This window comes from Pinus tabuliformis, chromosome 6 (genome assembly GCF_031772625.1).
Source record: "Pinus tabuliformis cultivar Carrire ecotype Pingquan chromosome 6, CPIR1, whole genome shotgun sequence".
Taxonomy (NCBI): domain Eukaryota; kingdom Viridiplantae; phylum Streptophyta; class Pinopsida; order Pinales; family Pinaceae; genus Pinus; species Pinus tabuliformis.
The window spans coordinates 1,920,860,770-1,920,932,858 of record NC_142292.1 but is presented as its reverse complement, the minus strand read 5'-3'; the positions used below and the strand labels follow the sequence as shown (position 1 = coordinate 1,920,932,858).

Here is a 72,089-nt window from a genome sequence, read left to right as displayed (position 1 = left end):
TGTTTGCTTTCACTTGAAATTGAATTCGAAATTATACAACAGCTTTCTTTTTGTAATACATCAACATTAAGAAAGAGGAAAAGAAATACCTGCATTGTGCATGTGCATTTTGACAGCTTGCATGTTGATTTAGGAAAAAGTGCATTAGTGTGTGCTCTATGATCTGTGTGAAAAGATGATGTCTTTCTTTTCCCTCAGTAGTTAAGATTTTCATAAGTTGAAAAGATTGAAAAAAGCTTGCTTCTCATTCTTGGACTGCATTTAGGAGTTGTACCATACATCACGTGGTGATCCATAAAGGCAAAATGCTAAGCAAGATCAACCTAAAATGAATTGAATTTACATAACAACGCTTTGAAACATAACGAAAACACATAGAGGTCTAAGCTAGAGACGTGTTCCGGCGTCGTTAAACGTGATATCTTAGCGTCGAGTGGTTGGGTGATTCCTCCAAGGTGAAGCGATAAGTATCAATACGGACTTGTGCTCCCACATACCGTCGCGTATATATTGGGAGACCCCTATAGGAATAAAGCCTTTATCCATAGGAAGCCGTGTTGGCCGCCCTACTGATCGCAATGCAGTGAACACAACATTCACGAAGATCGACCACCCGTACCGTAAAACGTATTCTGTGGTTTTGCGAAAGGTTTGGCACACCCTCTGCCTAGAACTCCAGAGCAGTTTCTTTTGGCCTTTTTCAAACTCTATAACTGAAAAAGTCCATCCGAGCATTTGTCACTTCGGGCTCGTTAAAACATCGAAGGAGACTAGAGTCATCTTTAGCTTTTTCTCGACTCTTAAAAAGTGAAAAAGCAAGTTGTGTCTAAAGCGTCGTTATAAAAATTTATTTTAAACGGAACATAATCACCTCTTATTCCTGTGTTGATCTTTAGGTTGAGAACATGGAACACACCAACCAAGGAATTCCCCATGATGGAAATCCTAGCCCTTTCTCCTCTTGGGGAGAAGTTGGTGCGCCCCACATGACCACATTGTCGCTTCCAGGACTGACAATTGGCCTGCCAATTTGGCTATTCTCAACCAGTGTAGTTCAGAACACCGCGGTTCCTGAACAGTCGAGTCAACAGTCAGATCAGTCTAGAGCTGCCCTCTAGCCTTCTACTTCTTATAAATCTTCTTCCAATCCTTCCTCTTCGCAAGGTAGAGCCGGCAAAAACCATCTCTAGAAAGAAGGAGAAGAAGAAGAAAGAAAAGAAGAAGAAGGAGCCTAAGGCGACTGGGGGAAAGCAAAAGACATCTGGCAAAAATCCACACACAGCACAGACCGGCCTAAATCGCCATGTGTCAATATGTAGAGGAGACCACTTCCATCGAGATTTTCCCTGTATTCCCTGGATACTAAGGGACTGGTCCCCTCGTTTGCATAGTTCGGAAGCATCAACCTCTGATAGCCATGTTGAATGCTTACCGTCAACCAGCGAAAGTGAAGGTTCTAGACAAAGAGGGGGAGCAAGATCCCCCTGCAGACTGTGTGAAGGCGATCACGCCATCCACCGTTGTCCCTTCTTAGACGAAGCAAAGAGAGTTTTGGAAGATCGTCTGGTTTCACCGTTACGACTTCCTCCTGGATACAAAAAACTCGTGCCAAGTCCTTCGTTGGTTGAAAATACAGCTGGCCCGCTCAAGTGGTCAGCTGAAGCGTCAGTCATTGAAAATAAACCTACTGAATCCGGACCGGACGAAAGTCCAAAGGTCAAAACGGTAGTTGACCCGGTTCTCCCTTCAGAAGTTTCATCTTCCAATGACACCGTCACTGAAGATTCATCTTCAGATGACACCCTCACTGAAGAGAATAAGGATGACACCATCCAGATTCTTTTCATCAACACAGACTCTGATGAGCACCAGGGAAATGCACCCATTCCTTTATCGCAGGAAGGAACATCATCAGGGTCATATCCGGCCGTGTATTCGGTCCCACCACCAAGCAACCTGGTTGTGTCCTTTGATTGGAACCAGCTAGGCAGACCCCGGTTACCAGCCAGTATACCATTCAGAATTATAGTCCAAATATACAGAATGGTAATGGCTGGAACTATCATTGATGAAGGGGCATCTGTGAGTATCCTTTCCTCTATTGCTTGGAAAGCACTGGGTTCCCCGGCGCTTTTGCCTGAGATAAGAAATCTCTCAGGTTTCGATAAAGGAACCAGTCGACCATTAGGGATCCTAGCCAATGTGCCCATTACATTGAAAGGGAAGGCCGTTCAAATGAACGTGATGGTCGTCCAAGGACCCTTGGATTATAACCTACTCCTCGGACGAGACTATATATATTGCATGGGAGCAGTAGTCTCCTCACTCTTTAGAGTAATGTGTTTTCCACACGAAGGAAGAATGGTCAAGCTCGTAGACCAACTTTCATTTCCGGGATCACGCATCGCAAATAGTCACATACCAACCCTGAATGTTCTATTCAATCAAGAAAGGTCTCCACCCCCGGTTCTTCTTCCTGATGAGTGCGAGTGATTCGGGAAAATAGGGCTGGAACCCAGGGGGCATGCATCCTGGTCTGCCTTGGGCAAAAAAAACCCTGGGTATAAGGTAGAATTTCCGAGGGAGAATATGACTAGTCCGTACCCCGTCCGTCTAGGAAGAGGGGTTGTTCTGGAATAAGATTCTTCTGTCAAGGTTATGTGTTTGATGGAACAGGGTCATTCACCGTTGTCTATTTCGGTAGACATCGCCGAAGAAATGTTTTGTTTGCTCCGTGAACGAGACAATCTTTGGGTAACCAGAAAGAGGTATGCTTTTGGTAAAACAAATGTTTTGTCTTTGAGGAGTGTTCTTCTCTTGTCGCAAGTAGCTGTTCTCTTGTCGCAAGTAGCTGCTCTCTTGCGATCTTGCAAAGATTCATCAAAGTTAGACTAACGAGAAAAAGCAAGTAGCTGCTCTCTTGTGATCTCGTATAGTCCCAGTAAAACTAGACTAGCAAGGAGACAAGTAGATGTGAACACCCAAAGAAAAGCGGATGTGGAAACTGGAGGAGTAACCTTGAAATTGTACTTTATACCTGGGGGCATGCAAACCTTTTGGAATGCAAGCAAGGGCGGCTATTGATTTTTTTAAATTTTTAGGTCCTCCCTTTAAACCTGTAGGTCTAACCCTTTAAACTCGTAGGATTAGTCGTTACCAAACTTGCATAAAGAAAGGATGCGGAGCAAAGCGTGGTGAGATGAAGCTCCATAAAAAATAGCGATCTCCAGGAGACATTTCTTATCTTATGACTGGTAAAAACGAGCAGTTTTGGCAAATTTCATGCTCGTTAAAAAATAAACGCTAAACCGAGCAGTTTTAACGCGGAATTCATGCTCTTAAAAAATAAACATAAGCATGTGAGAAAGCTTCCCCCCAGAGTTCAAGCTCATCCAGAAAAAATGAACCGAAATAACCATTGAGACCGTAAATTCATCAGCCATAAAAGCCTTGGTCGTGTTGCACCGTCACCTCCACTTTTCATTTGGCCGATCATTCACCTCCACTTGATTGTTTACCTATTTGAGGAACAGCTGCGAAGAGTGATTTCACCTAGCCATCCTTGTGACATTGCTGTGATTGGAAAATTCCAACCTGTACCTGGAATCTGCTGCTATCCCTATTTATCACTCGTTCCTCAAAATACGAGTCTTCTTTGAGCTCTTTTCATCTGACTCGTAAAATACGAAAAGTTTGCCGAGTTTTGGCCTTCCAGCTCGTTAAAAGGACCGGAAGAGCTATCCCTCCTCTAGATTTTAATCTTTTTGGACCCGAGGGATTATTGCACAAAAAGATCGAGCGCTTGTCTAGTTCGGCTCGATAAAACTATCGAACATTCATCCCTTCTGTATTGTTTTATACTTTTTCGGACTTAAGGGATTAGATGACGAAAAAGGACCTTTGGAGTTAACTTTACGTATCTTTTCAGACTCTCTAAAAATGAAAAGGACCGAGTTGTCTTTGTCGCTAGACTCGTTAAACACATTAAATAGCGACAAACTTGTCTTTAGACGAGAACGAGTTTCCCTATCGCTAGGCTCGTTAAAACATAGCGATGGGCTTGCCCAAAGGGCAGGTTATAGAACAAGCATATGTTATCGTCCTCAAGCTTGACAAAAATAAAGAGGTACTGGTCAGAAATGACTGGGGAAAAATTGGGAGAATCTCAAAGCTGTAATGGTAGCAAGTCGCTCTTGAACATGACACTTTTGCCTCCGCACCACATCGGGCTGGGTTGTTTCATTCACCGGTCTCATCACCATGGTCTCGCCAAACCATCCACATTTTGGGTAATGCTACCAATCCATCACATCAGTGTCGTTATATGTTCAAGAGATGTCGTTCAGAAAGAGTCAACCATGTCCCATCCACTGCCATACATCATCTTTCATCCTTTCATGACCGCCACCCTGAATCATATTTCACAGATCGTTTTCACCTTCATCACAATCATTAGCTCTGTTCCATGTCACTCATGTGGGATTCATTAAGGACCTCCTTTGATGGATCGCTTCTTGTCGACATCAGCTCATTATCCAAGAAGTTGATCTAGGAACACACCCCCTCAGTACTTTGAAGCTTGCATGCCTCAATGGCAATTTCTCACTTCCGGCGACAGGTATACCTCAATGACCTTCGACCAGAAGATTTTGCGTGGTGTTCGACGCAAGTCCTCTATTCACACCACGTGAATTGTACTGCAGTACCTTGAGGGTCATCATCATTATCGGTGATTCCTCTCGCGCTTGTTAACAGTTTACATTACTGACTGGTAATCAAGCGATGTCTTTCCATGTTCGACTCCAAGAAATTCTCACATGGATCGACTTGTACTTAGAGTGAAGATCGGATGAGTTTGAAGACCCTGAATCTAGTTTCATCCATCCGGGCTGCGATATATATATTCAGGAAATAAAGACATTGACATGTGCAGCAGATGATCATCCTACTCAAAGGATGATAATTTCAGCAGAGAATTATCAGTCTACCTTCAGACGATTGTCTGTTCTATGTACAGGAAAATGTATTTATAAAGCTGAGCATGGGAATGCCCGCTTCAGCTAGATCATGAAAGCAGTATGAAAAATAATGTATTGTATTGTATCTTATTACAGGTCACCTCCCAGCGATTGAATGAACTTCGGATCCTCCTGATAAAGCATTTCACCCGATAAACGACCTCATACTTTAGGGGGCAACTGTTATAGACATTTTTGTGCCTTACAGCATGAAGCATGAAATGTCAATAATCTAAGGGATCCAAAGTCCCTAAACATGTTGTTCCTACCCCTAGAGGAACAAGGTCAGCAAACCACAGCAATTCAAATCAGTTCTCCACTGAAAAACACTCAAAAACAAGTCAATTCTGGATCATGTCAACTGCTCCACTGAGCATCTGCGCTGAATGTCAACTGCTCCATGGTCTACCTGCGCTGAATGTCAACTCCAGCAAAGGCTACCTGCGCTGAGTGAGATTTGACAAGTGGAAGTCTCATTCCTCAATGTGTCAGTGCCCAGGAAGCTTCCAAAGTGACACTTGGATCAAGGAATTCGCCTAGTGATGAGTAAGAGGTTTTAAAACTCCAAGTGGAAGCATAGATTTCCAAGTGGACTTAAGAACTGAAGAAGAACTGAAGTGGGAGAGGACACAAGTCAGCTTCACACCAGTCTCAGGCTGACTCATCTTCTCTCCAAAACTCTATATAAGGATCTCTACCCTATGAGATCTAGAGGCTGGAATTTTGTGCAAAGAATTGTTGTTGGTTTACAGTTAGAACTATTGGGTGATTGCTTGAAGGAGGTGAAGAGGAGATTTCTTTCCGTCGGGAAGGTGATGCTGGATTGGGCCTCTTATGGTTGTATCACCACCTGAACCTTACTTTCTTCCATTAATAAAGCATTTGAGGTTCTTCTATTCGCATGTGTTTCAATGATGTATTGTTGTACTTGCGTATTTGATTTATTCTAATCCTTGAATCAATTATGAATGTATGCTTCTTGTAGTTTCCCTCTCTTGTCTTTTTGCAGGATCTTGGTGTAGCTGGGCCCGTGAGAGAACAAGGAGCTGGGAGCAAGCAGCAAGGAGAGAAGATTGGATCAACCATTAGCGAAAGACATCGGTTAGTGGATCTCTTTCTCCCCCCTTTTACATCTCATAAAGAAGTAATCTTAGATAGCTTTGCTTTGATTGTTGCTAAGGATCTATCACCCTTAGAGTGGGATAGGGTCATTCCGTATTGGATACTTTTTCCAACAACACTTGTCAACTGCAATAAACCTCGTATCCTCTTCAGCTTGCCACATCTATACACGTAAAACCTCTCCATGGATGCCATCGTTTCCATATTTGGAAGTTCTTCTAACTCGTAGCATTGACCAACATGGAGCACCCTAAGCTTTGTGCACTGTCCCAACCCTGTTATCCTCTTCAGCTTCACACATCCAGATGCGCTGAACTCCTCTAAAGATGTTAATGCTCCCACACTCGGTAGTTCTTCTAACTCAAAGGAATCACCAAGAATGAGCCGCCTAAGCTTTGTGCACTGTCCCAACCCCGGTATCCTCTTCAGCTTCACACATTGTAATGCGTAAAAATCCTCCAAAGATGTTAATGCTCCCATACTTGGCAGTTCTTCTAAATCGGAGCATTGACCAACATGGAGCACCCTAAGCTTTGTGCACTGTCCCAACCCTCTTATCCTCTTCATCTTCACACATCCAAATGCGCTGAACTGCTCTAAATATGTTAATGCTCCCATACTCGGTAGTTCTTCTAACTCGGAGCATTGATCAACATTGAGCTCCCTAAGCTTTGTGCATTGTCCCAACCCTGTTATCCTCTTCAGCTTCACACATTCTAATGTGTTGAACTTCTCTAAAGATGTTAATGCTCCCATACTCGGTAGTTCTTCTAACTCAGAGCACTCAAGAAGATTGAGTATCTGAAGCTTTGTGCACTGTCCCAACCCTGGTATCCTCTTCAGCTTCACACATCCAAATGCTCTAAACTCCTCCAAAGATGTCAATGCTCCCATACTCTGCAGTTCTTCTAACTCGGAGCATTTACCAACATTGAGCGCCCTAAGCTTTGTGCACTGTCCCAACCCTGTTATCCTCTTCAGCTTCACACATTCAAATGCGCTGAACTTCTCTAAAGATGTTAATGCTCCCATACTCGGTAGTTCTTTTAACTCAGAGCACTCACAAAGAACGAGCAACCTAAGCTTTGTGCACTGTCCCAACCCTGTTATCCCCTTCAGCTTCACACATCCAAATGCGCTGAACTCCTCCAAAGATGTCAATGCTCCCATACTCAGCAGTTCTTCTAACTCTGAGCATTTACCAACATCGAGCGACCTAAGCTTTGTGCACTGTCCCAACCCCCTTATGCTCTTCAGCTTCACACATCCAAATGCGGTGAAGTCCTCTAAAGATGTTAATGCTCCCATACTCGGTAGTTCTTCTAAATCAGAGCACTCAAGAAGATTGAGTATCTGAAGCTTTGTGCACTGTCCCAACCCCGGTATCCTCTTCAGCTTCACACATTGTAATGCGTAAAACTCCTCCAAAGATGTCAATGCTCCCATACTCGGCAGTTCTTCTAACTCGGAGCATTGACAAACATTGAGCGTCCTAAGCTTTGTGCACTGTCCCAACCCTCTTATCCTCTTCAGCTTCACACATCCAAATGCGTTGAACTCCTCTAAAGATGTTAATGCTCGCATACTCTGTAGTTCTTCTAACTCAGTGCACCAAATAATATGTAGCCACCGAAGCTTTGTATAATACCCCAACCCGGGTATGCTCTTGAGTTTCTCACACTCTAGTACACGCAGCACCTCCAAAAATACTGCTAGCTGCAAAATGTTCGAGGTTCAATCGTTTAAACACAAGAAAGATATTAAAACATAGGTTGTAGATAAATCTTAAAAAAACCATTTGAAATTGATTTAGACATTCTGGTGCCCTATTAATATGGAAAAAACACGGAAACTAACATTTCTGATCACCTGTGATTTGCTTTCACTTTTCCACAATGTGTTTAATTCGCTCCCTGACACTTCAAGATGCCTTAAGTTCTTCACTGAAATCCAGGAAGGCAGGGAAGAATATGGATACTTTTTCCACCGGAGCCATAAAATCCCAGGTAACTCCGCTCTTCCCAAAATGCGCTCCAAGACTGTACCTTCAGTATCAAGAATTCTCAACATCTCGGGAGCAATACGGCGCAATATACAACCGTAATCATTATTTTCAGTAAGATTTAGTCCCCGCACAGTTATTACCTGACCATTCTTCAAAAACGATCGTTAATACAAACGATGAATTAAAATTATTGATATTTTTAAAAAGAATCGGTCCCAAACTTCTGTTGAATAATCTAAAATTGAATGAATGAACACTTACAGATGATTGCTATGACAAGTAATCCATAACGTTTTGTGTCCAACGACAAAGACGAAATGGGTACAACTTCTCAGCTACATCTCTTCCGAGATCTTTTAGGTGCTCATGCATATGTATGCAATTCCTACTATCAATTGCCACAAGACATCTATCCTATAGATTTTGTAACCCCCTTCTCCCTTTCCAGCCCGATCCGTTCCATATGCTTATGGCCGTATCCCTGTGCTGTCCTCGGAGAAAACATGCAATGTCTAAAAATATATGTTTTTCTTCTTCATTGAGGTCATCATAACTAATTTTAAGGCTTCCCTTTACCTCCCTTGGAAGACTCCCCAATTCGTCTTCCCACTCTGATTTGTCTTTTCCATAAAGATGTGCCCCATATACTTTTAACGATAAAGGCAATCCATCACAGGATTCTAAGAACTTATTTATCAGATGTTCATATTCCGGGGGGGAATAGGCTTGGCTGAAGGCATGGGAGCAAAAGAGCTCTCTGGAGTGTTGGGTGTTAAGACCAGTAAGCGTATAAATTGATGACATTTCCACTCTTGCGCTTCTGAGAACACCTGTATCTCTAGATGTAATCAATATTAAGCTCCCCGAACAGAAATCATGAGTTTCAACCGGCAGAAGTTCTTTCACCTGATCGACATCGCCGACGTCGTCTAAGATTATTAAAGCATTAGAGGATTTGAGAGCCTGTATGAGCATATTTTTACCTTCGTGAACATTATCAACACTGTCTGTTGGCTTATTAGTCAGTTCTTTCAAAAGTTTTGTTTGCAGCAAATTTAAAGACGCTGCATGATCTTTGACTTCAGATAAAAAGCAGGATCTAAGATAATATGATTTCTTCTTATTGAAGAATTGTTTTGCCAAAGTTATTTTTCCCACGCCACCTAACCCCACGATCCCCACGACCTAAGGTTTCCCGCTTTGCAATTGTTGCAACAAGACTGTATCCTCAAATTCTTTCAACTTGCAATTCAAACCTGCTGGATAGTCGGCCATGTGCAAGTCTCGCTTTTCCAACATTTTCGACAGACGTTCAACAATCTTATCTAGCAGCTCCATCTCCAACTCCTCGCTAGTTATTGAAAAATAAATAAAAAAAAAAACTTGGGAGAACGTCTACATCTATTAATTAAATATAAAATATTACCATATCTAGAGAGCGAAGGTTGAGTTCTCACCCATTGCGGACCTCTAGCTCGTAACCGCTTTTGTCTGCAACAGTAGAAAGTGCGGTTCTCCACTTTTCAATGATGTTGGAGTCATATCGCAACTTCCCTTCATGAGTTCTCTTCTCTGCCAGTTCTTTTAGGGCCTTTGCATACTTTCCATCTTTGCCCTGCGTCCACCGAACCTCAGTAGGCGCGACATGGTAATGTTGAAATTATAATTTCAACTGCAGTGAACAGAACAACAGCAGCTACTTTATTCATTTGTCGTGATCCGGCGCCCCACATTTTTTCCCGATCTTTTAAAGTCACCGCCATTACCATCTTTTCACTCTTTAATTATTTTTGTGTTTCCAGAAGGAAGAAGATCAGATCCAGCGCTACACCATTACTTTTCAACAACCGTATTAATGAGCAGAACGGCTGAAAGAGAAAAGAACCAGCCTCGAGCCGACGTAGCATTTATCAGTGATAGATTTCATCACCACCGACTCAAGAAATACAGCAAAAGATAAAATCTGTTAATCATGAGCAGCAGAGACTTCATCAGCAAGTTAAAGCGGTGAAGACCCTTTCCCGCACTATAAAATGCAGACACAGCAGTGTAGAAAAATATAGATTGAGAGATTGAGAGTCCTTTTGTAACACACAGCAGTGTAGAACAAGAAAGTTTTTTTTGTATTGCACAGCAGTGCTGAAATTTTCTGTGATAGTTGTTTTGTGGAACTGAAGCATTCCTGTTGTAATCCCTCTGTCAAGAGGAAGATGCTCTTTAGCATAATATTTTGTGAAGATCCCTCTACGTGAGGAAGACTTATTTTATCAGTTAGTTTGTCGTTCATAAATAGAAGTTTCTTTTTTACCTGTTGCTGTTACACCGTAACTCAAAAAATACTTGACGTAAAAAATTTACGTTGCTGCAACACCACGAACAGTGTTGCTGCAACACCAGTTACAGCAACTGAAAAAAAAACTGTGTTGCTGCAACACCATTTCCAGAGAACGAATTTTTCTGTTTTTCTGAGTTAAAAACAGAGTATTTTTCTGTGGTATTATTTTGATCAGTTTTTGATCCTGAGGCAAAGTAGAGTATTATTTTATGCTCTGTTCTTGTGTTTTTGAATTATCAGAAAACAGAGTATTACTCTCTGTTCATATTTTTGTTGTTTCGGAATTTATCAGAAAATTCTCAACAGTGGAAACAGAGGATTTTTCCACTGTATTTTGTTTGGAATAACCAGAAATTCCCGACATGGTATCAGAGCTTGTCCAGGCTCTTTGAAGACATCAAAGAAGCTGAAAGAAGATTTGTTGCTGCAGCAAATTATCCAGCAGAGCGAAAACGCTGTCAAGGTATTTTTCAGATTAGTTTTTTGTGTAGCTGTTGAAGACAATTAAGTGATTTTTTTTTCAGTCAAGTATTGTAAGAATGGCCAGCACCAGCGTGGGTATGTTTAATACCCAGCTCCCACAGTTTAATGGGAAAAATTATGACTACTGGGCGATAACCATGAGAGCCGTGTTTGCCTCACAAGATTTATGGGAACTTGTTGAATATGGATTTGAAGAACCAGCAAATGAAGAAGAGTTTATTGGATTAACTCAGGCAGAGAAAGAGCTGTTGAAGAGCAATAAGAAGAAGGACTCAAAAGCCCTTGTATTCTTATATCAAGAAGTGCATGAGAGTGTGTTTCCGAGGATAGCAGCAGCCAAGACATCCAGAGAAGCATGGCAAACTCTCAAGACAGCCTATCAAGGCATGGAGAAAGTGAAGACAACAAAACTACAGTTGCTGAGGAAAGATTTTGAGAACCTGCGTATGAAGGAGTCAGACAATATTGACTCATTCTTCACACAAGCAATTGGTTTGGTCACACAGATAAGGTCTCATGGAGAAACTCTTGAAGAAAGGAGGATTGTGGAGAAACTATTGAGGTGCCTACCCTCAAAGTTTGATGTGATTGTCACCACCATAGAAGAGACAAAGGATCTCTCAAATTTTTCAGTTGATGAACTTCATGCATCACTGAAAACACATGAGCAGAGGTTGAGTAGAAATCAAAACTCATCTCTAGAGCAAGCCTTCAAGACCCAGATGTCATTTGGAAGAGGAAGAGGTCAAGGCAGAGGAAGCAAGAGAGGAAGAGGCAGAACCCAATACAGAGGCGGAAGAAACAATCCAGCAAACGTTCAAGGAAGAGGCAGCAATCCAAATCAGAACCAAGGCCATGGCAGCAGTCAACAAAGTGGACAACATCATGCTCAAGGACAAAGGTATGAAAAATCCAATGTCCAATGTTATTATTGTAAAAAATATGGGCACTATGCAAATGAATGTAGGAAGAAGCAGCATGATATGAGTAATAGATCTAGTGCAAATATCACTAGAGAAAATATCAGTCAAGATAATGTGTTGTTAGTTTGTAATATGGCTGAAACAAACAGTGAGGATATATGGTTTCTAGATTCTGGTTGCAGCAACCATATGACAGGAAACATAGCCCTGTTTTCTGCTTTAGATCAAAGTGTGCAGTCACAAGTCACACTTGGGACTGATAGTAAAATCTCTGTTATGGGAAAAGGAGAAGTTAAAATATTTACAAAGAAAGGTGAAAAGAAAACCATAGCAGATGTCTATTATGTTCCTGGAATGAAGTGTAATCTCTTGAGTATTGGACAGCTTGTTCAGAAGGGTTACAATGTTTTCTTTGAGAATGATGTATGCACCATCATGGACAGATTACCTAGCAAACGTTGTATTGCTGAAGTGAAGATGACAAGGAACAGGATGTTCCCTCTCAGAATAAGAGCAGATTTGAAAAATAAAGAAGTAGTTGCAGCAGTGACACAAGAGGCTCTCCAAAGCGTACCAAAGGATGAAAATTGGTTGTGGCATTTGAGATTTGGACATCTCAACTTTGTAGGTCTTAGTTTGTTGAGTAGAAAAGGAATGGTAAGAGGATTACCACTGATAGAAAAGCCAGACAGCCTTTGTGAAGGTTGCATATTGGGGAAACAACACAGAGAAAGTTTTCCAACCAGAAAAAGCATAAGGGCAAAAGCACCCTTAGAAATTATCCACTCAGATTTATGTGGACCGATGCAAGCTCCATCACTTGCAGGTAGCCAATATTTTCTAACATTTATTGATGACTTTACCAGAAAGACTTGGGTTTATTTTCTGAAGAATTTTTACATTTTTGCAGAGAAAATGGAATTCATAAGCAATTTACAGCAAGGTACACCCCGCAGCAAAATGGAGTTGCTGAAAGGAAAAACAGAACAATCATGGATATGGCGAGGAGCATGTTGAAGGCAAAGCATTTGCCAAATGATTATTGGGCTGAAGCTATACACTGTGCAGTATATATTTTGAATAGATGTCCTACAAAAGCAGTGATGAACAAAGTGCCAGAAGAAGCATGGAGTAGGAGAAAGCAAGGAGTCTCCCACATGAAAGTTTTTGGTTGTGTGGCTTATGCACACATTCCAGATCAGCTAAGGAAGAAATTGGACAGCAAAGGGGAGAAATGTATTTTCATTGGATACAGTGAGGAATCCAAAGCTTACAGGTTGTATATCCCATCCACCAAGAAGTTTTTTGTGAGCAGAGATGTTCAATTTATTGAAGAGGAAGCTTTGGATGGAAGCATAGAGAAAACAATTAATGTTAAAAACTGTTTGTCTCATGATGATGATGATGAGGAGTTGGCAGAAACACATCCCCAAACAGCAACGCCAACAACAGAACAGCAAGAGACACCCTTGAGGAGAAATGAGAGTGCTTCTCCAAGCACACCACAAGGAGGAAATTCAAGTGCATCTACAAGCACTTGAACACCGAATGAAAGAGGTAAGAAATTCAGAAATTTAAGTGATATTTATGATGAAGGAATGAATTCCCTGTTTGCTTTGTATTGTTATGTTGATGACCCTGTTCATTTCGAAGATGCAATTAAAGATAAGAAATGGATAGAAGCTATGGATGAGGAGATGAATGCCATAGAAAGAAATAAGACATCGGATTTAGTTGAGCTACCAAAAGGTAAAGAAGTCATTGGAGTTAAATGGGTCTACAAGACCAAGAGTAATGTTGAAGGAAAGATAGAAAGGCATAAGGCAAGACTTGTTGTCAAGGGATACAAGCAGCAGTATGGAAGAGATTATGAGGAGACTTTCGTACCGGTTGCAAGAATGGAAACAATAAGAGCAGTGCTATCCATAGCAGCACAAAACAAATGGAAAGTTTACAAAATGGACGTGAAGTCAGCATTCTTGAATGGAGTATTAATGGAAGAGGTTTACATCGAGCAACCTCTAGGCTATGAGAAGAAAGGCCAAGAGCACAAAGTCTGCAGATTGAAGAAAGCTCTTTATGGGCTGAAGCAAGCGCCAAGAGCATGGTACAGTAGAATAGATTCCTATCTACTGGAAAATGGATTTGAGAAGTGTGAGGGAGAACCCACTATTTACATCAAAGAAAAAGACTGTAAAATTTTAATTGTTGTGTTATATGTTGATGATGTGATTTTTACAGGTAATGATGACTACCTCATTGAAAATTTCAAATCAGTCATGAAAGAAGAATTTGAGATGACTGACATGGGTTTGCTGAGATACTTCTTAGGAATAGAAGTAGATCAAAATGAAAATGGAATTTTTATTTCACAGGCAAAATATGTAAATGAAGTGTTGAGCAAATTTAACATGCAGGACAGCAAGGCAACAATCACTCCCACAGTGATGGGATTAAAACTCAGCAAAGAAGACAGCAGCAAAGATTTTGACCCTAGTCTGTACAAGAGCATAGTTGGCAGCCTCATGTATTTGACTGCAACTAGGCCAGACATAATGTATGTTGTTAGTTTAATTTCCAGATTCATGGAGAAGCCAAAAGAAACACATTGGCAGGCACCAAAGAGAATTCTGAGGTATGTTAAAGGTACAAAAAGGTATGGCATATTTTATACTATTTCAGAATGTTCAGATTTAGTTGGATACACAGATAGTGATTGGGCTGGAAGTGTAGATGACCGGAAAAGCACATCTGGTTACATTTTTCACGTAGGTTCAGGAGCCATTTCATGGGCTTCCAAGAAACAGCCAATTGTGGCATTGTCTACAGCAGAAGCAGAGTATGTGGCAGCTACAGCAGCAGCATGTCAAGCGGTTTGGATGAGGAGAATGTTGAGAAGTCTATGCCAGGAGCAGGCAATAGCAACAATTATTTTTTGTGACAATAGCTCAGCTATTGAATTATCCAAGAACTCTGTATTCCACAAGAGAACAAAACACATAGACACAAAGTTTCACTACATTAGAGAATTGGTGAACAATGGAGAAATCATTTTACAACATTGCAGGACTCAGGAACAGGTTGCGGATATTCTGACAAAGCCATTGGATCAGAAAAGTTTTGAGTTTTTAAGGAAACTTCTGGGTATGACTGATAACCCAGCAGTTGAAATTAAAGGGGAGTGTTGAAATTATAATTTCAACTGCAGTGAACAGAACAGCAGCAGCTACTTTATTCATTTGTCGTGATCCGGCACCCCACATTTTTTCCCGATCTTTTAAAGTCACCACCATTACCATCTTTTCACTCTTTAATTATTTTTGTGTTTCCAGAAGGAAGAAGATCAGATCCAGCGCTACACCATTACTTTTCAACAACCGTATTAATGAGAAGAACGGCTGAAAGAGAAAAGAACCAACCTCGAGCCGACGTAGCATTTATCAGTCATAGATTTCATCACCACAGACTCAAGAAATACAGCAAAAGATCAAATCTGTTAATCATGAGCAGCAGAGACTTCATCAGCAAGTTAAAGCGGTGAAGACCCTTTCCCGCACTATAAAATGCAAACACAGCAATGTAGAAAAATATAGATAGAGAGATTGAAAGTCCTTTTGTAACACATAGCAGTGTAGAACAAGAAAGTTTTTTTTGTATTGCACAGCAGTGCTGAAATTTTCTGTGATAGTTGTTTTGTGGAACTGAAGCATTCCTGTTGTAATCCCTCTGTCAAGAGGAAGATGCTCTTTAGCATAATATTTTGTGAAGATCCCTCTACGTGAGGAAGACTTATTTTATCAGTTAGTTTATCATTCATAAATAGAAGTTTCTTTTTTACCTGTTGCTGTTACACCGTAACTCAAAAAATACTTGACGTAAAAAATTTACGTTGCTGCAACACCACGAACAGCGTTGCTGCAACACCAGTTACAGCAACTGAAAAAAAAACTGTGTTGCTGCAACACCATTTCCAAAGAACGAATTTTTCTGTTTTCCTGAGTTAAAAACAGAGTATTTTTCTGTAGTATTATTTGATCAGTTTTTGATCCTGAGGCAAAGTAGAGTATTATTTTATGCTCTGTTCTTGTGTTTTTGAATTATCAAAAAACAGAGTATTACTCTCTGTTCATATTTTTGTTGTTTCAGAATTTATCAGAAAATTCTCAACAGTGGAAACAGAGGATTTTTCCACTGTATTTTGTTTGGAATAACCAGAAATTCCCGACAGGTAAAAGACAGGAATAACAGGAGCCTCTGACTCCAACATGAGTAGAAGTTCATGTAGGCACCAATATGATTCGGCGTATCTGGGAGAGAAGATGGCTACATGGACTCTGGCGTTTCTGATAACATCTTTTATTTGCAAAGGAAAGTTGTATCCCGCTTGCATTTCATCTTCATCCAGAAAGGGCCTCAATCCTTTTTCTAGAAGGCGAAGGTATAGAGACCTGGCGAAGGTTTTCTTCACATCAATGCCGCGATGGTTTATGAAAACTCTGTACCACTGAGCAGCGCCGGAGGTGAAGTCGGCAGTGGAGGAGGATGCAACGGTGGAAGCGAGGGCAGCGGTGGACGCGGAGGTAGCAATGGAGGACGATGCAGCGCTGGAGGCCGAGGCAGATGTGCAGCAAGATGCATCCATTGCGAATTATTAAATAGAATTGTCGACACAAATTGCAGATGAGGAGGATGAATTGGAGTTTCAGAAGCCTGACAAAATTATGTTTGAAATGAAAACGTTAGAGAGGATCAACATATATAGATCATTAAAAGAAACCGTTCAACCCTGGTTAGTGTGCGGTTATACAGACAATGAAGCCCTGTCGCTTTGCCCTGGTCTTCTGGCTTCGCTGTGCCTCTGACAAGTTCTCCACTTCAATATTGGCGATGACGTTCCCCGGTATTATACTATCCCCGAATTTGGATCTTTGCAACGTTCGTGATATACATTACTCACTATTATAATAATTCGTTAGCCGCTTTGTGATTTTTATACAATTGTTGACTTAATAATTCGTCACGCTTTGTGATTTTTTATGATTATTGATGGATTTTCAAGAGAGCCGTGTACGTTTGTGCATCGTGAGGACGTTCTCTAATTTTATGATACAGTGGAAGTTGGGCGTCTCATGTGCCCCTCCACCTTATAATATGTGCAAATTTGGGATTCCACTTGCCCATCGACCTCAATCTTCGTCCTTCACTCGTGCAGTCTCTGTTACCATACGTAGACAAATTCGTTTCAAGAAGATTTTGCATCATTAAAATACTTAAAAAAAAAAACCATAAAACTCTTTATCAATCCGAGAAAGACTTCCCATTGTTAAAACACTAGAAATCCATATGAAGTGGCCCGTTCATACCACTCAGCAGCGGTGGAGGAGGAGGCAGCAATGGAGGAGGATACAGTGTCGGAGGCAGAGGCAACAATGGAGGAGGATGCATCCATTTTGCGAATTACTAAATAGAAATCTCGACACAAATTGCAGAGGAGGAGGATGAATTGGAGTTTTAGAAGCATGCAAAAATTATGTTTGAAATGAAAACCTTAGAGATCATTGTACATATACATATATTATTAAAGCAAACCCTTCACCCCTGGTTAGTGAATAGTTATACAGCTAGTGGAGTCCAGTGAATAGTTATACAGCTAGTGGAGTCCTCTGGCTTCCCTGTGTTGTTTTGGCAAGTTCTGCACTTTAATATTGTCAATGAGGTTCCCCATTATTATTTTTTTCCAGTTAAGACTAACCTAAGTACCCACAGGGGATTTGAACCGGTGACCTATCGCAAGGGATGCCTTAACAGCGCACCCATTCACCATCAATCCAAAGCCCCGTGGGCCAATGAGGTTCCCCAATATTACAATATGTTCGAATTTGAATTTTTTTCAATATTCTTGATATGCGTACCCACTCTTATAATAATTTGTGAGGACATTTTGTGATTTTATAGGATGGTTGACGTAGTCTACACAACCGTCCACGTTTATCGATGTTGAGCACGTTCTCTACTATTATAATATAGTGGAAATTGGGTTTCCCATACGCTCTTTCACGCTCTATCTTTCATAGTAGGTGCAAATTTGGGATTCCACCTGCCCATCCATCTCAATCTTCGTGCTTCACTTGTCCATAACGTGTTCTCCATTATCCATACTAAAATTTGCTAAGAAGACTTTCCATTGACAAAACCCTTAAAAAAAACTCTAAATCTCTTTCCCATCCGCCCTTTCACGCTCTATTTTTCATAGTAGGTACAAATTTGGGATTCCACCTGCCCATCCATCTCAATATTCGTGCTTCACCTGTCCATAATGTGTTCTCAATTATCCATACTAAACAAATTTGTTAAGAAGACTTTGCATTACCAAAACCCTTAAAAAACTCTAAATCTCTTTATCATTCCGAGAAAGGTATCCCATCCTTAAAACCCTAAAAAGCTATTGGAGGCATGATCATACATGGTTCAGTAATTTTAGAATATAAAATCCGTGAGTCCGTGCCCTCCGGGTACTTGAATATCGATTTAAGGTTGATTACTTAATCAACATTGTTGGAACTACTACACACCTACATGCAGACTCTTAGTTAGAGCATGGGACTACATGCAAGATTCTTTCTGCATGATTTACGCCTTGATTTGCTCCTTCTTAACTCCGCAACTGGTTAGTTCTTCTGTATGATTTACTCCTTGATTTGCTCCTTCTTTAACTCCGCATCTGGTTAGTTCTTCTGCATGATTTACCCCCTGATTTGCTCCTTCTTTCACTCGACAACTGGCTAGTTCTCTCCGGAACTTGTTGTAGGTGTTGAGTCTTCTCATTGATTACCATTTGTTCAACCTTTACTAGCTAGATTCATTTGTGCAGGTTTTCTAACACATTTACATGGTATCAGAGCTTGGACCCAGGTTCAATTCCCTCGAGTTGCGTTTGAGGGGGGGTGTTGGAAGAATCACCGCACCTCTATAGAATCCATAATTTCCACCCTGGGTGTAAGGTCCTCGGAGCTGCGGTGTGGTTGGGCGCCGGGTGACCGTGCACGGGCGCGCGACGGGCGTGCAATAGTGCGACGGGCGGGTGCGACGAACCGGGTGTGCGGAAAGAATGCGATGAAACCTTGCGACAATGATAAAAGTGCGATGCACTTGTATGGCGATTTGGAGCGTGGAGCGCTTGGCTTAAAGCCAAATTGCGATGGTGGGCACGCTGACTTAGCAAGTGGGCATTGAGCGTTACGAAGGGGTGTGTATGTGCGATGGTGGGCGGTCGGCTGGGCAGCCCACCCACATGCGATGGAGTGTATATACATGAGTGCGATGGAGTTCATTTCATCAATCCAACTTCGCACTTCATCTTCGCTCTTGGAGGAGAGCTTCTAGTGCGTAGTTTTAGAGGAGGCAAGCGCATAGCTCATGCGCTCCTCTTTGGTGAGTCGTACTTGGTGAGAGCACTCTTGGTGAGAGGTTGATGCGTTGGGCAAGATGTGTAAGGTCCTCGGAGCTGCGGTGCGGTTGGGTGCCGAGTGACCGTGCACGGGCGCGCGACGAGCGTGCGATGGTGCGACAGGCGGTTGCCACGAACCGTGCGTGCGGAAGAAATGCGACGAAACTTTGCGACGAAACCTTGCGAGAATGATAAAAGTGTGATGCACTTATATGGCGATTTGGAGGGTGGAGTGCTTGGCTTAAAGCCGACTTGCGATGGCGGGCAGGCTGACTTAGAAAGTGGGCGTTGAGCGTTGCGAAGGGGTGTGTATGTGCGATGGTGGGCGGTCGGCTGGGTAGCCCACCCACATGCGATGGAGTGTATATACATGAGTGCGATGGAGTTCATTTCATCAATCCAACTTCGCACTTCATCTTCGCTCTTGGAGGAGAGCTTCTAGTGTGCAGTTTTAGAGGAGGCAAGCGCATAGCTCATGCGCTCCTCTTTGGTGAGTCGCACTTGGTGAGAGCGCTCTTGGTGAGAGGTCGATGCGTTGGGCAAGACGTGCCCGGGTGTATTGTGCGGAGGTATTTGTGCGGCGACTTGGCGTGGGTGTCTTGGCGACTCGGGTGAGCGCCCGCCCACCGTGCAAGTGTGCACGAAGGTGAAACGGAGGTTGGAACCGGAGGTCTTTGAGTTGGGCAGGCGGTACTACGTGTTGTACTAAGAGTTGGCGAACGAGACTGCGTGTGGGCAAGGATACACGGTTTGGGCGTTTGCGACCAAACGAAGAGCGAATCGGTGAAGGCGTGCGACGAGGTGAACAACGGGTTTGAGAGTCGTGCGGCGACCATACGGAGGTGCCGACGAGCTGGGAAACCAAGTTTGCCGAAGTTGTGAAAATTTGGCTAAGTGTAAATTTGGGGTTTCCCAAGGACTTAGTCTGTACATTGTAAAATGATGATTATATAATATATTGATTCGGGTAGACTCACATTACGGGGAGTTTCCCCTCCCCTTTATACTGTTGCAATTGTTGTGTTCTTGTTATAATTGCTATGGATAATGAATGAGTATGGGCTTCATTGGTATAAAGGATAAATGTTTGTTTACTTGGTTGCGAAACACAAGCTAAGTAAGGTTAAAGTGAAAGTAGGCGTAGCCCACGAACATAAGTATTGGTGAAAAGACAGTGTTCGGTGGTGCCGCACCTCGCTATAAGCAGTTGGAAGACTACCGCAGGTGTAGGGGCGTGACAAGACGTGCCCGAGTGTATTGTGGGGAGGTATTTGTGCGGCGACTTGGCATGGGTGTCTTGGCGACTCGGGTGAGCGCCACCCACTGTGCAAGTGTGCACGAAGGTGGAATGGAGGTTGGAACCAGAGGTTGTTGAGTTGGGTAGGCGTACTACGTGTTGTGCACACGATTTGGGCGTTTGTCAAGAGTTGGCAAGCGGGACTGCGTGTGGGCAGGGATACACGGTTTGGGCGTTTGCGACCAAACGGAGGGCGAACTGGCGAAGACGTGCGACGAGGTGAACGACGGTTGGAGAGTCATGCGGCGACCGTGCAGAGATGCCGACGAGCTGGGCAACCGAGTTTGCCGAAGTTGTGAAAATTTGGTTAAGTGTAAATTTGGGTTTCCCAAGGAGTTAGCCTGTACATTGTAAAAATAATGATTATATAATATATTGATTTGGGCAAACTCACATTACGGGGAGTTGCCCCTCCCCTTTATACTTGTTGCAACTGTTGATGTTCTTGTTATAATTGCTATGGATAATGAATGAGTATGGGCTTCATTAAGTATAAAGGATAATTGCATGTTTACTTGGTTGCGAAACACAAGCTAAGTAATGTTAATGTGAAAGAAGGCGTAGTCCACGAATGTTAGTATTGGTGAAAAGAAAGAGTTCGGTGGTGTTGCACCTTGCTACAAGCGGTTGGAAGACTACCGCAAGTGTAGGGGCGTGACACTGGGGATCCTAGTTACTGTAACGTTCACCAAAATCTGCGGGTTTTGGTGTAACAGCAAACCTCCACAAACATTTGAATTTTAATATTTTATTTCCAACTAATGTTTCATTTACAAAATTATTTTATTTACTTTATATGTAGTCTAAAAAATGCACAAATTAGTTGGGAAAATAATGGAAACTCTATATTATAATAGTGTAGTCTAAAAAAAACAAATTAGTTAGGAAAATAATGGAAATTCTGGCAAGATTATGACAAAATCCGCTAGAAATTTCTTAACTTCAAAATTTTGAGTACTCCACGGATTCTTGATGGTGCTAAATCCATTTCCACCCTAAAAACAATTCAAACACTCCAACATTCTAATTAAAAAAAAATCGATATTCCAACTAGAAATCTATCATCCAAATAAGATAGACAACACCTATTATAACATTCAACCTAATCAACATTTTATAGTTTTAACATTTTATTTCCATAGTAACTAAATGGCATAGTAAGTGACATGGTAGGGATAAGGGCCTCCAAGCCCATATATGTCATAGATGAAGGAATTACTAAAGACATGAAATTTATGGTAGAGCTAAGCACTCTTTTGTAGAGTCCAACGTGTTGGTTAAGATCCCACGGTGGATATGTGGCTTTCAATAACTAAATTGTCGAATATTAAGAGATTTCCCCCACCCAGCAGGAGATCCTTGTAGGCTTGGAGAAGCTATGGAGGATGGATTTAGTTAAATTGTTATTTCTAAAAAGTTACCCGACGGCTTTGGCATGACGAGTGTGTTTCCATGCATAGGAGGTTTCTGGCTAGAGGAAATTTTTTTAACTTATCCATAGTCAAATATGTGTAACTTATATATATAAATAAAAAGTGTAACTTACTTACATTCACATGACGTTGAGCTGTGAGCGTAGCCTAAATTGCATTGGATTGGATTTGGGAAAAAAAAACTTATACTTAAAAAATATTAAATTTTAAAATATTACGATGGTGTATTGGAGTGGACAAAAAAATATTAAATTTTAAAATATTACGATGGAGTGGACAAAAAAATATATACATAAAAAAGATTAAATTGTAAAATATTAAGACTGTTTTAAAGGTTTTGACTCTTGGTTGTCCCATGTTAGCTTTCATTTTAAAGAGAATGAGTGTTTGATAAGAGGAGTGGAGAAGAGAAGAGAGAAGAAGAAGAGAAGCTCCTGAGAGAGGAGAAGAGAGAGGGATAGAAGAGAAGAACTTGCTCCTCTATGCAACTGTAGTCCTGGGATTGCAAATCGTTGTACTTTCCATATATGTGAATAGGAAAGTGTTTTTTCTGTGTGAATGGTGAAATTGGATGGAAAAGGGGACAACGAGTTGTTGTTATTTGAATGAATCAAGTCGTTGTCTTCTTATGAACTGCGTTTAACTGTAATTTGATTCCTCTCTGTCATTTATCTTTGGAAGTTTGTACTCATTCCAACGAAATATATTAATAATATGAGCGATGAAGCCATAAATCGTTATGGTTTGTTCATACATTGTGTGTATTCTTGTTGAAATGGTTCTAATACCCTATGAAGGAGTGTCTATTGTGTTTTGGTAGGCGTGTGTGTGGTGATTTGAATATTGTTAGAGTAAAACAATGTACCCTGCGTTGGAATGTTGTGAAAACCCTCTTAGACTGGTTTTCAATTGCCAAATGTGTAATAATTTGAAAATATAGACAAAGAAAGGTGTATGAAATCATTCCTTGTGCTAAATACCCATTCAAGTCCGTGTAGAATTGATTGGGAAGGGAGCCAAGTTGTTTCAACTTCCAGAAATTCGAAAAACATATTTTTAAGGAGCGCTACGAAATTATCACGTAGCAACTACAGGTTATTTTTTAGTGCTGCGAAATTATTTCAGGAAAGAGTTTTCAAGACTGCAGTATTGGTTCTTAAATGCGCATTTGGCCTTCTCATTGCATCACTTGTTAAAAGGACTATTATGTCATTGGATGAGGTAAGGGAAAAGATTGGAAGATGAGAGAAAGATCTCTCATGGAACTTATTAAGACAAATCCATATTCTCTTTTTGACTGCATATTTTAAAATGGTTCCTAAAATGTTATTGAATTAGATAGGAAAACATAGTTGTGTTTGGAGTAGCATGGGTTTATTGGAAGTCAAGGTAACCCGGTCTGTCATCAAGTGGTATCAGAGAAGCTACGTTCTTTGGAGAATACCAAAGCATGAATGCTCTTTGGTGATGAGCTTGAACGTTCTTTGGTGATGTAGTAAGAATAACAAAGATTTGATTTTAGAGTTACAATACAACTAAAAGTGAAATGAAGTGATCATGGAGATGCTTGCATGTTAAGAAGAGTTAATCCATGAAATTTCCAAGTTTGAGGACAGTTTAACAATGAAAAGAGGATGAAGAGAAGAACAACCTTACAACAAGAGGGGACAAGTTGAATTCTTAGGAAGTAAGTGAGATGATTTCAAGGAAGTGAAGAGTTGATATGATCTTGAGGAAAAACAAGTGTATTGGTTGGAAAGGAATTGGCTCAGCAAGTAGATCCAAGAAATATTGTAGAAGATGAGATCTTGTTATAGATCTTATAAACTTGAATATGATTTTTATGCTAACTTGGTCATTAAAAGAATCGTGTTTACATGACTGAATTGGTAGCAGCTACCTTAGCAAGTAAGCTATGTAAAAGGAGAGGGAGTAGGAAAAGCTCTTAGATGAAGAAATGGTGACAAAACCCAACAACAAAATAAATTTGTTGAAAACTAAGAAGAGTGAGCAATTGAATATGTAACAACCAACAACTTTCAAATTTGAGGAGCAATAGTGCTCAAGAAGAGGTTCTACTGTAGAGAATCTAGAGAAGGGAAGAGACCAGGAGGATGAATTGGTATGGGTGACAAGTAGCAGGCTTGTTATAGAGAAAAGAAGGGTTTGTTGCAACTCATTAGTGGACAAGGATAGTTCAAAAGAGGAAGAGATGAACATGGTTGTTATTAGTCATAGCAGGGGTTCATAGGAAAGTCACAATCAGAAGAAGAAAAGTGCCAAAGAAGTTGGACCCAAAGGAATGAGTGATGAATAATTTGAGAAAGATATGGTTGAGTTAAGATCATAACTCAATCATGTGAAAGAGTTGCCACAAAAAATTCAATATGACTAGATTTATGATTGGATAATGAGCAGGAGGTAGGTGAGATGGCATTCCTTGGAAAGGAAGTTGAGACAGAAGATGCGTGTCAAATTGAAAGAAGTAATCAGAGTAGCTGAGTGTGAAACGGATGTTTTTATATTTGAACAAGGATTGTTCTTCAATTAAGAGGTATAGTTTTTGAAGGAATGGTTGGAAGAAGATCCATGTGATGGATATTTCATAGAGGTTATAAATACAATTCAAGAAGATTTTTCTAAATTATAAGAGGAGCTAGAATTCTTGGAAGAGAAGCTAATGAACCAAGGATTACATATTCAAAATGCAAAATTAGAATTGGAAAAGGGTAATATTATCTTAGATGACAATGAAGATGAAATTGTAAGCTACAACTAGCAGGTTGTAAAGGAAAGAAACAAACCAGAATTAAATGAGGATTATTTAAATTTTGCAACAAAAGAAGGTATGCAACAATGTGAAGACAAGAAGTTTCAACCAAGGACTAAATTAGAAGATGAAATTGGAAAAAGGAAAGTAGGAGGGTATAGTTGGTTGTATGAAGAGACAATCTATGTTTTTGAGAAAATGTTTGAGCAATGTATTGGCTTATTTGAATAGCTCGGTAGCAAATAAAGGTCAAAGTTAATAGCAGAAGCAAAAAAAGAAGGTACAAGTTGATTAAAGATATGGTAATATTTTTAAGTTTCATATTGCAAGTGACAGTAGAGGAAGATGAGGAGAATTGTAGAAGCCTTGAGCAAGAGTGCTCGAAGGGTTCCATAGAAGAGAACTAGGAAGATGCCAAAATCCCAAACTCAGGAGAAAGTTTGGTGAGGTATCATGTAGCAAGGTGGAGACTTGTTACTGCAGAGACGTGTTGCATCTCATGAGTTGAAGTTGTTATGTGAAGACTAGATGCATATGAACAAGGGGCCATAAATTTTCGCACCTTGGGAGTCTGATGCAGGTGCATAGATGGAGCACAAATTCGATGAATATTGGAGCAAAATATTGTTACTATGATGGGATGGTCACATGGTGATGTTGGGAGAAATTTTAAATGTTTTGTAAATATTTACATTAGGAAGTGAGTTTTGTTTTTATATTAAGTTGGGGGAATTATTTCCAAATGTAAATATAGTTTCAGTTTCCCTTATTTTATGGAGAAGAGGAAACAATTCATATCTTGTGACTCTTGGTTGTCCCATGTTAGCTTTATTTTTAAAAAGAACAAGTGTTTGAGAAGAGGAGTGGAGAAGAGAAGAGAGAAGAGGAAGAGAAACTCCCAGGAGAGTAGAAGAGAGAGGGAGATAAGAGAGGAACTCGTTCCTCTGTGAAACTACAGTCCTGTGATCGCAAATCATTTTAATTTCCATCTATGTGAACAGGAAAATGTTTTTTGTGTGAATGGAAAAATTGGATGGCAAAGGGGACTATAAGTTGTTGTTCTTTGAATGAATCGAAATCCAATGTTTGAAGCAATTAGTTGTCTACTTATGAAATTTGCTTAGTTGTAATTTGATTCCTATGCATTATTTATCTTTGGAAGTTTATACTTATTCCATTGAATTATAGTAATAATCTGAGTAGTGAAGTCATAAATTCATGTGGTTTGTTCATACATTTTATGCATTCTTTTTGAAATGGTTCCAATACCTCGTGAAGGAGTGTCTGTTATGTTATGGTAGGAGAATGTGTGGTGATTTGAATTTTTTTAAAATAAAATAGAGTACCCTACATTGGAATGTTGCAAAAAGCCTCTTGGATTCGTTTTCAATTGCCAAATTTGTAACGATTTGCAAATCTAGACAAAGAGAGGTGTATGAAATAATTCCTTATGTCAAAGACCCATTCAATGCCATGTAGAATTGACTGGGAAGGGAACCAAGCCATTTTATCTTCTAGAAATTTGAAAAACAAAGTTTTAAGGACTGCTACGAAATTATGTCGTAGCACCTACAAAAAATTTGTTAGTGCTATGAAATTATTTCGTAGCACCTACAGGCGACATTTTTCAAGACTATATGTTTGGTTCTTAAATTCCTGTTTGGCCTTCCCATTGCATCACTTGTTAAAAGGAAACATATGTAATTGGACAAGGTAAGGAAAAATATTGGAAGGTGAGAGAAATCTCTCTCATTGAACTTATCAAGGCAAATCCATATTCTCTTTTTGGCTGCATATTTTAAAATGTTTCCTAAAATATTATTGAATTGGATAGGAAAACAAAGTTGTGTGTGGAGTAGCCTGCGTTTATTAGAAGTCAGGGTAACCAGGTCTGTCATCAACCTATGTAGTAGTCTCTGCTTAGAGTTAAAGTTGAATTGAATAACCATAGTGAGCAGACAAACATGTGGCATAAATAAAGGCAGTTCAAGCTGACACCTGTTTCAACATCATCTCACTTGATTCCAAATCCATAAGAGGCTTCATCCCTAGCATATCGAGATCGAGTAACTATAGCAGATCCATTTAAAGATCAAGACCCCGTAGTGAGTGGGGCAGAGGAAGTTTGAGATTATTTAGTTCTATATTTAAAATGAGAAGTTTCTCCAACAAAAGAAACAAGTTCTGGCGTTGGATTTTGCACATTTATATTATTCAATGTTTTGAAAAAACCTCAAGGATTTTTTTTTTAGATTCTCTTGACACCACTCATTTTTTTATCATGATTTTCACCACCAATGTTGCAGATGGGAGCAAGGGATACCAAATGGAATGGAAAGAAACAACAGGGGGCCATGGGGAGTAGGCATAGCAGTAATAGAAGGAATTCGAGGGGTCACCTCATCCATTGCTAGTGTTTCACTTGTGTAAATTGCAATGGCAGCCATAAGTAATGCACTTGAGTGCCTCTAGAGTACCTTTGTCACTGCTAGGTAAGATGGGAAGAATTTGAAAAATTACTCTCAAATAGTAAAATAAATAGAAGTGATTGTGTGCAGAGGAGCCTATGTGTAGAGTGTGGAGGTAAAAATGAGAGGTTGCACCCCCGCACTCCACACATGGGCTGCTGCTAACTGCCCTCCATAGGCCAAAAAATGGGCTGGGTATGGTTCAATTTGGGTAATGGTATTATATTGGAATTTCATCTCTAATATTGAAGCATATAATGTGATACAAGTAATGTTATATATCCAACAAAAAATCGACATAACTCTTAGAGGAAACCATCCTTCTGTGCACTAATTTCAAATTCCTAGGTAGTCATCCAACCATTGTTCAAATCATGAATTCATACTTTCATATGGATGCCATCATGCCACGCAATGAATGCCACAATTTTGTAGGTATTTCCCTTCCCTCCTATTATTCGTATGCTATCCTGGTGTTGGCTTGATGGGCCCTGACCCGGGTTCAGCGTTAATTAGCCAAGAAAATCCCTACATTACTGGCCCTTTCGACTTCAATTCGCGAAGCATGAACTAAAGTCTCACCCAAAGCAGTATGGAGGGATGTAGGAACCAAGTTTCTGCACCCAGAGATGGTAGTGATGTCGTTTTATACCCTAAACCTTCCTTCGCGCAGGTTGATAAGCCTCTTAGGGCTTATCGATATACTCTTCTCAGTTGTCTTCTAGACCTCTGCGAAGGTCTACAACTATCCTTCGCGTACCCTAGATAGGCGGATCAGACACTTACGCACCTCTGTAACTATCCTTACTTCTGTTTTTACCCAGATTAGCTTAAGTATTGAATAAATTCAACATGCATTAAGATGATCTTCACGTAAACATATATTCTTACTTACATTCATATAACAAGCAAAAAATATGGATTTGCACATCAATATAGCATTAAAACATAAACCCAGTATTCATCATAACATAATCATATGCATTTATAACAAAAGTTAAATAGATAATACACAGATAGTTCCAGAATAATTCTCTTTATTGATGCTTCAGATATTATTTATAGACTCTAACCGCCTTGCGCACATAGCTACAAGGGTCCGTGCACTCAGCTGTAGACTTCTACCTTAGGCCTCTGCGCACACAGCTGCAGAGCCTCTTTCCTGTGCTAAGACTCTTCACTCTTAGCTCTCACATACCCATTACATTTATTAAAGACTCAAAACTTCCTTAGAACTGAACTGCCTTAGACTCCTCTAAGACTCTCCTTTTATACAATCCGAAATGACTTAAATAAACTAAGGGCGAAAACCCTTGATGAACCTTTACATCTTCTCACTCCACGGCCACAAAATGCGAAGACTTTACATTCTTTATACAAAATCTTAGGCTTTTTGTAGAAATTCCCACTGAAGATCACCTAGTAATGCAATGTACTAAAGCAAACCACTTGATCTACTTCTACAAACAATTGAGCGGAAGCTTAATCGAACATGAGCAACATCAAGCATGAATAGATATAACTGAGAATGAGAAGTAATCAACCATAACACAGAAGATATATCACTGGGGAAAGTAGCAGCCTAAAACCCTAACTCTGTATTATCATACAAGTGGAAATCTTGTTCAAGTTACAAAAAGAATTAGCTCTCAAGCTATCTTGATCTCTCTGCACTCAAACAATATAGCTCACAGACTCAATAGACATAGAATATATCTTCCTAAAGCCCTCCAAGCCTCCTATTTCCTTGCGTAGTTTTGATTGGGGTCCAACAATATCACATGTGTGAATTGGCCTCTTCACACTCACTGTAACCTCAGGTCCAACTGTGCAATCCATAAGGAATAATATCCCTTTTGCATGCAAGGAATATTCACCAAGGAATATCCTAGCAACTAATAGTACACTGTCCCTCCATTTGATCTCAACTGGGTCTCTGACTGAACTGACATGCACGAGTTATCCATGAGTGAATCTTCAGTTATCTGAATTACAGTAGTTACATGCATGCAAACATTAACTAACTGAACTCTCATTAATTTAACAAACTGTTAAATTAATCCAACTGGACTTGACTAAGTTAAACTAAGTCAACTCATTACAACTCATCCTTATCTCTTTAACTGAAGTTTAAATTCCTCAATTAATGGAGAAACTGTTTCATGTGCTCGCATAGACTTCAAGTTTGATTTTCCTTAACTAATTAACTCAAGATGAATTAATTAATTAATTTCCAAACGGTTGTTGATATCAAATTCGAATTTTACTTCCTATGTTTAGTCCAAGGACTGACTAAAATAATAAGGGATCCCGAAATGCTATTTTTAGAAAAACTATTTTTAGCACTTTCACTTTTCACCAATTGTAGCTAAGACCTCCAATGGCTGAACTGCTATTTATATCAGTGCTATTTTTAGCAATTTCTATTTTTAGCATTTCTTGTTCCACACTTTTCAATAGTCCCTCTCAACAAGAAAGGGATTATCAGCAACCCCTATCCTGTCTCTGTGGAACTCAAACTTGCATTTTGACAATGCCTTTTCCAAAATATCTACATCCCGGTCCTCGGTCGAAACATATTGCAACATCATGATCCTCTTGACCACACAGTGTCGTAGATGATGGTAACGAGTATCTATATGCTTGGACCTGTCATGAAACACTGGATTCTCAGAGAGTTTTATGCAACTCTGATTATCACAGTATATCGCTGTAGGATCCATCATTTAACCAAACAATCCCACTAGAATATTTTGCATCCAAATGGCCTCACATGTTGCTTGACTCACAGCCATGTATTCAGCCTCTGCTAAGCTAAGTGAAACTCATCTCTGTTTCCTGCTATACCAAGAAACTACAGTTGAACCAAGGTTGAAGATTCCTCCAGAAGTGCTCTTCCGGTCTAATGGACTACCAGCCCAATCCGCATCCGTGAAGCCTTGCAGTTTCACTCCCTCTGTCTGCCTATACCATAATTCGTACTGTGTAGTGCCTCTGAGATATCTCAGCACATGCTTCGCTACCTTCCAAAACAGCTTGGTAGGATGAACCATAGCTTGACTCAACTGGTTCACTGCAAAGCATAAGTCAGGTCGTGTTTTCACCAGATACATGAGTGAATCCACCAGCTGCCGATAAATAGTAGCAGCCACTACCTCACTAGAAGTAGAATCCTCCTTCCTCCAGTTCCCAACTAGAGGAGTCTGCATGGGCTTGCACTTCTCCATGTGAAAGCACCTAAGTATCTCATTGGCATACTTGCCTTGAGACACAAATACTTCCCCATCTTTCTGCCACACTTCCATGCCTAGAAAGTAGTGCATGAGGCCCATGTCCTTCATCTCGAACTCTCTTGCAAGGTCCTCCTTGCAAGACTGTATCAGTTGCTCATCACCTGTCAAAATCAGATCATCGACATAAAGTACAATAATCAAGGGCTTACCATCTACCATGATGTGGTATAGGTTCGCATCTACTTCACTCTTGGTGAAGCCCAACCCAGTGAAATAGCTGTCGATCCTGGTATACCAAGCACGGGGTGCTTGCTTCAGCCCATACAGTGCTCGCTTGAGTCGGCAGACATGCGACTCGCAATCGAAGGTCTCAAATCCTTTGGGATACTCAATGTATACCTCTTCCTCGATCTTCCCATTGAGGAACGTCGTCTTCACATCCATCTGATGGATCTTCCAACCCATCTGAGCTGATATAGCTAGCATCGATTTGATAGATGAGTACCTTGCTACGAGAGCAAAGGTCTCATCGTAGTCAATCCCCTCAACATGTGAGAAACCTTAGGAAACAAACCTTGCCTTGTGTTTCTCAACACTGCCATAAGCTTCCTGCTTTACCTTGTAAAGCCATCGGGAACTAATCACTGACTTGTCCCCAGGTCTAGGGACAATATCCCACACACTGTTTCATATGATAGAATCATACTCTTCTACCATTGCATCATCCCAGACTGGTTGCTACACTTCCTCCTGAAAAGAAGTAGGTTTGGTCACTACACACTCCTCAACCAGGGCCATGTAGCTAGTGTATCTCTCAGGAGATCTCCTATATCTATGATGAGCGGATGGCTGCCCCACATTCTCTCTCACATCCTGCATCAATCTGTCAGCTTCTGACGAGCATTTCCACCCATCTCTGGAAGAATCTCTAGCAGTGGTGGTCTCCACTACTGGATCCTCTACAAGTGGCTGATCCACATCATCAGGAGGCTCCTCCTCCTTTGGAACCAAAATTTCCTCATCACCATGCAACTTGAGCTCCCTCTCAAGCGACACTCACATACCTAATCAATGCCTACGAGCACAGGGTAGGGGTTGCTGTCATCCATAATTTCTATTACTTCAAAATCAGCCAATGCACTTGTGCCTTCAATATCTACAGTTACTCCTTGCAGTCGTCCCATGGGGATGATCTTCTGTTGATTTTCCATCCTTAACTGAATCGAAGACCACTGCAGCACGGGTCTCCCCATCCGTTCCCAAGTCTTCTTCGGCAAAACGTTCGCGTCTGACCCCAGATCCAGAATAACCTAATCCATTTCGTATTCTCCTATCTGTGTGGTGAGTCTCATTTCTTGTCCTGTCCTTGCCTTATGCTTACCGATCTTCCGTACCACGTGCGATTCACCCGAAGTGGTTTCGGTGCACCTATTTATAAGTTCCTGTAACCCCTTCACAGCCTTGCTATTGTGCAGAAACTTCATGCAGGTCTCTAGGAAGGTTGTAAGCATAGAAGGGTCCATTTCCTAAATAGGTTTATCCTGGCTCCATTTACCATGCAAAATGAAAGCTCAAACATTGACAAGAAAAAATGCAATAAAGGAGGGAAAATTTCCAGGTATAATCCCACTAAAGTCCAGGAAATCATAGCCTCACCATTCATCAAGGAATCTTTCCAAAATGTGGGCTGCCTAGGTTTTTGTGAGAAGATCCAAGAAATAGGTTCTCATGCCAAGTTGACAAGCCTCTTTGCCACCAACTTCAGGAGGGATAAGGCCAACATAACAGGGGTTGACTTCACCATTTCATAAGATTCCATTGCCATAGCCGCTAGAATCCCTAACAATGGAGAAATTTGGTTTAAATGGGTGGATTTAGACATTGAGAATTACAAAGTTTTCCTAAATGCATATTACAAAAGTGCTCCTACACATATCTTTCCCTTCAGACAGTTGCTTGATAGGTATGCTCCATTGATGAAGATGATCATGAAGTACTTTACCTATGAGGGTAGGCTTTCAAGGCTATACCAATATCACATAAGACTACTCATGCATTTCACAACCATCAAACCTCTTAACCTATCTCTTTACCTATACAAAAGCCTAGTCAAGATGACAGAGAAGGTACAGAGCAAAGGGAAATATCACCAAGAAAACCTATTTCATCAAGGCTTGGTCAAAATCATTGTTTTGCATTAGTTGTCATAGGTCAGCTTATCTTGGGAGGAATTCATGCAATCAGCTTCTCTTTTGCCTGCTACTAGTAGTCAAATTAACAATCAAAGTTCACCATTGGAAAAATCACCAAGACCTCAAGAAGTTGGCTCTACAAGAAAACTACTGACAAGGACACCTAGGGAAGAGGTAACAAAAACATAGAGCAGAGGTAAGAGGCTTTTTTTTTCTCCTGACAGCATAAAAAGAGTTCAGCCTCTTACTGTTGGACAAGAAGCATTAGGACATCATCATAATGCACTTTTGCATGAAGAAGAACAGTACATTTTGATACTCACGTGGCAGACCTAGAAAGGAATGAGAAAGACAAGTCACCTGAACAAATCATCCAAGATAAGGAGGCAGAAATCAGAGATCTTAAGGATTTCTTGGCAAAAGCAAACTTCATGATTGCATTCTTACAGCAGGAGAACATGCAACTTAAGGTAAATCAAGTTTTACTTTCTAAACCTAGGGTGGATTTGGTGGCAGATGATGATAAAGGTAAGAGAGTGATATGTGTTGAGAAAATTGAAGATAAGAAGCCTCAGATCAAGCCAAGGAGGCCAAAGACCAGAGGACTAAAAATAAAGGAAGCACTAGGGAGTGAGCCATCTCCTCCACTAGGTCAGCAAGACTTTGAAGACAGCAATGCACCCGAGATTAAGAAAGACAAGGAGTTGTGTCTTAGTAGGGTTAATGAGCACCTGGAGAAGCTCTTGAAGAAGGCCAACAGGGACACCAAGCTTCATAGAAACATGGCAAGGCATTACTTCACTTGAAATCACATTTGCAAAATTAGGGGTAGGAGCATGAAGAGGAAGCTAAAGAAAACCCTGAAGAAGATTAAAAGAAGAGATAACTTTGACCTACTTGACGATGAATAATTGATTGTTTAACTCATCATTCATGGAGAAAAAGGAGAAATTTTGAAGAAATTTTGGCAAATTTTGGTGATTTTGGGTATTTATTGCATTTTTGACAATCATGGTGCACAAAAGCACAACGAGCTCACGATGTGCTTCTTCTAGGGACCTCCAAAGGATGGATTTTTTGCATGGTTGGATATACATTTGTAAGAAAATTGTATATTTGGAAATGGTTTGCCATGTTAGCCTCTGAAACTAAAGGAAAAGTCAAAAAATGGGTCAAAAAACATGTTGATGCCTCCTATTTCAACTCCTCACTGCGCTTCTAGACAAGTCTTGGGAAATAAATTTTTGGAATCCTTGGAGAAGTGTTTTTGCATGCTTTAAGGTTCAGGCACCTAGTATACATCCTAATATTTCTCCATCATCTTTCAGATCAGAATTTGGATCCGGGAAAGTCCCTTAAAACGCCTCCACAAGTCACACGCTGTGCTTGTGAGAAATTTCATTGTACTTTTGCCAGAAGGTCATTTTCTTGGGTTGCTTCAGTAAAACTCGAATTTCCATGATGTAATTTTTCTTCTAGGGTTTTGACATGATGTAATTAAATTTAATTATGCTTGTTAAGGTGAAAATAGTGTAGATTCATAGTTATTAATGCTTGTAAAGTCAAAGTGAATAAGTTTTGGGCCAAATTGGGAGTTGGTTTCAAACCTCCATAGTCTTAGGTATGGTTGGATATATTCTTGTAAATAGTTAGTATGATGGTGTATTCGACCTCTGAGAGGGGGAAACTGGTATTTGGTCTATATGTAGCCTAATCTAAGTGTTATAGAGGGTTGGCTGCTTGTGAGTCAAAGGCTTTGAAGCTAGTGTACACCATCACTTTTGTAGGAGTAATACAGGGAGTTTGTAGCTATTATCTTGGGATTCCTGTGGTATGATTTTGTGACAATGTTTCTTCTTTGTTTTATCATTAGTATGAATATTATGTATCCTTACTTCCATCTTAATTCTTTCATGTGATCATCTCAGTAGTTTTCAAACATAATTCATATGTTTATGCTCTGTTTTGATGAGATTTTCATGTTTATGATTAATTTCCTCTGTTAAATGAATTCATAACTCATATGCTCATTGTGATACTTCACTTTTTCAACCATACACCACCATGACAAATCAAAAATGTCACTGAACATACCTACCTTGCCCCATTATATCTCTGCAACTGATATTTTGAAACCCTGACCTAGTTTCCTAGTCCTATTGACCCTGAACCAGCAAACCCTAATATCAAACCCTACTGAGCTTTGAATTTCAAGCCTAAGATATATCTTCCTCTCTAGTCACTAATTGGTTGTGAGATCATAGAGAGATCCCTCTCTGATTTGGTGGGGTTAGCTACCAGATCCAAACTTAGCTTGAGGTTACCTCCGTCGGTCTCCTTTCTCAGCCTTGGGATACTGAGGAGTGCTAATAGCTCTTGAGAGCCTTCACCTTCTTATTAGTCAATTTCTCAACTAGTGCATTGAATTCTACAAACTTTGATAATTTCTCATCCTTCTTCCACATGAAGAAGATGCAACACTTCCTTGAGAAATCATCAATAAAAATAACAAATTACTTATGTATAGTAGTGGAGGTTGTCAAGAATGGTGCACAAACATCAGAGTGGACTCTTTCCAAGACTACATGTGCTCTGTTGTCTCAATCATGGAATGTGGATTTTACATACTTCCCCAAGGTAAAACCCTTGCAGACATCATGTTTCTAAAGTGATCATTTAGGGAGGCCAATGGTTATTTGTTGCATAATATTTAAGGCAACATGATGCAAATGGCCCAATATCATGTGCCAATGTTCACCAACATAGTGGCTCTACACTTTCTTTGCCTTACTGCTTAATCCAACATAATATTCCACATTAATTTTATACGCGTGATTCAAATGAACCTCGATCCACTTCACCTTTCCAATGGCTATGTGTCTCAAGAATGCTTTCCTTTCACCGAAGATCACATCATGACCACGGTCTTCCAAAACTGCTACAGAGATGAGATTCTTCTTTAGGACTGGAACAAACATGACATCTTTGAGGTGAAGAGGGGATCTTGACTCCCTCTTAAAGGTTACTATACCAATCCCGATAGCATTATCCCTTCCCTCATCCCCAAGCTCAATATGCATCTAGAGATATTTCTCCTTCAGGTCACTGAAAAACTCTCGAGACCCTGTCATGTGGAATGGGGCATCTGAGTTCAAGTAGCACACACTCCCCATCACAGTGTTTTCCATGCATGTGAGAAGGGTGAAGTCTAGCTCAAACTTTGAAGTCAATGCTTCACCTGCTGCCCCTCTTGAGTTCTTCTTGCCAGACTTTTTGTGTGGACATTTTGTAGCATAGTGCCCGAATTCATGACAATTGAAGCATTTTATTTTGGGCAAGTATTTCTTCTTGCCCCCTTCACTGGATTTTGATTTGGTTTGAGATTTCTTCCCTTTTCCCTTCTTTCCCTTTCCAACCACTAAAAATTTTTCTTCATCCTCTCCCTTGGATGAAGTTCCATCCCTAATATTATGACTGATCTCTTCGTGTACCAAATCAGACCACAAGCATTCCTAATTCGATAATTTCTCCTTCCCGCTCATTGAGTCCTGATATCTATGCCAACTTTTGGGAAGGCTTGGAAGAGATAGGCTCACCAGGTTATCTTCTAAAACATTCACACTAACCCCTCCAAGCTCATCTTGAACTTGTGTAAATCTAGTGAGATACTACGAATAGTCTCATTCTTTTGTGTCATGATATTTCAAAGTTTGTCTTTGAGGGCCAATTTTATATGGTCACTTCTATGCTCGAATAACTCTGTTAGTACCTTCCACATTGCGAAAGGAGTTTCTTTCTGATGGATATTTGAGACAATGTGGTACCACACTCCCTCCAAGATTATTCTCCTCCCCTTGGCTACATATTTCTTCCATCGAGCTAAGTTCTGGGCATCAGCTGATCCTGCTTTTGGAATGCTTATCTTGACATATTTCAGAAATCCGTTATCATCAAGAACCACCTCCATTTTATCCTTTCAGGAAATTAATTTTGAGTTTCCTTCCAATGCATACTCTAATCTCAGTCCATTGAAGGTCATTCTTCCAACTCTGAAGAGATCCTGCTACACTGAAGCTGCAAATTCGAAACTCCTGAGCAAGAAATTCGAAATTCATGTCCTAATGTGAATCTTGCTCTGATACCATTTATAAATCTGGTGATATAATTGCGACTTCTCAAGAAGTTTAATCTAAAATCAAGAGACACAATTCTACTCTACTGATCTACCAAAATTAATTCACAAGTTAGAAAAACATTCACAAACTTGCAATAAGAAAAACCACACATGCACAATATTTTTCTAGGGGAACCCAACTGGGAAAAACCCCTCAAGCCTCTTTGCATTAATTATATTAATAGAGAATGTATTGCAATTGCTTGCCCGCTCTAAGAACAACCTCCAAGTGAATAACCTATCTCTCTGCTCAATGAGAAGCTCTGGCCCATACTTAGTCATTTCTTCCTATGTTTGAGCCCCTATTTCCTTATACAAATCCTAAGGAATTAGGCCCCTATTTTTTAGGAATTTTCCTCCACTTGATTGTGCAATTCCCAAGGTTTATTCGTTGATTACATGTAACACTTATATACTCAAGACTAGTCTACAACTGATGTTACACTCAAGTACTGGAAGTGGGAGCGGCCATAGGCTGAAGTCACCCTATCACTAAATGGGAGTAACCAAGCTATGAGATCGATTTTTAAGATGAATGAGAATCAAATCTAAGTCCTATGCTATGTGTTTGGGTTGAAATAGTCCCAAAGGAGCTTGTAATTGGCAAAACACCACTCAAAAAGAAACAAAATAAGAGACATAGAAAATAAAAGGAGAATTCAAGGACTAAGTATTTATCCCCAATGGAGTTACTAGTTCTATTTGTCTAATTTATGCTTTGAACAAAGGGACTATTTTCCCACAGATCCCACCAAAGGATTTTCCAAATAGTGGACAATATGAATATAAATGGTTCTTAGATCTTATACAAATCTATCCTTTTACTTACATAGCTAATTTTTAAGATTTAATAGGATTGTCTAAGTAAAAGGCAAATGTAAGCTTATGGAAACGAAATTATACATGGATATTTTCATTGGCATCTCTATATGCAATCCTAGAATTTATTATAATAATTTCATGTGAAGGGTTGTAAGAGCACAATTGTAGTGACACATTTTACATGTTATTAATTATTGCGATATTGATTCTTGGAAAGCTAGAAGCCTAGTTGGAAAGAGGAAAAAAAGTTAGCAATATGTTGTCATATTAATGGTTACATATGTGTACTATAACTCAAAACCCATAGAAATTCTATCTTGGATGTACTATTGTGTATGTCTCTAAGTTAATTTCATAAGAGGATATGATTCTTGAATTTGATTACCCTGTTCTAAATCTAATTGTGACATTATGAGAATTAAAGACAAGTTTTCTTTAGTCCTATTGAGTTTGTTAAGATTGATATTTGTTTTATTTGATGAACATATTTAAATGATATTTTTCTACTTGACCATCATGTTTTTCTATATAAATTGTTGCTACAAAAAATGTAAGGTGGTTGCAGCGAAAATTGTCAAGTTGTTGCAACAGAAAACACTTGTAGCTATAAAATTTCCTAGAAGTCCAAACATGTAATAAGAGTCAAGTTGATTTTGGGTGTATAGGTACCCTATATTAAAAGAGACACGTCCGCTTAAAATTGTAAATACTTAGGTTATACTTTGAAAGATATAGCGAATCTATATGTAAGTTTTGTTGTAGAAAAAATCTACGGTTGTTTGTTGTTGCAGAAAATGTATGTAGCTATTTGATGCAGGAGCATCCAGCACCCTTAGTCAAAGGGAGGAATCCAAAGAAGAAAAAGAGGAAGACGTGGACCAGGGGAGCAAAACAAAGAAAAATCTGTTTTAAAACAGATTTAAAGATGGAATGGATAAGTCTTGAAGACTTTATAAAATGTAATCTACCATGTGTTATATGCATGCATGCGTATGAGAGCTTTCGGGCTTTTGGCTCGAGGATTGATAGGATCCTTCCATGATCCGATCCAACAATGTTCCCTATATATATGAACTTGTGTGTTCAAGTGTGAGGTAGATAGAGGAGAGAGCTGTAGATAGACAATATGTAGTTGAAAGGAGGGTTTTTCCTAAGGCTAAAATGCCTTAGAATAGTAACCATGCTCTGTATATAATAGAAAGCGTGTGTTAAGTGTTGATTTATGCGCCTGTCTGTGTTTCATATATAAATATATGTTGATGTCTTAATTTCCTGTTTGTATGTGTGTTGATCGACCATCAATCACAGTAGGATCAATGGCGATCAAATGAATGCTGCTATATGTGGAGTCGTTTATGAACGCAGGTGGTAGAGAACTGTGTTTAATATATGCAGAGATTCCATCAAAATGGTGAGGAGACACAGGAGTCATTTGATCTTATGGATCAAGGGTCCAGAACCATATCGCATCGGCAGAAATCGTTTCCAAACGGCCGGACACCAGAGTTCAAGGAATGTCGATGAGCGACCACCGATGAAACGAGGACCATTGGATTGAAAGAGGATCAACAACGGAGGTGTGATCGGTGATCGCAATTGACAGAGGTCAAGGGATGGTGGAGTTGAATAGATGATAAGTGATATGCCGACAGCTATATCGTCGATAAGCTGATAATAGATCGAAAGGATCGGAGGTGTCAGCAGTCGGGCGACATCGGAACAACGCTGAGGGAAGGCGATAAGGACCGGACCCGCTGATAGTTATGAATGTCGGTGCATAAGATTTTAGATCCACCTTCTATGTGCTTGAGCAGATTTCCTGTTTATTCTTTATATTTTGTTGCAGCCGAAGGGTTAAGGCTTAATGTTGTAATTCTCCCGATAGATGTGAAAAGGCTGATAGTGTGGTGGTTCTGATTTTAATGTAAGTCCATGGTTAAAGGTTGAAGGCCTTATGAATGCTTCCGAAAGGCTTAGTGGGACATAACCCATAGGCCTCTAGATTGATTTTGTTTAAGGAAAAGGATTTTGATTAAACCCCAAAATATCATTCCATCATTTGGTATTAGAGCAGGGAAAGTTTTCCTGCAAGAAGGGAGATTAAAGAGTTTCCCAAGAGGAAGGATTCCAGAGAAGAGGAGCAGGAGGTACAATTGATAGAGATGAAGAGTTATGGTCTTACTGTCACGTAGAGAATGATAGCATAAGGTGAGAAGATTTGCAGCAATAGCCTAAGAGCAAGGAGTGCTCAAGAGAAGCTGAGAACAACTTCCAACTGCGGTTGGGTAGAAGTTGTTGAGGCAGCTCCACAGTTGCGATTTTGGGTAGAGTTGTCTTAGAGATAATAATTCTAGCAAAAGAAGTGTTAGGTAGAATTGTTAGTCAGCAATTAGTTCCAGGGGAGAGAACCTGAAGGATGCCAAAATACCGAGTGAAGAGGACTGGGTGAAGTATCGTGTAACAGAGGAAGACTATTATTGCATAGGCTTGGTTGTAACTCACAGAAGACCATGAAGGTGGTTCCACTAACGAATGCAGTGGGTAGAATTGGTAAGGATAAGGAGAAGCATATGACCAGGAGCTCATAAATTTTTGTGCCTTAGGAGTCTGATGTAGGAGCATCCGGCACCCTTAGTCAGAGGGAGGAATCCAAAGCAGAAAAAAGAGGAAGACGTGGACCAGGGGAGCAAAACAGGGAAAAATCTGTTTTAAAACAGATTTAAAGAAATGGATAAGTCTCAAAGACTTTATAAAATGTAATCTGCCATGTGTTATATGCATGCATGCGTATGAGAGCTTTTATGCTTTTGGCTAGAGGATTGATCGGATCCTTCTGTGATCTGATCCAACAATGTTCCTTATATATATGAACCTGCATGTTCAAGTGTGAGGTAGATAGAGGAGAGAGCAGTAGATAGACAATATGTAGTCGAAAGGAGGGTTTGTCCTTAGGCTGAAATGCCTTAGAATTGTAACTGTGCTCTGTATATAATAGAAAGCATGTGTTAAGTGTTGATTTATGTGCCTGTCTGTGTTTCATATATAAATATACATTGATGTCTTAATTTCCTATTTGTATGTGTGTTGATCAACCATCGATCATAGTAGGATCGATGGTGATCAAATGAATGCTGCTATATGTGGAGTCATTTATGAACGTAGGTGGCAGAGAACTGTGTTTAATATATGCAGAGATTCCATCAAAATGGCGAGGAGACACAGGAGTCGTTTAATCTTATGGATCAAGAGTCCAGAACCATATCGCATTGGCAGAACTCGTTTACAAAGGGCCGGACCCCAGATTTCAAGGAATGCTGATGAGCGACCACCGATGAAACAAGGACCATTGGATCGAAAGAGGATCAATGACAGAGGTGTGATCGACGATCGCAATTGACGAAGTTCAAGGGATGGCGGAGTTGAATAGCCGATAAGCGATATGCTGACATCTATATCGCCGATAAGCCGATCGGCGATCGGAAGGATCGAAGGTGTTAGCAGTCGGGCAGCATCAGAACAGTGTTGAGGGAAGGTGATAAGAACCGAAACCACCGATAGTTATGAATGCCGGTGCATAAGATTTGAGATATGTGCTCGAGCGGATTTCCCGTGTATTCTTTGTATTGTGTTGCAGCCAAAGGGTTAAGGCTTAATGCCGATATGTGTAATGCTCCCGATTGATGTGAAAAGGCCAACAGTGTGGTGGCTCTGATTTTAATGTAAGTCCATGGTTAAAGGCTGAAGGCCTATGAACGCTTCCAAAAGGCTTAGTGGGCCATAACCCACAGGCGTCTAGATTGATTTTGTTTAAGGAAAGGGATTTTGATTAAACCGCAAAATCTCATTCCATCACTATTAATTTGACAAACAATCAAAATATGTGATGACAATTATAGATTAATAAAGTCTAATTTTAATCATTGAGATAAAATTATATTATCATAACTAATCATTGTATTTATGAAGGATGTGTGTGTGTGTGTGTGTGTGCACTATGTAACCTCAACCAAGCACAAAGAGGGCTAGGCATGTGATAGAAATAATATTTATCATGGTATCATAGTAGGTCAGACATGAAAAAATAAAATGTTCTTTTGATTCGAGCTCTTTATTACATAACTCACATATACGATGGTCATGAAGTATTAGTGAGCAATATACCAAGTGACTAACAAATTTCATTTAATTTCTATTGCTCTTATAATATTTTCTTTCATCTTAGAGAGTATTAGGAAGACCAAATATATTCATGTAGAATGAAATCCTAAACATAGGATACCCCACTATAATAATAATTTTTGCAATTATTTAAATGGTTGGTGTATCTGCATTTTTATTTTAAATTTACTTAGGAAAGTAATGCATTTATTATGGTTGCATATGCATATGTTAAATAGGCATGTAAACATGAGGTGAACCTTTGGACTTATAAATTTTATCATGTTATTTGCATGCTTTTAATGCATTTAGATAAAAGAAGCCATAGGTGGTGTCTTCATCTTCACTTATGTGTACCCACTTTTAAATCCATATAAATTTGATATATGTCTTTCCTTATTTTCAAAGAATATAAAAAATATGAAAAACTCATAATTTAATATATTAAGTTTTGATTAAATTATGTCTTGCCTTGTTTACACATTTAAATAACCTTTAATTTCAACATGAATAACAACCATTTGTCTTAAGAGTTCAAAGCCTACTTAAAATATTATTAATCACATGCTTTATAATTATTATGTATGTGTGTCCACTCTATAATTTAGATGAAAAATTAACAGATATATATGTTCACTGTGCAATATGAGTGAAAGAAAGGTGTAATATGTAATGTAATATATATAATATTAATGAATTAAAAGGGAAAATTTTGATGTCCAATTTTTAATTTGAAAAAAAAAACAAAAGAAAATAAATAATATATAAAAAAGACTTTAACCCAATAAAAATCAGCTTATCCTCTAATTTATTAGCCAAAGAAACAATCAAAACATGTCATTATATTTTTTATTTTGATCTTTGCACATTAATTTTTTATTTTTATTTTTTAATTAATACTATGCGACATCTTTTTATTAAACTTATATGATATGTTTAGTTTTGGATATCAACTATGCATTAATCATGAAAAATAGAAGTTAATAAGCTATATTTTGGTCTTTAAATTGTATTTATAAATGTAAAAATTAAATTACATTTATAAAAGTAAGACTGAACTCAAGTTCTAAAAAAAACCAAACACACTCATGGACATTACATTACAATTTAACATTACAATTTTCCCAAATTCAACTAAATTTTAAATAAACCGTGCTGAAAAAAACTAAAAATATTAACAATTTCATCTTTAATTATTATAAAAAGACCCAAAAAAAAATTCAATTTTCAAAAAAATAACGAGTAAAGTCTCAAAGCATGATTGGATGCCACCGCCACTTTCCCTTCATGTTACCACGCTCCCATTAATATATAAGCATGCTACTATTTTATCAAAAACACGAACTAGATAATAACTGATGGAAGCCTTTCTCTTATTTATATATATATATAGTATAATTAAATATAAAGTTTACATTGTATGTATGTCATGGCTATTGCTGTGTCGCAAACACTGCGTCTTCTTTCTTTTTTTTTCATGTAGCTAGCATGCTTGCCTTCAATTGCCTGTGAAACCAGTCAACTACTCCCACAGGGGACACTGTAATTTGGGACATCTAGAGAGATCAAGCTTGTCCAACCATGTACAATGTTCAACGTCTTCCACTTCTTCTAATTCATTGCACCCAAGGACAATTAGTTCTCTGAGACTTGTCAACTGCAATAAACCTCGTATCCTCTTCAGCTTGCCACATCCATATGCGTAAAACCTCTCCATAGATGCCAGCGTTTCCATATTTGGCAGTTCTTATAACTCGTAGCATTGACCAACATGGATCACCCTAAGCTTTGTGCACTGTCCCAACCCTGTTATCCTCTTCAGCTTCACACATCCAGATGCGCTGAACTCCTCTAAAGATGTTAATGCTCCCATACTTGGTAGTTGTTCTAACTCAGAGCACTCACCAAGACTGAGCAGCCTAAGCTTTGTGCACTGTCCCAACCCCGGTATCCTCTTCAGCTTCCCACTGTTGGAATGTAATTTCAACTACAGTAACCTGCGATGCGATCTGATCGCATATCGCACTTTCCCTTGTCACCCTTCGCTGCATCCCTGTATTGTCTGCGATGCGATATTTGCGATGCGATCGCAGATCGCAGATCGCAAGTTCTAAACTTCTGCGCGTTAAGCCCTTCGCTCCTTGTCTGCCATGCGATGCGATCTTATCGCAGATCGCACCTTCTACCAAGTTGATCTCAGCCGTCCATACGTTTTGATCCAACGGCCATTATTTGTTCTTACCTTGTTCACGCCACCGCCATAAGTGTCTTTTCGCCATTTACCTATTTGTGTTCCCAAAGGAGAAGGAAGATCAAATCCAGCTCCTGGACATTGAATGCTCAGCTACAACATTTAATCAATAGCATGGCCGAGAACAAGAAGGACGCACCATGTACAGGCGCATTAAAAGGATTATGGATTTCTTACAGCAAAGCTGGCCGCAGAGCATTTTATCAGTTATGAGCTTCCAACAGCCGAATTCATTTTTAAGGCATCACCTCTTGCTGCATTCAATACGCAGATAAGCTTTAGAAGATATTTTTTTTATTTTAACATATATAATGTGTAATGAACAGAAGTTCTGTCTCTAAGTGAGTAAGAGAGAAGTTGTAAAAGAATCTAAGAGTTTTTGTAATTATCTGTAAACGAACAGCAGTGCTAAGATAGTTAAAAACAGATTCTGGAACTGGATCATTCCTGTTGTAACCCCTCTGAAGAGGAAGACTATTTTGCAACAGTTTTTCTTTTTATATGATTAAAGATCCTGTATTGAAATCAGAGCGTTATTCTCTGTGAAATTTCTTTTGTGTTTTAAATAAACAGAAATTTCCAACATGGTATCAGAGCTAGTCAGGCACTCAGTGAGTCAAAAACAGAGTTTGTTTTTCACTGTAGGAGCTGTAAGAAGCTTAGTGAGCGATTTTTCTCTAGCAAAGAAAGTTCTTTGCTTGTTTTAAATATACAGTCAATATCTCTTCTTTATTTATACAGGTTAAGATGGCAGATGCTGGAACTGATTTGACAAATCCCCAACTGCCACAGTTTAATGGGAAAAACTACAGTTATTGGTCCATAACAATGAAATCATTGTTTGCTTCTCAAGGAATATGGGAGCTGGTTGAAACTGGCTATGCTGAACCGGCATATGCGACAGCATTGGCTGCTTTAACAGTGGCAGAAAGAGACTAGTTGAAGAGCGACAGAAAGAAGGATGCCAAAGCCCTCTTTTTTCTCTTCCAATCAGTACATGAAAGTGTTTTTCCGCGGATTGCAGCAGCAACAAAATCCAAGGAGGCATGGGATATTCTCAAAACTGCCTACCAAGGCATGGAGAAAGTGAAGGCTGCAAAGTTGCAGATGTTGAGGAGAGACTTTGAAACACTCAGCATGAAGGAGTCTGATACAATAGATTCATTCTTCACTCAGGTTATTGGGTTGATAACCCAGATAAGATCTCATGGTGAGATTCTTGAAGAAAGAAGGATTATAGAGAAGATCTTGAGATGTTTACCCTCAAGGTTTGAAGCTATTGTGGTAGCAATAGAAGAAACAAAGGATCTCTCACAGTTCACAGTAGATGAACTGAGTGCTTCTCTTATGTCTCATGAACACAGACTGAGTAGAGGAACAGATTCCTCTTTTGAGCAAGCATTCAAGACTCAGATGTCTTTCGGCCAAGGAAGAGGTCGAGGCAGAGCAAATAATAGAGGTCGTGGAAGAAGCCAAAACAAAGGCAGAAATAATCCTGCAAGCACAAGCGGAAGGAGCTGCAATCAGAACCAACATGAAGGTTCAAGCAAACAGCAAGCTCATGGACAAAGGTATGACAAATCCCAAGTCCAATGTCATTATTGTAAGAAATATGGGCACTATGCCAATGAATGTAGGAAAAAACAAAATGACATGAATAGTAGGCGGAATGCTAAATTTGCAAATGAAAAAGATAAGAACCCAAAGAACGTGCTGTTAACATGTAACATAGCACAAGACAAACAAGAAGATTTTTGGTTCTTAGACTCAGGTTGTAGTAATCACATGACTGGAAATACTGCAATGTTTTCCAATATGGATGAAAATGTGAAATCTGAGGTAACAATAGGGACTGATGACAAGATATCTGTCAAGGGCAAGGGCAGAGTCAGTATCCGAGCAAAAAATGGAGAACAGATGATTGTTCCAGAGGTATACTATGTACCTGGTCTGAAATGTAATCTTTTGAGCATTGGACAGCTCATTAACAAAGGTTACAATGTGTTCTTCAAAGATGATATGTGTACAATCAGAGACATACCTCCAAGTAATAAGATCATTTCACAGGTGCAGATGACCAGCAATAGAATGTTTCCTCTCAAACTCAGGGCAAATTTGAAGGAAGGAAGAACTATTGCAGCCGTAACACAAGAAGTCTTTCAGGAACAAGTGAAAGATGAGAATTGGTTGTGGCACTTGAGATTTGGACATCTCAATTTCGGAGGCTTGAATCTGTTGCACAGAAAGAGAATGGTAAAGGGATTGCCATTGATTGAGAAACCGGACAGCCTTTGTGAAGGCTGCAGCTTGGGCAAGCAACATAGAGAAAGCTTTCTAGCAGGAAAGAATATAAGGGCAAAAGAACCCTTGGAAATTGTTCACTCTGATGTGTGTGGACCGATGCAAATACCATCATTATCTGGAAATAAATATGTTTTAACTTTCATTGATGATTACACCAGAAAGACATGGGTGTATATGTTGAAACAGAAGAGTGAAGTGTTTGAGAAATTCCGCCACTTCAAAACTCTTGTTGAGAAGCAGTGTGGGCATTATATCAAAGTGCTCAGAACAGATAGAGGAGGAGAATACATCTCCAAAGACTTCCTGCGTTTTTGCAGAGAGAATGGCATACAAAAGCAGTTCACCACCAGGTATACACCTCAGCAAAACGGTGTTGCCGAAAGGAAGAATAGGACCATTCTTGACATGGTCAGAAGTATGCTAAAGGCAAAGCACTTACCGCATGAGTATTGGGCAGAAGCTGTCACTTGCGCAGTTTACATCTTGAATAGATGCCCAACTAAAGCTGTCATGAACAAAGTACCAGAAGAAGCATGGAGTGGTCAAAAGCAAACGGTCACTCACATGAGAGTATTCGGTTGTGTAGCATATGCACATGTACCGGATCAGCTAAGGAAGAAGCTTGACAGTAAGGGGGAGAAGTGTGTCTTTATTGGCTATTGTAATGATTCAAAAGCATACAAACTCTATAATCCATCCACCAAGAAATTGATAGTAAGCAGAGATGTGCAGTTCATTGAAGATGAAGCTTGGGATGGAAGCTTAGAAAAAACAGTGAATGTGAAGACAATAGTGTCTCATGAAGAAGAAGAGGAAGGGACAGTAGCAAATAATCCTTCCTTGGTGGCTCCTCTTCCACCACAGCAAGTACAGCAAACCACACCACAAGCTGGAATTCGAACAGCCTTGAGAAGTCAAGGAAGTGCTTCTTCAAGCACACCACAGGGATCAGAAATATCCTCAAGTTCGGATGGAAATCCTAGCACACCAAGAAGACCAAGATTCATAGATCTGAATGAGATTTATGAACAAGGAGAGGTAAGTAACAATACCGGTCTGAATTCATTATTCGCTTTGTATTGTCATGTTGATGACCCAGTTCATTTTGAAGATGCTGTAAATGAAGATAAATGGATTAAAGCAATGAATGAAGAAATTGGTGCAATTGAGAAGAGTAAAACATGGGAGTTAGTGGATCTCCCTGAAGGCAAAGATGCCATTGGAGTTAAGTGGGTCTATAAGACCAAAAGCAATGCTGAAGGCAAGATTGACAGACACAAAGCAAGACTTGTTGTGAAAGGCTACAAGCAGCAACAAGGCAAAGACTATGATGAAACCTTTGCACCAGTAGCAAGGATGGAAACAATGAGAACAGTGTTGTCTATTGCAGCACAACACAAATGGAAGATTTATCAGATAGATGTTAAATCTGCATTCCTGAATGGAGTGTTAAAAGAAGAGGTTTATGTTGATCAACCTCCGTGCTATGAAGTTGAAGGCCAAGAGCATAAAGTTTGTAAACTGAAGAAGGCTCTTTATGGGCTGAAGCAGGCTCCAAGAGCATGGTACAGCAGAATAGATGCTTATCTGACTGAGAATGGGTTTGATAAGTGTGATGGTGAACCCACACTCTACATAAAACAGAATGATGGTAAGATTATTATTGTTGTTTTATATGTAGATGATCTGATTTTTCTAGCAATGATGCTTCTTTCATTGCTAATTTTAAAGCAGTCATGAAAAGTGAATTTGAAATGACTGACTTGGGCTTCTTAAGATATTTTCTTGGAATTGAAGTAGACCAAAGTGAAAATGGTGTTTTCATTTCTCAAGATAAATATGTAGAAGCAGTGTTGAAGATATTTAACATGCAGAACAGCAAGGCAGTTGTGACTCCAACTGTAGTGGGGTTGAAATTGACCAAAGAAGACAACAACAAATATTTTGATCCAAAATTGTACAAGAGCATAGTTGGCAGCCTTATGTACTTGACTGCAACTAGGTCGGACATTATGCACGCTGTGAGTTTAATTTCCAGATTTATGGAAAAACCGAAAGAGACTCATTGGCAGGCAGCCAAGAGGATTCTAAGGTATGTGAATGGAACGAAGGGGTTTGGTATTTTATACTCCTCTTCTGAAAGTTTCATGTTGACAGGTTACACTGACAGTGATTGGGCTAGAAGTGTTGATGATAGGAAAAGCACATCTGGATATGTGTTTCATATGGGATCGGGAGCCATCTCATGGGCTTCCAAGAAGCAACCAGTTGTGTCTTTGTCAACAGTAGAGGCAGAGTATGTGGCAGCAACAGCAGCAGCATGCCAAGCAGTATGGCTGAGAAGAGTTCTCAGAGATTTGTGCCATGAACAAGAAAAGGGCACAACCATTTACTGTGACAATAGCTCAGCAATAACATTGTCTAAAAACTCTGTTTTTCATAAAAGGACAAAGCACGTAGACACCAAATTTCACTTCATACGTGAATTGGTTAACAATGGTGAGATTGTTTTGCAGCACTGCAGAACAGAGGATCAGTTGGCCGACATCTTCACAAAACCATTGACAAAGAAAAGTTTTGATCATTTCAGGAAATGCCTGGGTATGCAAAAAGAAACCCAGCAGTTGAAATTAAAGGGGAGTGTTGGAATGTAATTTCAACTACAGTAACCTGCGATGCGATCTGATCGCATATCGCACTTTCCCTTGTCACCCTTCGCTGCATCCCTGTATTGTCTGCGATGCGATCGCAGATCGTAGATCGCAAGTTCTAAACTTCTGCGTGTCAAGCCCTTCTCTCCTTGTCTGTCATGCGATGCGATCTTATCGCAGATCGCGCCTTCTACCAAGTTGATCTCAGCCGTCCATACGTTTTGATCCAACGACCATTATTTGTTCTTACCTTGTTCACGCCACCGCCATAAGTGCCTTTTCGCCATTTACCTATTTGTGTTCCCAAAGGAGAAGGAAGATCAAATCCAGCTCCTGGACATTGAATGCTCAACTACAGCATTTAATCAATAGCATGACCGAGAACAAGAAGGACGCACCATGTACAGGTGCATTAAAAGGATTATGGATTTCTTACAGCAAAGCTGGCCGCAGAGCATTTATCAGTTATGAGCTTCCAACAGCCGACTTCATTTTTAAGGCATCACCGCTTGTTGCATTCAATACGCAGATAAGCTTTAGAAGATACTTTTTTTATTTTAACATATATAATGTGTAATGAACAGAAGTTCTGTCTCTAAGTGAGTAAGAGAGAAGTTGTAAAAGAATCTAAGAGTTTTTGTAATTATCTGTAAATGCACAACAGTGCTAAGATAGTTAAAAACAGATTCTGGAACTGGATCGTTCCTGTTGTAACCCCTCTGAAGCGGAAGACTATTTTGTAACAGTTTTTCTTTTTATATGATTAAAGATCCTGTATTGAAATCATAACGTTGTTCTCTATGAAATTTCTTTTGTGTTTGAAATAAACAGAAATTTCCAACACCCACATCCATCTGCGAAAAACGTCTCCATAGATGCCAGTGTTTCCATATTTGGCAGTTCTTCTAACTCAGAGCAGTGACCAACATGGAGCGCGCTAAGCTTTGTGCACTGTCCCAACCCTGTTATGCTCTTCAGCTTCACACATCCAAATGCGACGAACTCCACTAAAGATGTTAATGCTCCCATACTCGGTAGTTCTTCTAACTCAGTGCATCGAGTAACATCTAGCCACCGAAGCTTTGTATAATACCCCAACCGGGTATGCTCTTGAGTTTCTCACACCCTATTACACACAGCGCCTCCAAAAATACTGCTAGCTGCAAAATGTTCGAGGTTCAATGGTTTAAACACAAGAAAGATATTAAAACATGCGTTGCAGATAAATCTTAAAAAAACCGTTTGAAATTGATTTAAACACTCTGGTCACATTTCTGATAACACGGAAACTAACATTTCTGATCACCTGTGGTTCGCTTTCACTTTTCCACAATGTGTTTAATTCGCTCCCCCACACTTCAAGATGCCTTAAGTTCTTTACTGAAATCCAGGAAGGCAGGGAAGAATATGGATACTTTTTCCACCGGAGCCATAAAATCCCGGGTAACTCCACTGTTCCCAAAGTGCTCTCCAACACAGTATCTTCAGTATCAAGAATTCTCAACATCTGGGGAGCAATACGGCGCAATATAGAACCGTAATCATTATTTTCAATAAGATTTAGTCCCTGCACTGTTATTACCTGACCATTCTTCAAAAACGATCGTTAACACAAATAATGAATTAAAATTATTGATATTTAAAAAAAAAACGATCCCAAACTTTTGTTGAATAATCTAAAATTTTATGACTGAACACTTACAGATGATTGTTGTGACAAATAATCCATAACATTTTGTGTCCAACGCCAAAGACGAAATGGGTACGACTTCTCAGCTACATCTCTTCCGATATCTTTTAGGTGCTCATGCATATGTATGCGATTCTTACTGCCAATTTCCACAAGACATCTATCCTGTAGATTTTGTAACCCCCTTCTCCCTTTCCAGCCCGATCCGTTCCATATGCTTATGGCCTATCCCTGTGTTGTCCTCGGAGAAAACATGCAATGTCTAAAAACATATGTTATTCCTCTTCATTGAGGTCATCATAACTAATTTTAAGGCTTCCCTTTACCTCCCTTGGAAGACTCCCCAATTCGTCTTGCCACTCTGATTTGTCTTTTCCATAAAGATGTGCCCCATATACTTTTAACAATAAAGGCAATCCATCACAGGATTCTAAGAACTTATTTATCAGATGTTCATATTCCAGGGGGGAATAGGCTTGGCTGAAGGCATGGGAGCAAAAGAGCTCTCTGGAGTGTTGGGTGTTAAGACCAGTAAGCGTATAAATTGATGACATTTCCACTCTTGCGCTTCTGAGAACACCCGTATCTCTAGATGTAATCAATATTAAGCTCCCCGAACATAAATCATGAGTTTCAACCTGCAGAAGTGCTTTCACCTGATCGACATCGCCGACGTCGTCTAAGATTATTAAAGCATTAGAGGATTTGAGAGCCTGTATGAGCATATTTTTACCTTCGTGAACATTATCAACACTGTCTATTGGCTTATTAGTCAGTTCTTTCAAAAGTTTTGTTTGCAGCAAATTTAAAGACGCTGCATGATCTTTGACTTCAGATAAAAAGCATGATCTAAGATAATATGATTTCTTCTTATTGAAGAATTGTTTTACCAAAGTTGTTTTCCCCATGCCACCTAACCCCACGATCCCCACGACCTGAGGTTTCCCGCTTTGCGATTGCTGCAACAGGACTGTATCCTCAAATTCTTTCAGCTTGCAATCCAAACCTGTTGGATAGTCAGCTACGTGAAACTCTGGTTTTCCCAACATTTTCAATGTTGGAATATTAATTCCAACTGCAGCAGAAATCAGCTTGGATGCGGACGTGGACAGTGACGACAGCCAGTCAGTTGCCGACTCAGCCAGCACGCAGCAACAAATCAGCTTCAACAAACCACCTGACAGATTTCGGACCGCCTTTTGGTGTGAAGTGGTTTCCGTATAATCGACTCCGATGCAATGAAATCTTGACGTGCGTCCTCAGCATTTTTCCTTCCGTACAGGTTTATCGGAGCCTAACATTCGGCATGAAGTGGGCTCCCGATATTCTTGTCCACCGTCCGATGCAGCTCATCAATTTCCGTCGTCCATCGTTTCAACCTGCATTCGAGCCTGCATTAAATACTTACGTGGAGTAAAGTTGAAGTTTGGTTGACCGCCGGTAAAGAAATTCAATGCTTTAATTGTGTCCGTAGAAGTATTGGTAAGAGTCTTTAGTTTTAATGTTTTTTTATAAGTCGGAGGTATGGGCATATGCTCTTACGTATTATATTTTTTTTGTATGGCATACATATTATATATGTTAAGTTTTTGTTGCGTTGACCATTGAGAAACGAAGCAGCAGCGAAAACCAAGGTTTTTGCACAGCAGTGCAAGCTAAGAAAAACAAGGGGGAGCGCATAAGTTTAAGGGATGTAATATTTTACATTTCGCACATGGGATGAAATCAGAGCAGGCGGCAGCAAAAGAAAACAAGGTTATTGCACAGCAGTGCATAAAGACAGAACAGAGGGAGTAGAAAGTTTTTATATGTGTTGTTTTTTTTGAAGCAGAGAGTATATACATTGCACAACAGTGCGAGGAGTGTGAGCACATAATTTTTTTTTTTATTATTACTGCATATGTAAAAATTTGTTTTACAGCAGTATGAGTAAAATAGTTTTCACACCAGTAAATGTAAAAGGGTTTTACAGCAGTAAATGAAAATGGGTTTTTACACACTAGCAGTGTAAATTCTCAGGAGGAGACAGAGTTTTATTTTTGTTGGCTGAATGTATTTTTGGTGAATCCCTCTCAGTAAAAGAGGATGAATATGTATCAGGCATTATATTTTAATGAATACAAATCTCTTTGTGTGGGTGTGTAATACTCTGTTCTCAAGAAATTTTTTTTTAAGCTTCCCTGTGCAAAAGATCCTGTGGAGAGAAGGAAACAGAGCATTGCCTCTGTGTGTTCAGTTTGTTTGTTTTTGGGATTTTACCAGAAAAATCCCCAACAGTGGTATCAGAGCTGGCTTAGGCTCTTTGAAGGTGTCAAAGAAGCTGAAGGAAAGACTTTTGCAGCAGTAAGTCTTCTCCAGCAGAGTGAAGTCTCAGGCAAAAGGATTCAGGTATTTCTCAGATTAATTTTCTGTGTTGCTGTTGAAGAAACAGTGAGTCATTTTAAAAACACAGTCAAGTATTTTAAAAATAGTTAAGAATGGCAAGGTCAAGGAAGAAAGCCTCCAATCCTCCTAAGGTTGTGTCTCCCTCCTTTACTAAAATAGAAGACAATCTATTTGAAAGCATTCTATTTGAGGCTTCAAAATTTAATGGAAATTTTGATATGGGGGAAATAAAAATGAGGACTGTCTTACAGTCTCAAGGGATTGAAATTTGGGAATCAGTGATTGATGATAGCAAGATGGATAGAGAATCCAAGGAGTGTAATGCACAAGCAACAAAAATAATCTTGGATGGACTGCCTGATTCTGTAAAGAAGAATCTAGGAAAATATTCATCAACAAAGGATATATGGGACAAACTTCATGACCTTCATGCAAAGGGAGCACTGACCATGACCATCAGTCAAGAAGAAAATTCTGAACCCATCATAGAAGCTGAAAGTGAGAAGATTGACCTCATCAAACTTCAAGTAAAAGAAAGGGATGAAGAGCTTGCCAAGCTTAAGAAGGAACTTGATCAAAGCAAGAGGAAGCATCATGAAGAAGTCATCTCCATGACAAATCAGTTGAATAAAGTAAAAAAGCAGGAAGATATCTTGTCAAATCAACTTGAACAAAGGCACAAGAGAGTGAACAAACTTGTAGAAGAGATTGGACAGTACAAGGCAGAGGTCTCCTCCCTTAAGTCTGAACTACAAGAAGCCAGGAAGCAGGCACAAGAAGCTAAAAAGAAAATGGAGAGCAGTCAAGCAGAAATCTCTAAAATGAAGACAGATATTATCTCCCTTAAAATAGTAGCAGCTGAAGCTACTCGTAGCAAAGAAGAAATTGAGGAACAACTTGCAAAGAAGAATAATGAGTGTGAAAGATTGGAAGAAGAGATTGTCCTCCTCAGGAAAAAGGTTGAAGGGATGAACAAAATCATGAAGAGCTCTCAAGCCTTGGATGACATGCTCAGCTATCACAGATCTCCATCTGATAAATCAGGACTTGGGTATGTAGGTGAACCTTCAAACAAGAATGAATATGCTTTAAGGAAAGGAGATGTGAAGAAGCCAGAAAGAAATTGTGATGCTCCTAGTTCTAGCAAAGGCAAGGAGAAAGATCAAGGCTACAATAGAAGAAATCCTACTCCAAGTAGAAAACCAGCTCCAAGAAGAAATGTAGCTGATGTCAAAGAGGTAAGAGGCAATGGTTATCATCAAAGGATCTCAAGGCAGCAAGGCTTCAGAAGTACATCAAGGAAACCTCCATCTCCCAGGTACCAAAGTTCATTTTTTGGTTATTGTTATTCTTGCTCAAACTTTGGTCATATGGCAAAAGACTGTAGAGCATTTCATAGAGATAGATGTTGTAGTCTCAGACAACCTTCAAGAAATAATTTTACAAGAAGAAATCATGAAATCTTATTCATGAACAATGTAGAATGCTTCAAGTGTCATAACATTGGGCATATGGCACGTGATTGTAACTTAACATGGGCTCCTACGCAAGCTAGACCCATGCAAAAGAAGAAAGTTACACAAGTATGGAGAAAGAAGGAAATACAGTCTGAAAGTCCCTTGAGCTCTCAAACTGATCTAAGTTTCTTTTGAGAAAACTTTGCTGAAAGAAAACAATGCATACATTAAGGGGGAGCCTGTAATTCTTGATCATTATCGCTGAAGCTATTGGTGAATGGGTTCTTATGAAATCCTTGCTGAATTATATTCTTATAAGGGAGAGATATGAAATTAAATCTGCCATAAGAGCAGAGAAGAAAAGTCTGCAGGGCATGGAGATTGCGTGGAGGATGTATTGCAGCGCAAATGAAATCTTTTTGTTAATCCCTCTGAAATGTAATACGCAGCGGTGTTGAAAAATGTAATGTTTTTGCTTTGTTTTTTATCACATATGCAATGCAATATGCACAGAAGTGCGGAGAAGAAAAAGGGGCAGCGTTGAAATGTGAAGTGCAGCAGCGCGGTGAAAAGAAATGTTTTTACGCACAGCAGTGCGAATGTAAGTGCAGTGAAGTTTTTTGGTTATTGTCCATTTTGAAAACAAAAGGAAGAAAAACATACAGCAGTGTGCAGAAGTGAAATTTTTTTTGTGGTAATGAGAAGAGGGCAAAACGCAGCAAAGCTTAAATGCCCAGTGTTTGAGAATGCAGTGAAATTAAACACACAGCAGAGTGAGTGTAATATGCAGCAGATGGAAATTTTTTTTTGGAAGTGATGAAACGCACAGTAGTGCGAAGAAGTAAAAGAAAGGGAAACATGTGCAGCGCAGTGTAATTTTTTTTTGCTGAGACAGAGAATGAAATGCACAGCAGTGCAGTCAGTTTTTTTACTGTAAGTGTGAAAATTTGTAAGTTGGGACAGATTAATTGTTCCAGAAGAGAGAGAGTATTTTGTTTTTGAAAAATGCACAGCAGTGCAGACATAGCAGCGCTTCAGCAGTGTTAATTTTGAAGACAGAGAGCAGAGTAGACGCAGCAGCGTAGAGGAGCGCAGAAAAGGAAAAATGCACAGCAGTGCAGATATGGATTGTAATGTAAGTTTTGTGGTTGTCTGTTGAGAGAGAAGGTAGAAGCGCAGCAACGCATATGAATGCAGTTTTTGTTGTTTGCATCTGAAATGCAAGTGAGACACAGTAGCAGTGTGATTGTAATCAATGAAGGGGAGCAGGCAGCAGCGTGAAGTTTTGGTTGTTGTTCATTGTGAAAACAATAGGAAGGGAATGCGCAGTAGCGCAAGTGAAATGTAATGTAAAGAAAACACAACAGCGTGAAATCTTTGCAGTTGTTCTGTTGAGAAAACAAAAGGCAATACGCTGCAGCGCGTATGTGCTAAATGAATGTAAGAGACAGATTGAAGTGCCTCTGAAGAAGGCATGTTGGAGAATCCCTCTGTTAAGAGGAAGATCTATTGTCTTTCGGTGAATCTCTCTATCAAGAGGAAGATGCTTTTCAGCATAGACTGGTGAATCCCTCTGTTAAAGAGGAAGGTGCTCTTCAACACAGTCTCAGGTGAATCCCTCTATCAAGAGGAAGGTGCTCTTCAACACAGTCTCAGGTGAATCCCTTTGTTAAGAGGAAGACTCTTTTGATTGGTTGTGGAACTGCATCTGAAGCAGTTGGTGAATCCCTCTATGTGAGGAAGATGTTATTTTACAGCAGTTGAAATTAAGGGGGAGTGTTGGAATATTAATTCCAACTGTAGCAGAAATCAGCGTGGATGCGGATGTGGACAGCGACGGCAGCCAGTCAGTTGCCGACTCAGCCAGCACGCAGCAACAAAACCGCTTCAGCAAACCACCTGATAGATTTCGGACTGCCTTTTGGTGTGAAGTGGTTTCCGTATAATCGACTCCAATGCAATGAAATCTTGACGCATGTCCTCAGCATTTTTCCTTCCGTACAGGTTTATCGGAGCCTAACGTTCGGCATGAAGTGGGCTCCCGATATTCTTGTCCACCGTCCGATGCAACTCATCAATTTCTGCCGTCCATCGTTTCAACCTGCATTCGAGCCTACATTAAATACTTGCGTGGAGTAAAGTTGAAGTTTGGTTGACCGCCGGTAAAGAAATTCAATGCTTTAATTGTGTCCGTAGAAGTATTGGTAAGAGTCTTTAGTTTTAATATTTTTTTATAAGTCAGAGGTATGGGCATATGCTCTTACGTATTATATTTTTTTTGTATGGCATACATATTATATATGTTAAGTTTTTGTTGCATTGACCATTGAGAAACGAAGCAGCAGCGAAAACCAAGGTTTTTGCACAGCAGTGCAAGCTAAGAAAAACAAGGGGGAGCGCATAAGTTTAAGGGATGTAATATTTTACATTTCGCACATGGGATGAAATCAGAGCAGGCGGCAGCAAAAGAAAACAAGGTTATTGCACAGCAATGCATAAAGACAGAACAAAGGGAGTAGAAAGTTTTTATATGTGTTGTTTTTTTTGAAGCAGGGAGTATATACATTGCACAGCAGTGCGAGGAGTGTGAGCACATAATGTTTTTTTTATTATTACTGCATCTATAAAAATTTCTTTTACAGCAGTATGAGTAAAATAGTTTTCACACCAGTAAATGTAAAAGGGTTTTACAACAGTAAATGGAAATAGGTTTTTACACACCAACAGTGTAAATTCTCAGGAGGAGACAGAGTTTTATTTTTGTTGGCTGAATGTATTTTTGGTGAATCCCTCTCAGTAAAAGAGGATGAATATGTATCAGGCATTATATTTTAATGAATACAAATGTTTTATTTTTGTTGGCTGAATGTATTTTTGGTGAATCCCTCTCAGTAAAAGAGGATGAATATGTATCAGGCATTATATTTTAATGAATACAAATCTCTTTGTGTGGGTGTGTAATACTCTGTTCTCAAGAAAAAAAAATTTAAACTTCCCTGTGCAAAAGATCCTGTGGAGAGAAGGAAACAAAGCATTGCCTCTGTGTGTTCAGTTTGTTTGTTTTTGGGATTTTACAAGAAAAATCCCCAACATTCAACCGACATTCAACAATCTTATCTAGCAGCTCCAGCTCCAGCTCCAACTCCTCGCTAGTTATTTAAAAGAAAACAAATAAAACTAGTGAGAAACAAACATCTATATGTATTTACCCAGCATAAAATATACTATATCTAGTGAGGGGGAAGGTTGAGTTCTCACCCATTGCAGACCTCTAGCTCGAAACACTCGAAAGTGCGTTTCTCCAATTTGCAATGATGTTGGAATCATATCGAAGCTTCCCTTCATGAGTTCTCTTTTCTGCCAGTTCTTTTAGGGCCTTTGCATACTTTCCATCTTTGCCTGCCGTCCACCGAACCTCAGCAGGTGTGACACGGTAAAAGACAGGAATTATAGGAGACTTTGACTCCAACATGAGTAGGAGTTCATCTAAGCACCAATATGATTCAGCGTAGCGGGGAGAGAATATTGCTACATGGACAGAGGCGTTTCTGATAGCATTTTTTATTTGCAAAGGAAAGTTATATCCCCGTTGCAGTTCATCTTCATCGAGAAAGGCTGTCAATCCTTTTTCTAGAAGACGAAGGTATAGAGACCTGGCGAAGGTTTTCTTCACATCAACGCCGCGATGGTTTATGAAAACTCTGTACCACTGAGCAGCGCCGGAGGTGAAGTCGGCAGTGGAGGAGGATGCAACGGTGGAAGCGAGGGCAGCGGTGGACGCGGAGGCAGCAATGGAGGACGATGCAGCGCTGGAGGCCGAGGCAGATGTGCAGCAGGATGCACCCATTGCAAATTATTAAATAGAAATGTCGACACAAATTGCAGATGAGGAGGATGAATTGGAGTTTCAGAAGCCTGGCGAAATTACGTTTGAAATGAAAACCTTGGAGAGGATCGATACATATAGATCATTAAAACAAACCGTTCAACCCTGGCTAGCGTGCGGTTATACAGCCAGTGAAGCCCTGTCGCTTTGCCCTCGTCTTCTGGCTTCGCTGTGCCTTTGACAAGTTCTCCACTTCAAGATTGGCGATGACGTTCCCCGGTATTATACTATGCTCGAATTTGGATCTTGGCAACGTTCGTGATATACATTACCCACTGTTATAATAATTCGTTAGCCGCTTTGTGATTTTATACAATTGTTGACTTAATAATTCGTCACGCTTTGTGACTTTTTTATGATTGTGGACGGAGTTTCAAGAGAGCCGTGCACGTTTGTGCATCGTGAGGACGTTCTCTAATTTTATAGTACAGTGGAAGTTGGGCGTCTCATGTTCCCCTCCACCTTATAATATGTGCAAATTTGGGATTCCACTTGCCCATCGACCTCAATCTTCGTTCTTCACTCGTGCAGTCTCTGTTATCCATACGTAGACAAATTTGTTTCAAGAAGACTTTGCATCATTAAAATACTTAAAAAAAAAAAAAAATACTATGAAACTCTTTATCAATCCGAAAATGACTTCCCATTGTTAAAACCCTAGAAAACCATATGAAGTGGCCCGTTCATACATCGTTTATTGTTTGAACGACTGCATCAAGGTTTTTGAAAATCATTGGTAAATTCTTCATTAAAAATAAACAACTAGATCTAGGTTTTTGAACATCATAAGTAGTAAATTCTTCATTAATAATTAATACTAGTCGATATAGGTTAATTGATATATGTTAATTATAGTTATTTTCATATTTAAATTGGCATATAAAAAGTTGAAAATGTCATCGAACAACCATATTAGTAAATATGGTTTTGCTACTTAACATGTGTAAGGTTAATTTATTGACCATGGTTGACTATGTTTAAGGAGAGTTGATAAGGTTAATCAAGGTTGACAAAGTTGACCATGATCAAACATACATTAATGTTAATGCTAATGTTACATTAATGTAACAAAAATTGTTGAAATGGTTGATGGGGTTGACTATGGTTGAAGAGAGTGACCATCATTGACCATTAGTGGGGATGTCACTACCCAAGTTCCCAATGTGACTACGCACTTGACTCCTATGTAAGAGGATACTTTTGACAAGCATATGATGTGATAATGGATATACACTCTCTTTAATGAAGCTAATTTCAATTTTACAGCCTTGAAGAGTGTCCCCTTCAAACCTATTTAAAGGAATTCCTTGCATGCATGAGCTATTTGTGGTTGATTGATCCATTAACTGGATGATCATTGAGTTAGACTATTGTCCCATTACACAACTGAACTTCGACTTGTTCCATTAACTGTTAGAACTAGTTTAACTAAACAAAACTGGAAATAACTAACCTGGATTAATAAAATTTAGCAATCAAACATGCTTAACTAAAATACGAGCCCTCTAACTTGAATTTACTGAGCTAACTGAGTGAGAAGAGCCATGTCACCACAGTTAACTGCCTCCAAGTTGTCTGTTGATGTGGAAATTCGAATTTTCTCAATTTGGCCAAGGCAAAGTCCAATTGAGACTTTATTGCTACACTTCTCAACGCTCCCTCTTAACAAGAAAGGGATTTTCAGCCACCTACATCCTGCACCAGTGGAATTCAAACTTGCCTCTTAACAAGGTCTTTGTCAAGATGTTAGCATCTTGTTCCTATGTCAGAATGTATGCAACATTATCTACCTCTTCACATAGTCACACAAATGATGATACGAGATATCTATATTCTTGGATCAATCTTGAAATACCAGATTCTCAGAGAGCCTAATGCAACTCTGATTATTACGATAGATCACATTTGAACTTCTACCAAGCTAAGTACCACAGATATTTGCTTCTTACTGTATGAGGAAACTGCTATGGAGCCAACAATGAAAATTCCACTTGATGTACTATTTCGGTCGGATGCTCAATCTGCATCTGTGAAGCCACACAATTTCACTCCCTCTATTTGTCTGTACCATAATCCATACTCGGTAGGGCCTCTGAGGTACCATAAACATGCTTCGTTGCCTTCTAATGGAATTTGATCGGTGTAACCAAAGCTTGGCTAAGATGGTTGATTGCATAGCACATCTATGGTCGCGTGTTCACAAGATACATCATTGGACCCACTCACTATCAGTAAATGGTAGCATTAACCTCTTCACCTGAAGTGGAATCCTCCTTCCTCCAATTGGTCACTAGAGGTGTCTTATATGCTTCTATGAAGGAACAACCTCTTATTATCTCAATAAGTCAGGATCCCTCTTCCGCCCTAAAAATAAATAAGTGCCTATGCACAGTTCTCTTAAAAATAGAATAAAAAATACAAAGGTGAAAGAAGAGAAAGGCTTCCTGCGTAGAGAGGTGAAGCATGCAACTCCACCGGGGTACTGACCAGGCTCACTGGCAATGGAACAATGTGTGTGTTCCTGCAGGACTCCACCGGGGTACTTTCTAGGCCTGCTGGCAGTGGAGCAACACTAGAGATGAAAACTTATACTCTGAAAATCTTCAACTCGTGAGCTAAACTACCCTTCTCGGATTCAAAACACTAAGATCTAAGCTGAACTTTTGATTTTGTTTGACTGAGTTGGCAAAGGGTGAACCATGTATGTCCATGGTGTAAGTGGGGAAACTGAATTAACCTACACAATGATTCAATACTCCCCGAAAGACTAAGGCCTTGTGCTAGCAATGAACTGAAACAAAGAAGCTGGAGTTCTACCAACGTGTCACCAAGTGTTGTAGCAGCTACAACCACCCTCCAAAATTTTGGTCTACACCAATTTCAGAGCCTCCCTTGAAGAGTTTCACTTGATGATTGCACACACCTGGGTTCACTCCGTGAGCTCATGTGAGTCTTTACATTCGCCTTACTTGTTTATTGCACTCAAGTCTCTACATCTTGATGTCTAAGTCATGCTTGCAACCATGTTTTGGTTATGCTCAAAGCCTTTTTTTAGTATGTGTTTGTTGTGTTTGCCATGAAAGCATCTGTCGCACCCACACACGGAGTTAGATTCACTGTCGCACAAGCTTCATCTCAATCATGAATGATCAATCACGAGTGTCGCGCTCGTTTCTTGCACCGTTGGTCAGTCATGTTGAACATGTGCGTTTGATGGTTTGGTCAGTTTGTCGTCAAGTCATGCGAGTGTGTGTTTGTATGATCACCTATGCATCTTTTGACTGTTCACACACTTAGTCATTTTGCTGAAGTACTGGCAACCAGACTCCTCACTGACAGCCGAACCATCACCCTGCTTTTGACTTGATCGACTGTCAGCCAGAACAGCACAGAAGCACCAAGCTAGTTCTTTCAAGTTGTGTTGCCCGCAAGCAACTCAAACAACACTCATGCTGGCCACCCGGACAGTCGACCAGCTGTTCATCTCAGAAATTGCATAGTGCTCATGAGCAATTCTCCTGCTGCCCATTAGTCAGCTCAGCTCAAAAATTGCGCAGAGATGATTAGCAGGCCAACCTCCCAACCTTAGTGCATTTTTTCGCATCCAGCAGCTCCCAGTAGTAGATTGCTTGTTCCTTCCATGAATTGTGCAATTTCTGCTGCCAGTGACCCCAACAGCCAACTGGCAGTTCCCTCTGGGAATTCTGTAGTTCTGACTGCTAGTGACCCCAGCAACCAACGGGCAGTTCCCTCTGGGAATTACGTAGTTCTACCTGCCAGTGACCCCAACAACCAACTGGCAGTTACCTTTGGGAATTGCGCAATTCTAGGTGCCAGTGACCCCATCAACCAACTAGCAGTTTCCTCTAGGAATTGCATAGTTTTGGCTGTCAATCTCCCAGGAAGTTCCCCAAAAAAATAGTGCAATCCCTGCCTACTGACCCCTCATGCAGCCCGACCGTTCCTCTAGAAAATTACGTAGATTTGGCTGTCCAGCCCGTGCTAACTGTTCGTTCCAGAAAATGCACAAAACATGCCTCCCATGCCCTCCTGCAGCCTGAACTGTCCTTCCCAAAATTTGCGCAATTTTGCCTCTCAGCCAAGCCAGACCTTGCAGAAAGTCACTGTCGACTCAGATTGTCTGTCTCCATCCTTCAGTGACTCTTGCGTAATTTTCATCAGTAGTTGCCCAGGGCCATCATCTCCCATCACAGCCCTGTTGCCTCTCTCGGTCACCTGCATCCGAATGATCATGTGTCATGGTAGACTAGGAGGTTTTGGATTTGAGGCTTCCCTTTACCTCCCTTGGAAGACTCCCCAATTCATCTTCCCACTCTGATTTGTCTTTTCCATAAAGATGTGCCCCATGTACTTTGAAAGATAAAGGCAATCCATCACAAGATTCTAAGAACTTATTTATCAGATGTTCATATTATGGGCGAATAAGCTTGGCTGAAGGCATGGGAGCAAAAGAGCTCTCATGAGTGTTGGGTGTTAAGCCCAGTAAGCGTATAAATTGAGGATATTTCAACTCTTGTGCTTCTGAGAACACCCATATCTGTAGATGTAATCAATATTAAGCTCTCCGAATAGATATCATGAATTTCAACCCGCAGAAGTGCTTTCACCTAATCGACATCACCCATGTCGTCTAAGATTATTAAAGCATTAGAGGATTTGAGATCATGTATGAGCATCTTTTTACCTTCGTGAACATTATCAACACTGTCTATTGGCTTATTGGTCAGTTCTTTCAAAAGTTTTGATTGCGGCAAATTTAAAGATGCTACATCATCTTTGACTTCAGATAGAAAGCAGGATCTAAGATAATATGATTTCTTTCTATTAAAGAATTTTTTTTCCAACGTTATTTTTCCCACGCCACCTAAGCCCACGATCCCCACGACGTGAGGTTTCTTTCTTTGCAATTTCTGCAACAGCACTGTATCCTCAAAATATTTCAGCTTGCAATTCAAACCTATTGGATACTCAGCCACGTGCAAGCCTTGTTTTTCCAACATTTTAGACAGGCATTCAACAATCTTATCTAGTAGCTCCATCTCTAACTCCTTGCTAGTTATTGAAGAGAAAATAAATAAAACTCTACATCTATTTATCAAATATAAAATATTACCATATCTAGAGAGTGAGGGTTGAGTTCTCACCCATTGCAGACCTCTAGCTCATAACTGTTATTGTCTGCAACAGTAGAGAGTGTGTTTCTCCATTTTTCAAAGATGTTGGAGTCATATTACAACTTCCCTTCATGAGTTCTCTTCTCTGCTAATTCTTTTAGGGCCTTTGCATGCTTTCCATCTTTTCTCTGCGTCCACCTAACCTCAGTAGGCGTAACAGGCATTTCATCTTGGGCCTCAATCCTTTTTCTAGAAGGCAAAGGTATAAAGACTTGGCGAAGGTTTTCTTCACATCAACGTTGCGATGGTTTATGAAGACTTTGTACCACTAAGCAGTGGCGAAGGCAGAGTCGGCGGTGGAGGAGGATGCAGTGGTGGAAGCATAGGCAATGGTGGAAGCACATGCAATGGTGGAGGCAAAGGCAGCAATGGAGGAGGATACAATGTCCGAGGCAGAGTAGCAATGGAGGAGGATACAACGTCCGAGGCAGAGGCAACAATGGAGGAGGATGCATCCATTTTGTGAATTGCTAAATAGAAATCTCGACACAAATTGCAGAGGAAGAGGAGGATGAACGAGAGTTTTAGAAGCATGAATAAATTATCTTTGAAATGAAAACCTTAGAGAGCATTGTACATATACATATATTATTAAAGCAAACCCTTCACCCCTAGTTAGTGAGTAGTTATATAGCTAGTGGAGTCCTTTGGCTTCCCTGTGTTTTGACAAGTTCTGCACTTTAATATTGTCAATGAGGTTCCCCAGTATTACAATATGTTCGAATTTGAATTTTTTTCAATATTCTTGATATGCGTACCCACTTTTATAATATTTTATAAGGACATTTTGTGATTTTATAGGATGGTTGACGTAGTTTCCACAGTTGTGCATGCTTATCGATGCTAAGCACGTTCTCTACTATTATAATATAGTGGAAATTGGGTTTCCCATCTCAATCTTCATGCTTCACCTCTCAATAATGTGTTCTCCATTATCCATACTAAAAAAGTTTGCTATGAAGACTTTGCATTACCAAAACCCTTAAAAAAACTCTAAATCTCTTTATCATTCTAGGAAAGGCATCCCATCCTTAAAACCCTAAAAAGCTATTGGAGGCGCAATCATACATGGTTCAGTGATTTTAGAAAATAAAATCTGTGAGTCCCTGCCTCCAGGATACTTGAATATTGATTTAAGTTGATTACCTAATCAACATTTGAATTTCAATATTTTATTTCCAACTAAAGTTTCACTTACAAAAAAAATTATATATCTTATATTATAACATTGTAGTCTAAAAAATGCACAAATAAGCTGAGAAAATAATGGAAACTTTATATTATAATAGAGAAAGTAATGGAAACTTTATGTTATAATAGTATAGTTTAAAAAATGCATAAATTAGGTGGAAAAATAATGGAAATTCTGGTAAGATGATGATAAAATTCTCCAGAAATTTTTGAACTTCAAAATTTTGGGTGCTCTAAATTTTTTTAATAGTGTTGAATCCATTTTCATCATAAAAACTATTCAAACACTCCAACATTCTAATCTTTTCAAAAGAAAAATTACAAGATTCCAACCAAAATTTTACCATCCAACTTAAATAAAAAACGCCAACCTAATCAACATTTGAGTTTTAGTATTTTATTTCCATCTCAGCTATCATGAAGAAAAAGCTAGCCTTTCTTCAAATAGATATCCAAGAAAATTGGTTACTCATATTAAATCGCTTTAATATGAAAAAACAGAAAGATTCTCAAAACCCTGGCAAGCAAGACCACAATCGAGAAAACTTCTATGTGATCCCAGGGGAGACCGTGCTCATGCTAGCTTCTGGGATCTGCACACTCTAAAGCACCTCAAATAGCTGAATGGAATAGTAAGTGACATGGTAGGGATAAGGGCTTCCAAGCCCATAGATGTCATAGATGAAGGAATTACTAAAGACATGAAATTTATGGTAGAGCTAAGCACTCTTTTCTAGAGTCCAACCTGTTGGTTAAGATCCCAGGGTGGATGAAATTTATGGTAGAGCTCAACACTCTTTTGTAGAGTCCAATCTGTTGGTTAAGATCCCAGGGTGGATGAAATTTATGGTAGAGCTCAACACTCTTTTGTAGAGTCCAACCTGTTGGTTAAGATCCCAGGGTGGATATGTGCTTTTCAATAACTAAATTGTCGAATATTAAGAGATTTCCCCCCAAAATTGGAGATCCTTGTAGGGTTTGAGAAAATAAGGAGGATGGATGTAGTTAAAATGTTATTTCTATAAGAGTTACCCGATGGATTTGGTGTGACGAGTGCAGTTCCATGCCTAGGAGGTTGTCGAATATTAAGAGATTTCCCTAAATTGGAGGATATCCTTGTAGGGTTGGAGAAGCTAAGGAGGATGGATATAGTTAAATTGTTATTTCTAAAAGAGTTACCCGATGGCTTTGGTGTGATGAGTTGTAAAATATCAAAACTGTTTCAAGTGTTTTAACTACAAAAATTTATTATTTTCATAGTTTTATGTGATATCTATATATATATATAAAACAATACATAAAATATTTTACATAACATGTATATTGAGCCATTTTATTAGCGCACATTAAAATGATTTTTTTTTGTTAATATATTTTTAAGTATACTTCCTTATCAATTCACGTTAAAATATTTTAGTCATAACCCATATTGGATATTTTATTATATACAACATTAAAATATTTTCTTTCAACATTTTCTCCCCTATATATATAGATATATATGAAGTTTCAAATACCATGGGTTGTCAAAACCTTATACTTAAAAATATATTGATAACAAAAAATCATTTTAATGTGTTTTGATCTATGTTGGTTATAGCCCACATTATTTTTGCATTTAGAGAATATTTTATTTTCAATTTAAGAGGGACACGTCTCAATTCCAAATTGAGCACGAACATACTCATATATTAACCAACATAGTTTTTTTGTTTAGAGAATATTTTATTTTCATTTTAAGAGGGACACGTATCAATTCCAAATTGAGCACGAACATACTCACATAGCCTCTACATTGAACTCTAGAATGAGGCTCTCGGCTTAATAAGATTTATTTTTTAATTTTTTCCACAATTTGAATTATTATTTTTTGATGAATCATATTTTGAAAATTATAAAAAATTATTTTGAAAATTATTAAATTAAAATTTAAAATAAATGAATACAATTTATAATTGAATTATTAATAATATAAACATGGTGTAATAATTACATTTGCCGAAATTTTTACATATATCAATATTAAATATTTAAGAAAAAATTTGAATGTTAATATAAAATTTGAAGTTTATTAAAAATATTTAAATAAAAGGTTATTAATTATGTGGCTTGTGATAAGCTTTTATTTGATATGGTTGGATGTATCACTTCTTATTACTCATTGTCTCGTGAGGGACTATAGCATTGGCTTCAATGGCATTGACTTTGCATTATTTTCATGTGTATTTGCAATTTTAACTAAAGTTTCAGAAAAATGCTTAATATTCCTATTTTCTTGTAAATTCAAAAATAATTTTCAAATTTTTTAGAATTTTTTTTTCTAATTTTCTATTGTTTGAGCTAGATTTGATGGGACATAATTCCCTTGGTGGAGGGTGTTTTATTTTCGGCATTTGTCAGTGTTGAAAATTCATTTAAAATAATAATAATAATAAGAATAATAATTGTGAGTGGTCATTCTATCAGTGGGTGCTTTGACATTGACACTGTTATGCTACTTCTCTGCTCAATGATGTCAGAATCGACATGATTTGTAGATTTTCCTGTAGATTCACAGCTCATGTAATGTACTAAAACACAAGACAAGAATCTACTCTACTCTTTAAACAACAGAAACCAAGAATCGATGAAAACAATAATCGACAAGAGGAAGATAATCAAAGACACATAACACAATTGTTTCTCTAGGGAAAGCCACTGCTCAAAACCCTGACTATCTATTGCATTAATTAGAAATCTGAGTGATAATACAAAGCTTGTTCTCACAAGAACAATTCCGCACAAGTATGATCAACTCTCTACCTCACAATCCTACATTGACCAACACTTAGCCAATTTCTGCCTGCTAAGCCACTATTTCCTTGCGCAATTCCTGTGAGGAATAACCCATATTTAATTAGGAATTCCTTCTTCCATAACTGTGCAATCCAAAACTAGGTCCTCTTCTGATTGCATGCATGATCTGTACAACTCAGATCATTTTACAACTAATAGTACATTGTCCCTGCACTCTAGTCTCAATTGGGTCTTTCTCTAAACTGACATGCATGAGTTTCTCATGAGGCAAACTTCAGTTAGCTGGAGTATCACTGAGGACGCACCAGTGCACAAAATCACTACTAATCCTCTATTAGTTCCAAAAATAGTTAGAACTAGTTTAATCGACCATAACTAAGTCAAACTGAGTTATCTAATTACAACTCAAATAAACTCACCCTAGACCCCTAAAATTTAGGGAGAACATATACATGACTACAAAAATACTTCCAACTCGCTAATTAAGTAAATTAAACTTAATTAAATATTTACAAGTTGCTATGAGAATAGAATTCGATTTTAATTCTTAGTTTAATTCAAGGAAAAATTAAACTGAAATTTCTTGTTGCCATTTCTCAACACTCCCTCTCAACAAGAAAGGGATTATCAACTACCTCGATCCTATCTCTGTGAAACTCGAATTTACATCTTGATAATGCCTTTGTCAAAATGTCAGCATCTTGCTCCTCTGTGGGAATGTATTCCAACAACATAATCCGCCTCAATACACAATCTTTGAGATGATGATATCAAATATCAATATGCTTGGAATGATCATGAAAAAATGGGTTTTCAAAGAGTTTGATAAAACTTTGATTATCACAGTAAATCACAGTTGGATCCATCTGCTAACCAAACAAACCAACCAGAATCTTCCTAATCTAAATGGCCTCACATGCTACCTGACTTGTAGCCATGTACTCTTCCTCTATTGAACTTAGTGCAATTGATCTTTGTTTCCTGTTGTACCAAGAAACTGTCGCAGACCCAATACTGAAGATCCCTCTTGATGTGCTCTTCTTCTCGGATGGACTCCCTGCACAATCTACATCGGTGAAGCCTTGAAGCTTCACTCCCTTTGTCTGTCTATGCCACAATACATATTGAGTAGTTCCCTTGAAGTATCTCAACACATGCTTTGTCGCCTTCCAATATAGCTTAGTAGTAATAACCATCGCTTGACTAAGATGGTTAACTTCATAGCACATATTCAGTTGTGTGTTCACCAAATACATGAGTGAATCCACAAGCTTCCTCTAAACAATAGCTTCCACTACTTCCCTTGAACTAGAATCCTCGTTCCTTGACTTACCTACTAGAGGAGTATCCATGAGTTTTTTCTCTCCATGCAGAATCTCCTAAGTATCTCATTGGCATACTTGCTTTGAGACACAAACAATTCCCCATCACCCTACCATACTTCCATGCCTAGAAAGTAATGCATGAGCCCCATGTCCTTCATCTCAAACTCTCTTGCAAGGTCATCCTTACAAGACTTGATCAGCTGATCATCACCTGTCAAAATCAAATCGTCAACATATAACACAATGATCAATAATTTACCTTCCACCACTATGTGGTATAGGTTCGCATCTGCTTCACTCTTAGTGAATCCCAACTTGGTGAAGTAGTTATCGATCCTGGTGTACCAAGCACAATGGAAATTGGGTTTCCCATATGCTCTTTCACACTGTATCTTTCATAGTAAGTGAAAATTTGGGATTCCACCTACCCATCCCTATCAATCTTCATGCTTCACCTATCCATAACGTGTTCTCCATTATCCACACTAAACAAATTTGCTAAGAAGACTTTGCATTACCAAAACCCTTAAAAAACTCTACCTCTCTTTCCCATATGCCCTTTCACGCTCTATTTTTCGTAGTAGGTACAAATTTGGGATTCCACCTGCCCATCCATCTCAATCTTCATGCTTCACCTGTCCATAATGTGTTCTCCATTACCCATATTAAAAAAAAAATTCTAAGACGACTTTACATTACCAAAACCCTTGAAAAACTCTAAATCTCTTTATCATTCAGGAAAGGCATCCCATCCTTAAAACCCTAAAAAGATATTGGAGGCATGATCATACATGGTCCGGTGATTTTAGAAAAAATAATCCGTGAGTCCCTGCCTTCAGGGTACTCTAATATCAATTTGGGTGGACAAAAAAATATATACTTAAAAAATGTTAATGGTTTCAAACGTTTTAATTGTAAAAGCTTATTTTTTTCATAGTTTTATATCATATCATATATATTTTAAAAGAATATATAAAATATTTTGCATAACATGTACATTGAGCCATTTTATTAGCACATTAAAATGGTTTTTTTGTTATTAATATATTTTTAAGTATACTTCAATATTAATTCATGTTAAAATATTTTATTCATAACTCATATTGGATATTGTATTATATACAACATTTAAATATTTTATTTCAACATTTTTTTTCGTATATATAGATATATATATATGAAGTTTCAAATACCATGGGTTGTCAAAACCTTATACTTAATAATATATTAATAACAAAAAAACATTTTAATGTGTGTTGATCTATGTTGGTTATAGGCGACATTATTTTTCTATTTAGAGAATATTTTATTTTCATTTTAAGAGGGACACTTGTCAATTACAAATTGAGCATGAACATACTCACACATAGTCTTTACACTGAGCTGTAGAATGCCTTGACCAGTTCTACCCTGTATTGTACATTGAGCACTTAGAATTGATAATAAGGGCTTCCTTTCCTCCTTGTAGTGATGAACTACACAATACAAAGGCTCTCTGCCCTTCGTGTTGAAGTGAACAACTTTAAGGCATAGTGAGCTAACTTTTTTCTACTTACATTTGACCCCACTGGGGCACGTACATAGGCTATGGTTTGATAGATTAAAAAAGAGGCTTTTTTAAGCCTTTGATGTAGGTGCATAGATGGAGCACAAGCTTGATGAAGACTAGACCAAAAACTTGCCAATGTGATGTGGTGGTCATATGGTGATGCTGGGAGAAATTCTAAATGTTTTGTGAATATTTACATTAGGAAGTGAGTTTTTTTTTTTAAACAAGTTGGAGGAATTATTTCCTTATGTAAATATAGTTTCAGTTTTCCTTATTTTGTGGAGAAGGGGAAATGATTCATCTCTTTTATATCTTAGTTGTCCCATGTTAGCTTTCATTTTAAAGAGAATGAGTGTTTGATAAGAGGAGTGGAGAAGAGAAGAGAGAATAAGCAGATAAGCTCTCGAGAGAGGAGAAGAGAGAGGGATAGAAGAGAAGAACTCGTTCCTCTATGCAACTGTAGTCCTGGGATTGCAAATTGTTGTACTTTCCATCTGTGTGAATAGGAAAATGTTTTTTCTGTGTGAATGGTGAAATTGGATGGAAAAGGGAAATGCAAGTTGTTATTATTTGAATGAATTGAATGAATCAAATTTTTGTCTTCTTATGAATTGTGTTTAATTGTAATTTGATTCCTCTCAGTCATTTATCTTTAGAAGTTTGTACTTATTACAATGAATTAGATTAATAATTTGAGCGGTGAAGACATAAATCATTATGGTTTGTTCATACATTTTGTGTATTCTTGTTAAAATGGTTCCAATACCCCATGAAGGAGTGTCTGTTATGTTTTGGTAGGAGTGTGTGTGGTGATTTGAACGTTGTTAGAGTAAAATAGAGTACCCTACATTGGAATGTTGCGAAAACCCTCTTAGACTGGTTTTCGATTGCCAAATGTTAGGTCCCTATAATACTAGTGATTACCCCATTACTATTGTATTTGTATCCATCATTAATATTTTTGTGCCCCTATTGTCCCCATATTGTTATTATTGTGCCCCATAGAATCCCGCTATTATAATTTTTGTGCCTTTATATTATTATTGTTAGGTCGGCTGGGTTATATTGCGACTCCTTAAACTCCTATATATAGAAAGGAGGTTTTGTCATTTGAATCATCAAAGGATCATTCATTTGTGTAATGTAAAGGAGGTTGCCCCCTCGAAGAGGTTGAATTCTAAGGCATTGATCTATCTTTTCTATCTTTTTGTGAGCTAGTTTCATAACATTTGGTATCAGAGCTTTGGATTCTAGGGTTTCGCTGCTCCAAATAGGTCATCGTGGAATTTTCGTTATAAACTTTTTTTCTGCAACGTTTCAGAAGTGAAAAACAAAACCCATTTGACATGAAATCTTGCTAAATCTTGGGTCTGAATTTCAGAGCTTTTTGTGCTATATTTGCGGAGATATGATCTGAGGAAGTTGGTCTTTTTGCAGACTCCTCAAATACATTCCAAACAGGTGACCTGGGAAAAATAGTCATAACTTTCTGTTTGAGCATCGGATTGAAGTTACGTAAGAAGGTACAG

The 72,089-nt window shown here is 39.1% G+C and overlaps 2 protein-coding genes and 1 pseudogene across 2 annotated transcripts; all 3 read right to left on the bottom strand.

Moving 5' to 3' along the window:
- Positions 1–8,559: 8,559 nt before the first annotated feature.
- Positions 8,560–16,698, bottom strand: LOC149266869 (TMV resistance protein N-like; annotated as a pseudogene).
- A 34,353-nt stretch (positions 16,699–51,051) lies between these two features.
- LOC149266868 (disease resistance protein RUN1-like) lies at positions 51,052–51,825 on the bottom strand. The gene has a single exon (XM_089409415.1). The coding sequence runs from the start codon at positions 51,823–51,825 to the stop codon at positions 51,052–51,054; it is 774 nt and encodes a 257-aa protein (XP_089265541.1).
- A 6,064-nt stretch (positions 51,826–57,889) lies between these two features.
- Positions 57,890–58,465, bottom strand: LOC149266867 (putative 2' cyclic ADP-D-ribose synthase BdTIR). The gene has a single exon (XM_089409410.1). It carries the CDS (start codon positions 58,463–58,465, stop codon positions 57,890–57,892), a length of 576 nt encoding a protein of 191 aa, XP_089265536.1.
- Positions 58,466–72,089: the final 13,624 nt, after the last annotated feature.

Coding starts and splice junctions, on each gene's coding strand:
- LOC149266868 (XM_089409415.1), bottom strand. CDS start 51,825: ATGTTGGGAAAACCAGAGTTTCACGTAGCTGACTATCCAACAGGTTTG.
- LOC149266867 (XM_089409410.1), bottom strand. CDS start 58,465: ATGGGTGCATCCTGCTGCACATCTGCCTCGGCCTCCAGCGCTGCATCG.